The sequence below is a fragment of the Saccostrea cucullata genome, unplaced genomic scaffold (genome assembly GCF_032062105.1).
Source record: "Saccostrea cucullata isolate Sc308-1 unplaced genomic scaffold, CSIRO_AGI_Scuc_v1 ctg3157, whole genome shotgun sequence".
NCBI classification, from domain to species: Eukaryota; Metazoa; Mollusca; class Bivalvia; order Ostreida; family Ostreidae; genus Saccostrea; species Saccostrea cuccullata.
In genome coordinates, this window is record NW_026933584.1 from 1 (window position 1) to 58,489 (window position 58,489).

At 33.2% G+C, this 58,489-nt stretch overlaps 2 protein-coding genes across 2 annotated transcripts; one reads left to right on the forward strand and one right to left on the reverse strand.

Moving 5' to 3' along the window:
* Window positions 1-9,822: 9,822 nt before the first annotated feature.
* Window positions 9,823-35,788, reverse strand: LOC134238694 (integrin alpha-4-like). Its single transcript, XM_062720812.1, has 17 exons — window positions 35,346-35,788; window positions 33,963-34,099; window positions 30,642-30,739; window positions 30,149-30,355; window positions 29,759-29,813; window positions 29,497-29,607; window positions 22,249-22,358; window positions 22,052-22,111; window positions 21,788-21,955; window positions 21,271-21,376; window positions 19,528-19,713; window positions 19,214-19,414; window positions 18,395-18,546; window positions 17,828-17,968; window positions 15,199-15,301; window positions 11,258-11,422; window positions 9,823-10,097 (listed from the first exon to the last, which is right to left on the reverse strand). The coding sequence occupies exons 1-17, from the start codon at window positions 35,552-35,554 to the stop codon at window positions 9,850-9,852; spliced, it is 2,457 nt and encodes an 818-aa protein (XP_062576796.1). The 5' UTR covers window positions 35,555-35,788; the 3' UTR covers window positions 9,823-9,849.
* Window positions 35,789-41,043: 5,255 nt separating this feature from the next.
* On the forward strand, window positions 41,044-55,080 carry LOC134238695 (integrin alpha-4-like). Its single transcript, XM_062720813.1, has 13 exons — window positions 41,044-41,487; window positions 45,603-45,736; window positions 46,167-46,264; window positions 46,592-46,798; window positions 47,653-47,707; window positions 47,873-47,983; window positions 48,377-48,471; window positions 48,646-48,705; window positions 48,834-49,001; window positions 49,265-49,370; window positions 49,638-49,823; window positions 50,170-50,396; window positions 54,781-55,080. Exons 1-13 carry the CDS (start codon window positions 41,291-41,293, stop codon window positions 55,078-55,080), a joined length of 1,944 nt encoding a protein of 647 aa, XP_062576797.1. The 5' UTR covers window positions 41,044-41,290.
* Window positions 55,081-58,489: the final 3,409 nt, after the last annotated feature.

The following is a 58,489-nucleotide window of genomic DNA, read 5'->3' on the forward strand; positions in this document are numbered from 1 at the left end:
AAAAAAATCTAAACCCTATCTGCTTTTCGTTTTATTAATATATGATAATATGTAGCAAAAAGAAGGCTTTGATTTTATTTTGATGGTCTTGTCATCATTGTTGTTTGTTTCATTGACAGCTGCTTCTTCAATAAAAATGGAACTCGTAAATTTACATACCTCGTCATTGGTCATTCGCAAAATTATTTTGTTAAAACAGATTCTGATTGCACACATAAGTACTCTGAAGTTGAAATCAAGAAGATGCTTGAGTTTTTCATTGACAATATCTATGTGGTTTTTGGAGATCAGGTATTCCAACAATCTATTAGAATCCCTTGGGTACAAATTACGCCCCGTTATTAGCAGACCTATTTTTATATTCAAATGAAGCAGAATTTATGCAAAATCTTATGCGTGAAAAGAAGAAAACACTTGCTGTGCGTTCAACTCGACATTTAGATATATCGACGACGTTCTGTCAATTAATAATGGTATTTTCCATTCCTACGTCGATACGATATATCCTGGTGAGCTTGAGATAAAAGATACTACAGAGTCCGACACTTCTGCTTCATACTTGGATATTTTACTTGAAAAAGACACTAATGGTAATCTAACAACCAAGCTATATGATAAACGTGATGACTTTAACTTTTCAATCGTCAACTTCCCTTACTTATGCAGCAATATGCCTTTATCACCTGTATACGGCGTTTTTATATCTTAGTTGATTCGATATGCAAGAGCATGCTCTACGTATGAACAATTTCTAAAACGAGGTCAGTTATTGACAAACAAGTTGATGAAAGAAATATATCAGCAGTCTCGTTTAAAGTCATCATTTTGTAAGTTCTATGGTCGATACAATGACCTTGTCAGCAAATACAATTTTTCATCATGTCAAATGCTGACTGACGTTTTTCATACAAATTGTTAGTCTATTATAATAATAATAATAATAATACTTTATTTAGAGAAGGTAACCCGATTAGTGCGAGCACTAGTCTTCCTCGGGGCCTTCTTTAAAACACATATACAATGCATATATACAATAAATAGAATTACAATTATGAGACAATAAAAATCAAGTGTATGTTACAAAGTAATAAAAACATCAACATTTCAATATATAGAGAGAGAAGAACAAAAAATCATATAGAATCATTGCGTTTCATCAGCAGAAAATTTTCAACATTTCTTTTAAATATTGCCAGGGATTGGGACTTCCTGATATTAATTGGTAACTCATTCCAGATAATAACCCCTGAATATTGTAAAAAAATTTTAAAATAAGTTAGTTTTAAATTTTGGTAATCTAAGTTCTGAATTCGTTTCTGAGCGTAACGTGTATGATCCAGAACTTTGAAATTCAAAAAGATTATGCATATAATCGGGAAACATACTATTAAATATTTTGAACATTAGAATGCTTTTCTGTAAATATAAAAGTTCATAAACAGTTAGCCAACCTAAAGTGTTAAATAAAGGCATTGAAGGTGTATCAAATTTTTCATTTAAAATAATCCTAGCTGCTCGTTTTTGTAATCTGTAGATTCTATCCATATGCGTTTGAGGACAATTGCCCCAAATGGATAGACAATATAAAATTGATGGTAGAATAAAAGCATTATAAAATAGTTTTCTAGTATGCATTGGAAGAAACCTTTTAATTTTTCGTAAAGTAAATAATTTGTATGTAAGAGTTTTGCAAACTGCATCTACATGAAAAGTATATTGAAGATTATGATCAATGTGAACACCTAATAATTTTTGCATCTCTACGTTTTCTAGGGGCTGGCCGGAAAGTTACAGATGAAAATTAACGTTTTCTAATTTAGATTTCTTTTGTTGTGTTCCCATTAACATACATTTTGTTTTATCAGTATTTATAATCATCTGATTTTCTTGACACCATTTTTGTATTTGACAGAGTTCATGATTAAGAGTTGTTTCAATACGTGAAATATTATTACCATGAAAATGCATTGTAGTGTCATCAGCAAACATATCAATATTACAATGTTCAACACACAATGGTAAATCATTAATATACAATAGAAACAACAAAGGACCTAAAATAGAGCCCTGTGGTACACCTGCTGTGACTGGCAGTGATTCAGATGTGTACGCACCAATTTTAACACTTTGAGTTCGATCATATAAGTATGATTGAAACCATTTAATTGATATTGGATCAAAGTGATAGCATTTAAGTTTTCTAATGAGTATATCATGATTAACAAGATCAAATGCTTTGGTAAAATCCAGATAAGTAATGCCAATAAAATTCCCTTGATCTATTGCATGCAGCCAATTATCAGTTAGTTTTGTGAGAGCTGTCTGACACGAGTGAAGATCTCGAAATCCAGATTGTGCTTTAATTAATAAATCAAAGTGAGAAGTAAAGATACGTATATTTTCTGCTACATGCTTCTCTAAAACTTTAGATATAGTTGGTAAAATTGAGATTGGGCGATAGTTTCCGGGGTCTGATTTATCTCCCTTTTTAAACAGGGGAGATACTTTTGCGACCTTTAACTGTGAAGGAAAAGATCCCTTGATAATGCTAGAATTTATAAGGTGTGTTAGAGGTTTGGATATTATACTAGCTGAAAGTTTAAGCAATTTAGGTCCAAGAAAGTCTATACCAGCAGATTTGTTTACATCAAGTCTTTTTAACATTTCAAACACTTTTTGTTCATTAATCAAAGGAATTTCAAAAAAGTCTTGAACTCCAAGTTTCGTCTCCGTGTATCTTTTCAATTTGTCTAATTCAAATTTAGTACACGCAAGATTATCCAATAATATTTTTGGAATTTGAACAAAATGCTCATTAAAGGCATTTGCAATATCCTGTAGATTATCAAGATCTAAACCGTTATATGTTATATTGGATGGAGACGAGTTTTTGTCTGACTTTGAGGCCAACTGATTTAAATGGCCCCACATTTCCTTTGAAGTAGAACTATTTTCAATTACTTCCTTATAATACGTAGATTTTGCATTATTTATTAAAGATGTGACTTTGTTCCTCCAAAATCTAAAATTCTCCATGTCTCCCTGTTTATGAAATACATCTCGTAAATTCCTAGCATTATTTATTTCTGGAGTTAACCATTTACTGCGAAATTCTGATTTCACACGCTTTGTTTTTACTTTTGCATGCTTATTGATTATAGCATTGAAAATATCATAAAAACAGTTCAAAATGTCATTAGGATCATGCAGCAGAATCAATTCATCAAAATTTGCATTGTTTAAATCATGCAAAAAATCTGTTTCATTAAAATCTTTGAAGTCACGATATTGTATTTCAATATGTTTGCCTTTGCGTTGCATGCTGTTAGATCGTCGTGTGGCACATATAGGATAATGATCAGATATCGCTACAGGGGGTACTGCTATTTCACATATGTTAGCAGGGTGTGTAGTGTAGAAATGGTCAATAAGTGTTTTAGAGCTATTAGTAATTCTTGTTGGGGTGTTAATTAATTGTGTTAATCCAAAATCTACAATTGCAGATGACCAACTCCGCGGGAGTTCTATGAGGATATCAATATTGAGATCACCTGCAATAATCACTTCCTGGTCGTCACAGCAGGTAGCGCACTGTAATTCTCTGACAAAATCGTCTACCCAGCAGGAGGGGGCAGATGGTGGACGGTAAACTGAACAATAAAGTATAGGTTTAGAATTTTTAAGATTAATTTCAAGCCACATTGTCTCAATATTGCTAATTTCTAAATCCTTACGGCGTTTATATCTCAAATCATTTGAAATATATGTAACAAGTCCACCACCAACCTTTCCCACTCTGTCTTTTCTTTCAAAACAATATCCTTTTATATTTATAATACATTAATATTTTCATCAAGAAATGTTTCACATAAGGAAAATATATCAGTGTAAAGCTCATCTTGTAAATACAAAACCAATTCATCTAATTTTGGCAGAATGTGACACACATTCAAATTAATAAAATGTAGGCCCTTTTTCATTAATCCAAGATTCGATTTACATATGTTTTGTTTTATTTCATTTTGAGTATCAGATTTTGGAGAAGAATTTCTAAGATTTGTTTGTTGAAGATTAGAAAAAGTGTTTACCTTATTCATACAAGTATCTGTCAGTTCTGATGGAGAATTTAAATCAGTTGAACAATTACTAGATTTGTTTTGAGCATTTAAACACTTTTTGAAAATTTTAGGGGTAAACAAGTAGGGATTACATGTGCAATCAACATTGTTACAATCATCACATAAATTATATAAAACTGAGTATTTATTGTTATTTACTGGGGAGAAAAAGTTATGCGAGACAATAAGTTCGGTATTTTCGCGATTTTGTTTTACGGCGTTCCTTTCATTGCCGATTTCCTAAAAGGAACAAAACTTTTGCTTATGCTCCATTTTTCCACATTGCCAACACGACACTTTTTTCCCATGTCGACAGTTCCGAGTTGTATGGCCCTCTTCTCCGCAATAGAAACAAATACAATTCCTAACTGTAAATGAATCGTCATGGATAATGTATTCCTTTTGTTTAAGAATAGGAACATACTGGTTGATGTTCTTTAATAATTCCGCTGTGCCTTTATCAGACAAGTGAATGCCGTCTTTCCAGTAGAGCTCATTTGCTTGATTTTTTCGGAAAGATTTGCTCATTGGGATAAGAGTAGCTCCGTACTCTTTGCACACATATCTAATAATTTCATTCACTTCACTCACATTTACATCTCTACGTGGTAAGACTTCGGAGAGGTACACTTGTATTCCCGGGTGCCGTTTTTGCAGATCGCAAATAATTTCCACGAAGTCATTTTCAGTTGATTCCGGATCGCGGTTACTTGATACATCATTCCCACCCGCCTGAATGACAATATTACGGAAGGGCGACACATCCATTTTGGCCAATTTTGCTTTTATATGCGATACCTTGGCTCCTCTGTTTGTAGAAACTTTCACAGATTTATTTAATCCGCGAGTTCTCACTCTTTGCAGGATTGAACTTCCAATTATGAGGGATGATCCACTTCGTAATTGTAGTTCTTCTTCATTTTTTGTTGTTTTTTGGGCTTTGGGTGTTTCCTCATCTAATTTTGCAAGTTCTGTGGGGCATATATCTGTGTTTGTGCTCGTTTCAATCATACTTTTAATGGTGTTGCACTGCACATGTCTAGAAATGCCGCTAGACAACGTTGTAAGCCTCTCTGTAGATGTCTCCTTATGTTTGACTGCCAGTTTGTATGTTTGCGTACTGGCAGACACAGACGATTTGGTATCTTTAGAGCTTAATTTCTCTTTTAGTTTTTCTACCTCAAGGGTGAGGAATTTAACAGTCTCAGTCAGCTGTTTTATTGTAGCTGCACTATTGCAGTTACTGCATTCACCGAGTTCATTGTTTTTACATTTTTTGTCAATAGCTTTTGGTGTTGAAGCTAACTGTGGCTGTGGCTGGGTAGATATTTCAGCGATGATAGGTTCCACATCATTTACAAGTTCTTGCAGGAATTTTTTGTACCAGGTGAAAGCAGCATCTCCTTGGATATGGAGAGAGTCTGTAGATTTGTAGAGTGTAACCGTTACAGATTTACAAGGAGTCTTATAAATCCAGCCATTTCTGTTACTCCGATTGTAGAATATTAGGTTCTTCTGCAGGAGTCTTGATATTTTAGAATATCCCTCATTTTCAAAAGTAATTGTTACACTCTCATTGTTAAGCTTCACTTTTATATAATCTGGTATACTCACATCTTCTGGGGTCGACTCATTTTGACTGGTAACAAATGAACTTGAGAGCCCACTAAAAGAGTCCAGAATTGATCTAAAAAAAACTTGTATTTTCACTAAGATCCATTTTTATCCATTGCGTAAGAATGACAAGAAGCACACTGCGGGTGTGACCGGTCGGCAGGGGATGCTCACTCCTCCATGGCACCTGATCCCACTTCTGATGTTTCGGGAGTCCGTGTTTGCTCTGCTCTTATTTTGTATTGTTTTATGGACTTTGAGACTGAATACTGTTCGTTATCTCCATATCCTGCTTCTCCATACCAGTTGTTCCATCTGTTAAATCTATAATCTGTTGTTACGGACTTCGCATAGAGACTGTTTTGTTTGGAAACATAGCACTTTTTATACCACCATCAACCTTGATATAGTAATGCACAGTTAGTACAAAATTTATCTTGTCTTGATCTTTTGTGGTAAATTTCATTCATTATACCAAAAGTTCTTGCTAGATCTCCAAAGCCAGTTTTATATTCACTCCAGTTCCTGTGGAAATCTGCACTCTCGTCCAACATTTTCTGTATAACCTTTTATTTAAGAATAAAGTTGGAAGCTTTAATACCTCTAATATAATTTGATGAAATCTTAGAAATGGTGAATTTAAAGTAGATCAATGAAGACAATCCCGCACCGTCCAACCCCCTCCGTCTGTTGTCATGTCACCAAAAATTTTTTTCTTTTCTTTTCCGTCCGGATAAATTGTATATACACCATCCTTTCCTTTCCGACCTGGAGTTTCTTCAGAATGGTTGAACAATCCTTGTACTTGCCTGAAGGCAGTAAACAGTCATTTAAAACTCTAGATAACCATTCTGTAAAGAAAAATGCAATTGTACCGTCGTTTTGTATAATTAAATGCTAACTAAATAAATACTCAGTTGAAGAGAAGGCAAAAGCTGTCAGATGACAGGTCTGGAAAAGCATCTATGAACCAGGCCAACGGAGATGGAAAAAGAGCACCAGGGCCACAGGTGTCCTTAGACCTTGGTTCATCTATTGAGGAGGGTGGGTTGTACATAGATGTAAATGTTCAAGGGGTAAAAGCTAAGTTTCTAGTACACACTTGTGCTACTGTCACCCTTGTTTCTGACACATTGTACAAGAAGTTGCGAGCATCTGTGAGACCGAATTTACATGAGGTAAATCAGACCATCATGTCAGCCAAAGGCACTACTCTGTCTGTTCATGGGAAGGCCAAATTTAATATTGACCAGTTGACATACCACAACGAGGCAGTGTTTGCTAACATAAAGGCAGATGGCATATTGGGCCTAGACTTTATGAAAAGAAATTACTGCAAAATCGATGTTAGCAATAAAGTTCTTGATGTCAATGGTCATGATAAGAGAATGACAATTGAAGGTTCACTTGGATGCTTTAGAATTACAGCAGCTAAGTGTGCGTTCCAGAGGGTTAAAGTCTGCCATACTGCGAGAGTATTATTGAACCAGTTGACAAGTACAACAAACAACAGAGCACATTAACTGCTGGAAAAGTATTAACCCCTTAAGAAACTGTTCCAGTTAGACTAATGAATGTTGAACAAGAGTCAAAGATGGTGCACTCTGGGACAGTAATTGGACATCTTACAACTTGCTGAAATAGACACAGTGAAGGACTCGCTGGTAAATAAGGAATCAGCCACTACCAAAGTGCTACGCAAGAATTTAGCTGATCTACTTCATAAGAGGAAGAGCAACATGACTCCTACACAGTTCAAGCGGGCAGAAGACTTTCTGTTAAAATATAGTAGCTTATTTGCAGAAAATAGCTTGGACTTTGGCAGGACTGGAATAGTCAAGCATCATATCGATACAAGTGACAATAGACCTATTGAACAAAGACCACGAAGAGTGTCAACTCATCTGACAGAGAAGTAGACAATGATATAGATGACATGCTGAGAAAGGTGTCATACAGCCCTCCAACAGTCCATGGTCCTCACCAATAGTGTTGGTCAGGAAGAGAGATTGGACGTACAGATTCTGTGTTGACTATCGTCGACTTAACAGTTGCACTATACAAGATGCATACCCATTAAATAAAAATGACATCTATGTGACTTGGTTTTTCATAAGAAATATTTTATATACAAATGATATAATATTGAACCATTCCTTTTAACAAAAACGCATTGTCCACGAATTTTTTGGACAACTCTCGCATATAATAACTTTTTTCTACAACTTATCACGATGCTAGTATACTCTGATAAAACTAGATATAGGTGTTCACTAAACCTAAGGTATATGGCAGAATATTAAAGTTTCCACCTGTCTTAAGGTATAGCTAATTTACGTGTCCTTGAGTCGTAATTATAAAGTATACCTAAATTTGGGCGTTCACTAGTCCTGGAGTATATAACGACGTCCACCAGTCCTTAGGTATAACTACATTTCAGTTTCAACTTGTCCTAAGGTTTGACTTGAGGTAGATATCCACTAGTCTTTTGGTATAACTTGATAAATTTTCCCAAGGTCCTAAGGTATTGCTACATCTAGTCGGTAATTGTAGATATAAACGTCTACTTTTTCGATAGAATAAGTAGTCCTGTGATGTATTCTGATCAAGGTGTCACTGATGCACTGATTTTACGTGATATAGCTGCACCCTAGCCCCATAATTTACAAAGATATATAGACATCGACACCTCCCTAAACTAAGCTGATTTCCCTTGATTTAATGTAACAGAAGTGGTATTATATAAATATGTGTAGCTGTTAATATTAATTGACAAATAATAATACTTTCCTCATATTTCAGTGATAAGGCAAAACGAAGGAAAATATAACATAATATTATTAAATATTTTATTATAAAAAGTACAATAATTACTAGTTACACCGTAAAACATATTAGATGAAGATATTTAGGACGTACTTGTCCTGTTCAAAAACTCAAGATTCGAATCTAGGCGCCTTCAAAAGTAGTGCATGCAGCGATATATGTTAATACAGAAGTTTGACTTCACAACATAGTGCATTGAAGAGATCGTTAAAGTAAGGAAATAGTTCACCATCATAAGGTAAATAATGGACAAAGATAGTTGTCAGTATCATATTACAATTATAATTAAAGATAGAAATAATGTACAACATAGTTAAATAATGAACAATAAGGCAGTATAATCACAAGTGACAAGATGAGTAGTGAAGCGGTCAATCAGACGAATGAAAACATAAAAAGTTCGTGGGCGGTAAAAAGAGATGTAAGCAAAAGAATACGCCGATACTGAATAGAGATCAGTCACTGGTAATTATAAACACCTCTAATCAGTTTAAATGGATTACTTTACAGTATTTACGTAGAAACTTAGAGAATAAAATTTGTAAATAAATTATCGTAAATTGGGGATGTTGTTAAACACGATCGGTAATGCTGCAAGTTTTGGTAACCAAATCAGAGCTAAAATAAGACATAATAAATGTTGCTTAAGCATATTAAATCACTTTATAATCATGTACAATAATTCTGGTGCATTTACATCCAAAAAAAAATTATTGTAAACAATATACAAGTTATCACAAGAAGCAAGGTTTCACATTTTGTATCAAAAATGCTTAAAATTATTATAAAACAAAAGGTCCTATGTGTCACTCTAAACCATGCCTTATGATTAATAATGATAAATTGAATTACTTGATTTAAACATTTTAAATGTAATTGTGTGATAAATTGAAATGAGCTTGCCTTATTGATTTTATATTTTTACGTCCCATTCGAACATGCCCCATTGATAACAAGCACTTTCTCATTAGCAAAATTTCATTTAAAATTTTTACACTTGAAAGACAATGATATAATTCATTTGACTATACAAGAGATTGTACAAGTTACTTCTTCTTATGATAATGTTGATACTGTGCAGGATCCTTCGGCTTTGGTCTTTAATAAAACACAGGAGCTAGGCTCCCTCGTGTCATAACCACGCGAATAGGATATTTGGTTTGTTTATTAAAGAAAAAACAAGGTTACCCTTTGAATGGTGAAACCAAGCCCTCCAGCGAGATGGTACTTAGGAACAGTCAATATTCATAAATTTATTATAAAATTTCAGGATTAACGAGATATATTAACTCTAGATTTTGTTTCTAATCATCATTACAGTCTTTTTCATTGCTTCAGATCCCCTCCAGTGCTCCCATACCGGGTAATTCCAAGCGAACGCAACTGACATGGCGTACTCTCCATTAAGATTTGACTTCAGACAGTTGCTGTACCACCAGGCTCCATGCCGCATTACAGCACAGCTACCATCAGTTTTGTAGTCATTGTCTTGGTCCTTGGTACTGAATCTCGAACCACTGTGCCAAGTCAAACTGTCACCTGCAACAGAGTATATTGGTTCTTGTCATTAGCCTGATCTTTATTGGTAAGTTTTATTCCAAGCCAAACTATCACCAGTTACAGGGTATCTAGAAAACATTAAAGGAAAATGTTCTTCCAAGTAATGATCACTCTTGAGACATTTTTCAATATTAATGATACTTGAATGATAAATCAAGAAAAAATCTCTAAAATAAAGATGCATACCGATGGTTTTCATAGTGACGTCATAAGTGATCGACGTGTTCAACATTCAATTTATACCATACAGGTTTTCAAAAGTAAAACTAAATCGGTCACAAATGTAAATATATGTAATAAGGTATCAATTTTTGAGTTTTATGGGATGCATGTATGTAAAATGGGTTGGCACATGATCAAATCTTCAAATGACTAAACCGTTTTACATCCCAATAAAACTCAATAGTGATTTCTTAAATAAAGTCAAGACTTGTCATTAGTGCTTTCATTTTCTAAAATAAAATTCCTTTTTGAAAATCTAGGTACTGGAAAACAAGCTTTGAGAAAATGCCATGTTCTCGAATTTTGTAGAAAAGATACGTATTTGACTACCTTCAGCAAAGAATCAAAACGTGAACACAGCCAACGATGCAAAAATTAAAACATGTTTGTATTTATCCTTCATTGTGTAATTTTATATTTTGAATCAGAGGATTAGCTCTATATGAAATTTTGAAAAAAAAAAAGTTTCAATTTTAGGCCATTTTCAAAAGAATCTATAGGATAAAGTAAACATAAGTCATTTTATGACGTCATAAAGTACTGACTAGAGAGAGAATTACGATTATGTTATAAAGATACAAGGTCATCAACAGTCCAAGTGAAAAGTACTGCATTTTAACCTTAACTGAAAAGTTTTGATTTTTCAAAAATTGTCTGGGCCAAAAAAGGCGTAAGTGACTCTTGCTTTTGGTGGTACCCAAACGAAAGGTCTAGTAGAAGGGAATACACTCGAGAAATATGAAAGCCATATCCCCACCAACTCATAAGGTATTAGCAAGGTAAAAGTTTTTTTAAATGTATACCATCAAATATCTGTACAATATGTCCAGTCAATACCGTCACCTGTACAATATGTACAGTTAAATACCTGTACAATAAGTTGATCCCACTACATCTGGGCGGATCCCACAACTCACCTGCTGTTCCGCTGTATCCAGACACAGTAAGTATATATTTATTGTTTTCATCTCCGATGTAAAATGTGGAATACACAGCATAGGCCTGTTCTCCACTAAAACTCTGGAGATCAACTCGGAGTTCTTGGTTTTTATCCTTTGTTAAGGTGTGGATTGCGTCATTTCCTATAGAAATATATTAAACAAAACAATGTTGAACTAGAATGACCAAACTGCACGAACATTTGAATTATTATTATATTTTCGGGATGGCCTGTCCCCAAAAAGTTTAGAAAGAAGGATATGGAGATAACGAACGGTATTCAATATCAAAGTCCATAAATCTGTACAAAATAGGAGCAGAGCAAACACGGGCCTCCAAAAAATCAAAGGTGGGATCATATGCCATGGAGGAGTGAGCATCCCCTACCGACCGGTTACACCCGCCGTGTGCTCCTGGTCATAACTGGGAAATAACGGAAAAAATCCGTTGTCAATTCAGTGTTTAGATAATAAACTAACAATAAGTATGAAAACATCAGTCAGCATTTGACTCAATGATGAATTGTATTTGCTGACAAGCCCATTCGAATTCTATCAATGAACTAAATAAAAATAAATATAATAATAATAATAATAATAACTAGTGCTAATTCAAAGAACGTTAAGATAAAATCCCCAAATCGCTTTTGTAATAATTCCTGTAATAATTACATTTTTAAAAATATGATCAGGTAGGATTTCATCAAAGAATTATAAAGGCTACAATGCTATCAACTATATGTCATTATAACACATATACAATGTATATACATGCAAGATGATTATACATAATCCAAATAACCTAACTTTATATCGTGAGAATCAATAAAAAAAAATCATAAAAATATAAATGTTACCGTTTCTTAGATAAATTGGTCATTTTGCTTCTTTCGCGCTCGCACAGGCATGCGTGCATGTTCGTGCATGCATTTTGATAGTACCATAATGAAGGAATCCATTATAGCTTTTCATATTCTAAATTTTATCCCGTTTCGTTGAAAACTAAGAAAGTTATAGACATTTAAAGTTTCAGCCAATCAGATTGCAGCACACGTGCATGCGCATGCTTTTCAAAATTATTCTTATATATCACTCTGTAGATTTTTATAATTCATAACCATGTTCAAAATTTCAAAGGATTTTGTCGAAAAACAAGAAAGATATTGAGACTTTAGTTTTATATTTTGAGCGAAGCGCACGTGCATGCGTGTGAGATCTTGCCATTTTGACCATGTCCTCTTGTTTAAGCTTCTTATATATCCTTACATTATGAGTTTCAAAGCATTTCATAAAAAAATGAAATAGTTACGTCTATATCAATAATATTGGACATTTCTCAAGTTGCACCTGCGCGATCTTGCAAGCACACGTGCATGCAAATGCTTTCATGATAAAACTTATATATCAGGCTGTAGATCTCCCTAATGTATGACTATGTTTCAAATTTCAAAGGATTTTATCAAAAAACAACAAAGATATAAGTGTTAGATAAAGCGCACATGCATGCGCGTGAGATCTTGCTATTTTGACCATCATTTTCTATTTAAAATATATCCTAATATTTTGAGTTTCAAAGCATTTCATCAAAAATTGAAAAAGTTACGGCTATATTCATTATATTGGTCATTTCACGTGTTGCACGTGCGCGGCAAGCACGTTGCGCGCAAAATGAAGAGAAAAATAAAATTGATGACCCTAAAAACAAGCACTTATCGGAAATAGTTTTCGGACAAAAAAGTAGTAAGAAAAATAATAAGAAGAAGAAGAAACTTTTCCCCAAATTTTTCGTTAAAATATATATTTTATATGTAAGAGTTTTAAAAGCCTTCCTCGGGGCCTTCTTTAAAACACATATAAAATGTATATATACAATAAATACAAATCACAATAAGGAGACAATAAAACCTGGACAGTATGTTACAAAGAAATAAAACATCAACATTTCAGCATAGAGAGAGAAAAGAAATCACATAGAACCATTGCGTTTCATAAACAGAGAATTTTTAACACTTCTTTTAAATATTCTAAGGGATTTGGAATTCCTGATACTAATTGGTTACTCATTCCAGATAAAACAAGATGTGTTTGTGAAACACTATGCGCCCGGCAGCAACAAAGTACGGAAAAAGCTATTTTTAGCACCAAGGTCACGGTCAAGGTCACAAGGTGACCTTGGTGTCAAAGGAATGTCATTTATTACAGCAAATAAGAACTATCTTTAATGGTTCAAAATTTGGTGAAGGTTAAAGTTTGCAGAAAAAAGTATTTTTAGCATATAGGCCACAGTCAAGGTCACAAGGTCATCAAACTTGGTGTCATTTGAAAGAGCTTTATTAGTGGAGTATGAATACCAAATATGAAGTCTCTACCTTTCATGGTTCAAAAGTTATGGTGAATGTTAAAGTTCGGGACAAACAAACAAACAAATAGACAGATAGACAGACGGACGGACAGACAGGACAAAAGCAATATACGCCCTGGATCTATCGATCCGGGCGCATAAAAACCCTGAAAATTGAAAAGAATTTTAAAATAAGTTAGTCTTATATTTTGGTAATCGAAGTTCGGAGTTTGTTTCTGAGCGTAACGTGTATGATTAAGAACTTTGGAATTCAAAACGATTATGCATATAATCCGGAGACATGCCATGGAATATTTTGAACATTAGAATGCTCTTCTGTAAATATAACAATTCATAAGCCGTTAACCAGCCTAAAGTGTTAGATAAAGGCATTGAAGGTGCATCATATTTTTTATTTAAAATAATCCTCGCTGCTCGTTTTTGTAATCTGTAGATTCTATCCATGTTCGTTTGAGGACAGTTGCCCCAAATGAAGAGACAAAATAAAATTGATGGTAGAATAAAAGCACTATAAAATAGTTTTCTAGTATACATTGGAAGAAACTTTTTAATTTTTCGTTAAGTATATATTTTATATGTAAGAGTTTTAAAAAATGCATCTACATGACAAGTATATTGTAATCTATGATCAATGTGAACACCTCAAACTAATTTGTGCATTTCTACATTTTCAATGGGATGACCGGGAAATTGTAAATGAAAATTAATATTATGCCATATGATAATAATGTAAATTTAAAACATAGTTTCCCGCAGCTCTCTTATTTTCAGACTGAATGAAAAACCAAGATTGTTGTAAATATGTCATTTATTAATGACACATGAAATTTGGGAGATTCTATGACTTTCTACAGTTTGTATGTATACCTTGTTATGGATCTCCCAAAAATTAAAAAAACATCATGACAATACTCAAAAAAACATATATATATCAAACATTTAAGTTGAAAAACAATAGGCCACCAAAAATCCAACTACATTGGATTTCCGCCAACCAAGGGAAACAACTCATGTACATGGACAGCATAGGAGGAAAATCTTTATAACCTTAATACACAAGTTTTAAGAAAAGATAATTGTTCTGTATACCTGAATAATAAATGGTGGCTAGGAACCCCTGTAACTTACCACATTTTAATTGCAGAAATGATAAAAAATATTTCCAGTACAATTAAAGATTTAAAATAATTGTATATTTGTAATAATACAACATATTAGCAAAGGTTAACTACATTTAATTACATTGCAAACAGTAATTTAGCCTATACAAATGCTTCGCAGTACACATTCCAAATGCCTGAGTCCTTTATTTCATGCTCCAATTTGTTATTTACTCTCTAATCATCCACTGCACATGACTGAAAATAACCCAGGAGTAATAAATTGTAATGGGAAGGGGATGACAGACCTAATCTGAATCAGCTAAAGCTGACCTAAGGACGACCTACATGAACATGTCAGACATAATCTGACCCATTTACAGCTTATCTGGGAACAGCCCACCTGAACATGTCAGACATAATCTGACCCGTTTACAACTTATCTGTGAACAACTCACCTGAACATGTCAGACATAATCTGAACCATCTAAAGCTTATCTGGGGACAACCTACATGAACATGAACATAATCTGACCAATTTAAAGCTTTTCTGGGGACAACCTTCAGGAACATGAACATAATCTGACCAATTCAAAGCTTATTTGGGGACAACCTACATGAACATGACCGAAATAATCTGACCCATTGAAAGCTTATCTGGGACAACCTACATGAACCTGACAGACATAATCTGACCCATTTATAGCTTATTAAAGGACAACCTACATGAAGATGACAAGAATAATCTGTCTAATACAAACTGATTGCGGGACGACCTTTATAAGCAGATGGTTTGTGTTGTACTGTTATTATTAGGAGAGGATGGTAGATCATACCTTATATTGATTCAATCAATTGTGGAAAAAGACAAACTATTGGAGAGAAAGAGTAAAGGATCCTGTCCTTACATATCTCTTGACTGCATCAGATTTCCATCTAACCATAGTTTGAATTGCATTTTTAGAAGAACCCAACCTAGCTGCATGAGTTGCTGCCCCAATACGAAAACTATTACCTTTGTACAATATTTGATTCAAACCTATGAGTGTAATACTTGCATCTTAATGTTTTGAAAAAAATGACAGTGAAACTGGAGTGCCATCAATAAATTTAAAAAGGGCCCCTTTTGAATGTTTAAATTGGCGCAGATACTAAAAAAGGACAAACACAGGACAGAGTTGTTTTACAGACTAAGCCTCTTGGTAGATGGTGACTGACTGTCCAGATTGCATAGTTTTTGTGTGTAGCGCAAACTTAAACTTACACTTTTCAATTTCCCTTTCTCAGTTTCAAAATGTATGTCTGACCTTAAAAACACTTGATTCACAGATTGGGGTGTCCTAACACATAATTCTCCCAATCTAAAAAAAACCAAAAATGATGTAAGAAACAATGCATTTGAAAGAATTTGGTGACTACTAGTAGAGCTTGTGTGACATATAGCTTCTATAAGTTTTGCAGGAATTCCCCCCGTTATCTGGAGTCTTTAGTCTGTTCCTTGGCATGATTTTTCACCCTCTTTTAACAATTAAGAAGGCCCTAGCAGGTACTACTTCCCCACAAACGAAGTTAAGAAGACCTATGGCTGACTGTACTTCTTTCAATGAGACCTAACCCTTGTTAAGGCGTGTATTGCGTCATTCCCTTTGAAAAAGTTTTTATTTGTATATTAGATAATTGACATGCTTAAAAACTTTCATTTTTCATTTTTATTTTATGGGGTTTAAGCCCCGCCAAATTCTGCTGCAAAAACAACTGTCTGAGTATACTCTGAACGTCATTGGCTTTAGATGCTGAACTCTTGTGTGCAGAAACACTTAACTCAAATTTAAGATTTCTAAATACGCAAGATACACTTATCGGCATAGTTACAATCCATTTTCCTAAATTCAGATCTAACTTTCATGAGGTTTTCTAAATGATTGACTTCACTTTGATATTGTTCTCATCTCTTCTTGATTTTGTTGTGGGGTGGGGTGGGGTTAACTGTCTTTCACCTTTACATTATAATTTAGTCAAAACTCTCTAATTATTCTTATTTATAGATGAAAACTAGACAGCAACTTCTGGTCTGGTTATTTTTCATCATCATACCCTGTACAATATTTAGGATATCGTTCTTAAAATAAGAGTTTACGACAAATTTTTGCTTCGAGTTTAACCCCATTTCGAGAACAGCTGAAATTATGACATCACTAATAAAATCTTCAGTTACTTATTGGTATATTATAATTTCCCCGATACCTTGCAATATCATAATTTTAGATCAATATGCTTTCTTATGGTGTTTTGGTATTTTTGGTATCATGCTCGATATTCAGATTATGCCCATTTAGATGTGTGACATATATTGTGAAACACCCTGTACATGTACTACTACGACAATAGACACATCATTTTACTGAATTGATATTTTCAACACTCCTGCGTGAATGTCGACATGTACGAGGATTGTCTGTAACTTCAGCGTTTATGCAAATTATCAAGCATCGCCCGCGTGGCGCAGTGGTTAGAGCGTCTGCTCTAGAGTCGCGAAGTAAGGAGTCGATTCTTATACGTGGCGGGTTCGAATCCCACTATGGGACGTGGAGGCCGGTCCTTCGGATGAGACCGGATAAACCGAGGCCCCGTGTCGCACTAGGTGCTGGCACGAAAAAGATCCCTCACTGCTCAAAGGCCCTGAGTGCTGAGCATATTAAAAAATTTGTAGCCCTCCACCGGCAAGTGGTGGCGTCTCCATACGAGTGAAAAATTCTCAGAGAGGGACGTTAAACAACATACAATCAATCAATCAAATTATCAAGCAAGTCAATCGATTGATCAAATCATGAAACCAAAATAGATTATTCTTTAATTTCATTTCATCCATTTAACAAGTTTGAGGAACATATTCTTTTTTATATTAGATGTCTACATAAAATATTACCCAGAATGGTTTAAAGATATTAATACAAAGTAAATATCATTTGAAAAATTCGTCAAATAAAATATTGTTCATAACTTGTATACGTGTATTTAGCTTAACAAGAAAAAAATGTTCTTTAACTTTAATTTGTTTATGCTATAAGTTTGGTTAATTTTAAATACCTGACCAAAGAAAGATGCAGAAATACCCCTTCTCAGAATGGCTTTAACAGTTCCAGGATCCACAGGGATGTTGCTTATATTATAATCTCCTCTTAGAGAAATTGGCCTTTCAATGACTTGAAAAAACCTTCTATCAATATTCTAATAAATAAGAAAAAGAAATGATATTACTAATAGCACAAAGGATTCCACTTCAACTTTCAATGAAATATAACTGAAATATGAAGTATACAAAAAGAAATTCAATATTTTATTTTATCGTATTAAATAAGGAATATCTGAATAAAAAAAATATATATCATACTGAGTGTGAAATCACAAATTTTTGCTGTGTTTTAATTTTCGTGGTTTTCGAGGTATGAGAAGACCAACAAAATTTTTTCCTACCTGAATTGTAATTTTTCTCATAAATTACAACTTGACCATTATTGATCCAAGAAAATAAATCTCAACGAAGCCTAATTTATTCCTCAAACCACGAAAATTTGACCCCTCGAAAATACGAGATTTATAGTACTTGATATTTTGTCTTTCAAATTAACTTTAGGAATGGCTTTACAGACTCACCTCTACTGTAAGTTCAAAGGAATAGCAACTTGATTTGAAGGAAAAGATGGTGAAGTCACGGACAGTTAGTTCCTCAAATCTGTGACTCCCATTTGTCATTGCTGCCCTTTTCCTCGTCTCATTGGCATCAATGGTTATGGAAAAATCAATGTCTAACGAAAATACGAGCTATAATGGGTCACTTTGTTATTTATCAAACTCTGTCAAACGTTTTCTCTACAATATCATACAAAAAGACTTACACGTGATTCAAATCATATGCTTAATTAGATCACAGACTACAACTTTATTTAGTTGTTGAATTAAAAAAGGGTGAATTGTAATATAACAAAGAAAATTCCGTCTTTGAAAAAATTAAAAGCAGTACGGATTTGTTAACATGTCTTAACACATGCAGGGATCCTTTTAAAAAAGAGAGGTATCAGATGACTTCTACGATTAAGTATTCCTAAATGACTGGTCACATTACGATATGCTCCTTGTTTTGTTGAAGGTGATGGGATATTCTGTATCTAAATTTACATTAAAATAAAAATACTTAGATTGTTATTTCACATAAGTTGTCAAAATGCAACCCTGAGATGGGTTATATGTTAATTCCCTGTAAAATTAATTCATTCATCAAAAGACTACTTCTGTTAACTATATCTTTTTATTCCTTTTACCTTTTAGTTTTATTTTTTTTAATCATGAAGCAAAGTTTCAGTCTGTGAAGCAAAGTAGCCATCTTCCTTTTCTATGATTACTATGTGTGAAAATAAAAAAAATCTTTTATCAAAATAAAGAATGATCAATTTCATTTTACTACTTCTTGCTTACTTGTTTTATTAATTCCTTCCCCAGTGAAATTGAAGCAAAGTGAGACATTGAAACATGGATTGAAATCAACATTGCAGAAAGTTCCACTCGAGTTCAGTGGAATGGGATCTGGTGTGTATGATATTTCACAGTTGACATCAATGATATTTCTGGTCCTTAGCAACACAGCGGTGTCTGATCTGTAGGCACCCACAACGAAATCTACAAATACATTAATTAAACAAATTTCTGTAGATACTAGCATCGAAATCTTAAGATAAAATAAAAGAAACACCGCAATCACTGATTTGTAATTTGAATTTTGAAATGTTTACCATTATGCAAATTGTCATCTAAATCCCTTGCTGTTCTTGATATATACCATCCAAATCCCTGAAGTCCTGTCTTTACACGGGATCCTATTATTTTCTGTGAGTACATGTCTTCTAATCTTGTCTTCCCTCCATTGAAGATATACACAGCCCCCTCTTTGTTCTCAAACGGAGCTCCTATTGCTATATCTAGTTAACAAAAAATATATTGATTTTACAAAAGAAAGAGGCCTCTTTGACTGCAGAAGTGATAGCTGACTGACGCTTTTCATACAAATTGTTAGGCCATTATATACACACTTCGTCAACGGATTTTTCCTTTACATCCAGATCATGACAAAAAGCAAAGGGCAGATGTGACGGGTTGGTAAGGAATTCTCACTCCTCCAAGGCACCTGATCCCACCTCTGATGATTTGGAGATCTGTGTTTGCTCTGCTGCAATGTTGTATTGTTTGATGGACTTTTGAGCTTGAATACTGTTCGTTATCTCCAAATACATCATCTGTATAGTTAAGAATTGGAAAATTTTAAACTTAAGTAATAAATTGGTTTTCGTATTTCTAAGTTTCTGGGGCACTTCATTGAAATATTGATTATTTCACTGAACAAAACAAATATCTGGATTTAATAAAGAGTAGCTCCGCTTTGATTCACCATTGAAACCAAAATCCATTCATCACCGTTTTAATAAACTTTACTTTTCGTCTTTAAATGGCTGAAAAATTGTCGACTTGGTTTTAAACAATTAACAATTAATTAATAATTCATAACTAATTAAATATCCTGAATTGAATTAAATTAGATTTACTTAAATTTGTTCCATTCTCACAATTGGCCAAACTGCCTTAATACTTTTAAGAAAAAAAACATATTTTCAAAAATCCATTTCAACAAATTAAGTTTTTCAGAGATTTTTTTTTTTCTCTATGGAAGGGGTTTTTATATCTCATATTAAAAAATTAATGAAATTTTCATAGATTCAAGATGGAAAAAATGTCAAGGTCATCATCTTTTTCCTTGACATTAAGAATTATAAAAATACTGTTGCCAATCATCTGATTTCTAATTCTAAAGATGTTTTTTTTTTCATGTTATCATAATGATATATAGTTTTTCAGACGATACTACCAAATTGTTATTAATAAAATAACCAAATAAGGTATTGACTCAGATATTTACGTATCCGAATTTCTTCTTCTTTTCTTATATTTTGAAGAAATGTAAGTTATTAGTAACTATATGCTTTGTATTCCGTTCTCAAATATATGGATTATTTGAAAACTTTTAATCCATAATTGTTGATTTTATTTACAATATGACATTCATTTACGTCTTTGATTGGTTTAAACTTTTAACTTACTTTAATGTTCTATCTTTATTATGACAACCAGAAAAGGAAATATTTTCATCAGCCCTGATCCACAAAAATTATGGTGCCTCCTATATATTTTAAACTTAGTTTACCTTTTCTATCAAAAGTTTGTACAATTATACCAAAACAAATCTTTTAAATGCTTTGCATTGAAAGATAGAAGACAGATTAATAAAAAAAAGTTAAAATAATAAATAAAAACTAAAAATAAGAAAAGGAGAATAGAAGGAGCTAGTCAAAAACCTCAATTAATTTATTACTGTACCAGTTTTGACTATTAGAATACCTTTATATCAATCTTTGTTTATAGTCAAAAGGAGACAAAATCTCCCCTTAATTTATTTCTATACCAGTTATGACTATTTGACATACCATTATATCCATCTTTGTTTATATCACCAATGTTAGAAATTGCCGTTCCGAATCTCGAGAATCGTACAAGAGAGCCGCGAATCTCTTGTGCTGTGTCATCAATTATCTACAACAGTGAATACATGTACTTAATAAAAGTTATTTGATGAATGTCAAATAGGATAAAATAAATACACGTTTGCTTATGTTGTTCTATTATTAATTTTTATCATACAAGTAAATGCATTGCAGCTTATAATAATGGAACGAGTTATCTACACTTAAAAAAAAGCCGGAACCAATTGATGAATAATTTATTCATGAAATATTGTTAACAGACATCATTTATTGCTGGATCAGCATTTATTTATATAAAGGTTATAGAGAGGATTGAATATCTCAGAGAAAGTACCATTATGAAACTATTATACTGGTATTAAAAATATAAATGCTATAAACATCATTTGCGTGTTGCTTTTAATATTTTCCTTATATTTCTAAGTTAAATAAATACAATTAAACATGAATTTTATCTTACCGATGCTGATCCAGTGCCATAATATACATAAACTACTCCGACGTCATAAATCACTTGATTTCCCTGGTCACCCATAGAAAACCAATTTGGTGCCGCGACCAGGATCTCATCGTTTTTATCGCCATTCACATCAGCAATACACAGTGTTTGACCAAATCCACCTCCAACCTAATTTTTAATCAATATTATGATGCTTTATTTAAAATAAATACAATGTTTTAGAATATTTGAATTGGAATGAATAGATGAATTTACTCCATTTACCTGCATTCCTTCAATCTGCTTGACTTGTTGAAAGGCAGTTCCGAATTGCAAAACTGAAAACTAAAAACATTCGCTTAGAAATCAGTAGAAATAGAAAAATGTATTTCCTTGTTAGGAACTAACATATTACCTTATATTAGGAAGGATTTCGGAATACACAGCATTCGGATTAGACAGGTTTCACTGTATTTACTTACAGCCCCAATAACTCCATTCTTGTTACTAAATCCCGGAGCGCCGACAACGAAATGGAAATTAATTTTGTCTTGGGTAACCCCTCCTAAATTACCCGGTGCAATACTGTATCCTAAAAATGAATGCATTAATATTATCAATAATTTATTTATTAGATGCTTGTACTTGAGCTTCTTGTGGGATTATTTTTTTTAAGTCTAGGCTAAGTTAAAGGGATATCGAGTAAATATATATCAATTTATAAGTGTTAGATTGATCATAATCAGTAATTATAATTTTTTTTTACAGACATGAACAAATACAACTTAATTCAATGGTTACACTTACTGCAATCAGGAATGTCGACTATTGCGAGAGGAGCTGACTTTTATAATAGACGGCTTATTTTTACAGTAGGACAATATACGAAAGCTTTATGATTATATAGATATTTAGCCTAACATTTATTTAAACCATACAATAAATCATGTCAAAGCACATTTTACGTTATTATAGGAAGGGAACGAATCCTAATCTTGACGCAATCTCCCACTGGCTCCCATCTGGCCAACTCTTGCAAATTTTTCCTTCCATAGTGTTTTTATCCTCATACGTTTCTCTCAAAAAATGAGAAAGAAAGAAGAAATATTTTAACTAATCATGTATCACTCTGCCTCCAATTTTCTTTCTGTTGATTGAATACCGTTAAACACGTTATTATGTTCCCCAAACGGAGTTTGGGAACATATTGTTTTTACTCGGTTTCTTATTATGTTCCCCAAACGAAGTTTGGGAACATATTGTTTTTACTCTGTTTCTTATTATTATTATTATTATTCTTTTTTCTTCTTATTTCTTCTCCGGTACTTTTTTGTCCGCGAGTGTTCTCAGAAACTGTTCACCCAACTGAGCTAAAACCTTTTTAGGGTTAATAGGTGTGTTGTGTAGGTGTGCGGAACGAAGGTCATTTTGCGCGCATACGCCTGCACGTGCGGGCGCGTGAAATGACTGAAATGACTAATATATTTAATATGGCCATAACTTTAACATTTTCCGATGAAATGCTTTGAAACTCATTATATAAGGATATATTAATAGTGTAGATAATGTGACACTGTCAAATTAGCAAGAACTCACGCGCATTTACGTGCGCTTCGCTCTGATTGGCTGAAACAAAAATCTCAATATCTTTTCCGTTTTTTGACGAAATGGTATGAAATTTAAAATATAAGCATACTTTAAGATGTCCTACAATATGATATATAATAATTGTCATGAAAATACGCGCATGCACGTGCGCTGCAATCTGATTGGCTTAAACTTTAAATGGCTATAACTCCCTTGTTTTTCAACCAAACAGGATGGGATTAAGAACATAGACAGACATAATGGACTCCTACAAGAAGGTATGGTCATCATGCACGTGCGTGCACGTGCAAATGAGTAAAATAGTGTAGACAAGATGATATCGTCATAACGCTCATGCAATCACATGCGCACGCCTGCATTGCTTAAATTTGAAATACTTGGTATACATTTGGGAAAACGTTGTTTACGTCTTAAATGCATAGATTTTGCCTTCTTTAATGAAACTTACAGGGAATATGGCACGAGAAGGGAGTTGGGGAGCGTTTGGGGAACATCTGTAACGGTTCCCGTTACAATTAGCACTAGTTATGTTCCCCAAACGAAGTTGGGGAACATATTGTTTTTACTCTGTTTCTTATTATTATTATTATTATTATTATTATTATTTTTCTTCTTCCTGGGAAAATTTTGTCCACGAGTGATCTTGTAAACTATACATCCGACTTAGGTGAAACCTTTTTAGGGTCATTAGGCATGTTATGTAGAGTTGCCAAACGAAGGTCATTTTGCGCGCACGTGCTTGCAAGAGCGCGCACGTGCAACATGTGAAATGACCAATATAATGTATACTGTCGTAACTTTTCTATTTTTTGATGAAATGTTTTGAAACTCATAATGTAAGGATATATTAGTAGTATAAACAAGATGACTCGGTCAATATGGCAAGATCTCACGCGCATGCACGTGCGCTTCGCTCTGATTGGCTGAAACTAAAGTCTCAATATCTTTCTTGTTTCTTGTCAAAATCATTTGAAATTTTGAACTTAGTCACAAATTATGAAGATCTACAGCATGATTAACAAGAATTTTCATAAAAGCACGTACATGCATGTGTGTTTGCAAGAGCACGCGCGTGCAACACGTGAAATAACCGGTTTTAGTGATATAAGCGTAACTTTTTACATTTGTAATGAAATGCTTTGAAATTCAAAATATAAGGATATATTTGTAGCATAGACAGTATGACATGGCCAAAATACCAAGATCTTACGCGCATGCACGTGCGCTTCGCTCTGATTGGCTGAAACTAAAGTCTCTATATCTTTCTTGTTTTTCAAAGAAATCTTATGGAATTTTGAACATAGCCATGCATAAAGATATCCTACAACATGATATATAACAATTATCATGAAAACACGTGCATGCACGTGCGCTGCAATCTGATTGGCTTAAACTTTAAATAGCTATAACTCCCTTAGTTTTCAACAAAAGAGGATGGGATTTGGAACATAGATAGATTTAATAAACTTCTACAAGAAGGTATGGCCACAATGCACATGCATACATGTGGGTGTACATGCGCTGTAATCGGATTGGCTGAAACTTTAAACAGCTATAACTCCCTTGGTTTTCAACCAAACGGGGTGGGATTTAGAACATAGATAGATGTAATGGACTTCTACAAGTAGATATGGTCACCATGCTCATGTATGCACGTGCGTGCACATGAAATGAGTTAAATCAAAAATACACTTGAATGAGCGTATGTTTTAATACTTTTGGTTTAAATACTTTAATATTTAGTATATTAAAATTTATAAATTATGTAGACAAGATGATATGGTCATTAGGCACATGCATTAACATGCGCACGCGTGCAATGCTAAAATTTAAATGAACTTAGCGTTGATAATTAAAGTCTCAAATGCATAAATTTTGTCCTATTTAATGAAGCTTACATGGAATATGGCACCAAAAGGGAGTTGGGGAGCGTTTGGGGAACATCTGTAACGGTCCCCGTTACAATTAGCACTAGTTATGTTCCCCAAACGAAGTTGGGGAACATATTGTTTTTACTCTGTTTCTTATTATTATTATTCTTCTTCTTCTTCCTGGGTACTTTTTTGTCCGGGAGTGATCTTGTAAACTGTTCATCCGATGTAGGTAAAACCTTTTTAGGGTCAGTAGACATGTTATGTAGATTTGTGGAATCAAGGTCATTTTGCGCGCACGTGCTTGCAAGAGCGTGCGCGTGCAACACGTGAAATGACCAATATAATAGATATAGCCGTAACTTTTTTATTTTTTGATGAAATGCTTTGAAACTCATAATTTAATTATTTATTAGTAGTATAGACATGATGACATGGTCAAAATAGCAAGATCTCACTCGCATGCACGTGCGCTTTGCTCTGATTGGCTGAAACTAAAGTATCTATATCATTCTTGTTTTTCGACGAAATCCTATGAAATTTGGAACTTAGCCATGCATTAATATATTCTACAACATGATATAAAGCATTTGTCATAAAATCACGTGCATGCACATGCGCTGCAATCTTATTGGCTTAAACTTTGAATAGCTATAACTCCCTTGGTTTTCAACCAAACAGGATGGGATTTGGAACATAGATAGATATAATAAACTTCTATAACATGATATGGTCGCCATGCACATGCATACACGTGCGTGTACTTGCGCTGTAATCTGATTGGCTGAAACTTTAAACAGCTATAACTGCTTTGGTTTTCAACCAAACGGAGTGGGATTTAGAACATAGAGAGATGTAATGGACGTCTACAAGATGATATGGACATCATGCTCATGTATGCACGTGCGTGCACGTGAAATGAGTTAAATCTAAAATACACTTGAATGAGCGTGTTTTTAAATACTTTTGGATTAAATACTTTAATATTAAGTATATTAAAATGTATAGATTGTGTAGACAAGATGATATGGTCATTACGCACATGCATTCACATGCGCACGCGTGCAATGCTAAAATTTGATTGAACTTGGCATTGTTAAAGTCTCAAATGCATAGATTTTGTCCTATTCAATGAAGCTTACAAGGAATATGGCACCAAAAGGGAGTTGGGGAGCGTTTGGGGAACATCTGTAACGGTCCCCGTTACAATTAGCACTAGTTATTATTATTATTATTCTTTTTTTTCTTCTTTGTTCTCCGGTACTTTTTTGTCCGCGAGTGTTCTCAGAAACTGTTCACCCAACTGACCTAAAACCTTTTTAGGGTTAATAGGTGTGTAGTGTAGGTGTGCGGAACGAAGGTCATTTTGCACGCATACGCATGCACGTGCGCGCGCGTGATAAGAGTGAAATGACTGATATACTTAATATAGCTATAACTTTTACATTTTTTAATGAAATGATTTGAAACTCATTATATAAAGATATCTTAATAGTGTAGATAATGTGACACTGTCAAATTAGCACGAACTCACGCGCATGCACGTGCGCTGCCCTCTGATTGGCTGAAACAAAAATCTCAATATCTTTTCTGTTTTTTGACCAAATGCTATGAAATTTAAAACATAGGGATACTTTAGTATGTCCTACAATATGATATATAACAGTTGTCATGAAAACACGCGCACGCACGTGCGCTGCAATCTGATTGGCTAAAACTTTAAATGGCTATAACTCCCTTGTTTTTCAACCAAACAGGATGGGATTTAGAATATAGACAGACCTAATGAACTCCTACAAGAAGGTATGGTCATCATGCACATGCATGCACGTGCGCTTTGCTCTGATTGGCTGAAACAAAAATCCCAGTATCTTTTCTGTTTTTTGACGAAATGCGATGAAATTTAAAACATAGACATACTTTAGGATGTCCTACAATAGGATATATAACAATTATCATGTAAACATGCGCATGCACGTGCGCAGCAATCTGATTGGCTTAAACTTTAAATGGCTATAACTCCCTTGTTTTTCAACCAAACAGGATGGGATTTAGAATATAGATAGACATAATGAACTCCTACAAGAAGGTATGGTCATCATCCACATGCATGCACGTGTGTGCACGTGAAATGAGTAAAATTAAAAATACGCTTAAATGAGTGTATTTTTTTAATACTTCTGGATTAAATGCTTTGATATTAAGTATATTAAAATATATAGATAGTGTACACAAGATGAAATGGTCATGACGCACAGGCATTCACATGAGCACGCGTGTAATGCTAAGATTTTAATATATTTTGTATTCTTCTTGGAAAACGTTGTTTAAGTCTAAATTGCATAAAGTATGTCTTATTTAATAGAACTTACAGGGAATATGGCACCAAAAGGGAGTTGGGGAGCGTTTGGGGAACATCTGTAACGGTCCCCGTTACAATTAGCCCTAGTTGTACTTAAAATTAAACCTATAGCCACTCTTGTACGGTTTTCTTAAATTATTTAAGAAATAAACAACGTTATTCAGTGAACATGGCGTTATGATTAGCAATTGCTCTGCTGGCATATTCCATGATGCGCGCTAGCACATCATGGAAAGTATGCCAGCAGAACTATTGCTATTCATAATGCCATCTTCAATCAATAATCGTTGTTTATTACTTATTTTTGCATTCTTTGATGCTTTTCAAGAATATCAGAGGAAATCCTGACTTACATAAGGACGCAGCTTCTTGTCTTCAGTAAAGAAAATCATACGGCTTTAAAATCAGTACACCTGATCAATGCTCCTTTTCTCTAATAAATCACAAACATTCTATAAAGTGTTTCCCTCTCAAACACAGTTATCTGGATACAAGCAGCGCCGTCATCACATTCACTTAATTTTTGTTTTGATGCAGTTTTGACGTCATCGGTCAACGTTATTGAAACCCTCTGACAAAAATTTATTATTTAACACTATGATGAAAAATGGGAATGCTTTTATAATGATTATAACTCCAGAATGCTTTTCTATGATTTTTTTTTTAGTTTTTCTATTTATTTTTAGTAGCTGAAATCATTCTTGAAATAGATATGCTAGTTAAAGAAATTTTCTCTTTCTGAATGTTATTACCCAAGAGTGAAGTAATCGTTCTTTGTACAGATATGCATGATACAAAAAAATATAAATATGGTAGTTCTCTACAATTTTTAAAAAGTTTTATTATACAATTAAATATATTGACCAAAATTGAATTCTTAAAGATATAAATCAGCAGTTTTAAATATTCTGAATTTTTTTAAAAAGAATATTATTAAAAACTTGTATTTATTCCTCTTACGAAACATTTCATATATATACTTCTCAACACTGTATATAAGTATAGTAGAGCTTGTTCTACACGAGTGTGATATAGCAATTGCACTCATAGTAGAAGCAGTTGTGAACGCAGGTGATGTCGACATGTTCATAGTGGGAGAGAGCAGTGGATATGCAATATAAATATATTCTTAAGGACAGATGATACAAACTCTCTTTGGAAGAGACTTAATATCAGGTCACAAGTTCAAAAAAATTGATAATTCTTAGAATTTTTTCTCCTAAGAACTGTAAAATTAAATGGACTTGGAAAATATTAGTAATATTTTATTTTCAATATAATTACAAATATGGACAAAACACACTCAGTACAGGTTTACAGATGGAAACAAATTTCAGAATATTTTACCTTGGTGCTAAAAGTGTATTTTTAACTTTGAAAAATATACCGAGCCAGGTGAATTTTATAAGGAAAAGCAAAATGGTAAAAATCAGCCTATGATTTATTGCTGATTTTTTGTAATTTTGTATTTCCTCATAAATTCACCTGGCTTGGTACATTTTTCTAAAGTTTGTATTACACTTTTAGCACCAAGGTAACATATTCTGAAATTTGTTTTCATCTGTAAACCTTTACTCAGTGTTATTTGTCTATATTTGTTTTTTTTTATTGAAATATTAGTAATGTCTTCCAAGTCTATTTCATTTTTCACTTCTTAGGAGGAAAAATTCTAAGATTTATCCACTTTTCTAAACTTGTGACATGCTTTCAAATCTAATCCAAAGAAAAAATTTGTTTGTATCTTCTGTCCTTAAATATAAGCAATGTCGTATTTCCGAAAATAGCGTAAAGGGTGCAAAAGTCGGCGCTTCTCAAAAGTGAACTGAATATATAGTATTTAATCATTCAGGTTTTTTTTTTTTTTTTTTTGGTAAGAAAAAAAAACTTACCAAATAGTGATCCAGTTAAATAAGTGTCCTGTACAACCTTTGACCTTTCCACTTCTAATTTCATACTTTTTGCGTTTCTTACATTACCATCATTCTTTGCCAATAGACCCCCTGCAAAAAGTTATTTCAATCTCATTTAGATCAACAGGAAAATTTATTAGTCCCTTTCCGTCAAAACAGATTTGAACCTACTACCTTTAAACATTTCCAACGGGATGTTTTGAATTTTAATAAGTTATATTACCAATTAAGTGTATCCTACCTGTTGAACCCCTTCCAATATTAGGGGCACCATAAAGGGTGTCAAAAACGCGTATCTGTAATCAAAAAATATTTGAAATTTATGATAAACAAACGAAATATACTTTCCATGAGCGTTCTGATACAGGTTATACATGTTAAGGAAAAACATAAAGAATTATGTTTTAGACCTGTGGATGTTCCTCAACATTTGTTTCCTAATTTAATACTTCTTAATTCTTTTCCTTCTGATTTATTCAGTGCCCTTTATAATTTCAAGAAAATGTCAAATATTTGGAATTTTTAATTACTCGAAATTTGTTCCACTTCAGTAAGAACAAAATCCATCTTGGCCATAGCTAAAAATATAATTATGCCTTCGAATCTTCGACTACAGATGCATAAATCCTACCTTTGTATCGGCAATAGAAAACCCTATTAGAGGCGCTTTGTAATAATCAAAATCATCCTTGGGGATCCGGAAGCTTAGGGTCTTGGCGGTGTTTATAAGATCCGATCTGTCATTCAAAACAAAACAATTTCCGGTGACCTGGTAAGTATTGTCTCCCTCAGCATCCGGTCTAAAGAATCGCAAATTCTTCCATTTCGGAGCACAAATCTATTAAAGAACAAAAACAAAAATCTTAAAGATTATTTTTAGAAAATAAGTTAAATTCCCAATCACGAGAAGTAGCACACAGCGGGTGTGACCGGTCGGCAAGGGGTGCTCACTCCTCCATGGCATCTGATCCTACTTCTGATGTTTTGGAGGTCCGTGTTTGCTCCGCTCCTCTTTGTTATGTTAAACGGATTTTTAGCTCGAATACTGTTTGTTATGTCCAAATAATGAATTCGAGCTTGTTCAAAAACCAGTCTACAATAACGTGAATAAGCAATTCGTTTACCTTAATTGGTTTTGCTGAATTTTCTGGCACAATAATGCTGGCTCCTAACATCTGATCAGATTCTTCAAAAACACCTTCTGATACATTAGCATAAGCTTCTACAAATATATATTTACGAGAGAAAATGATTTGTCTCAAATCAAAACTAAGGAAAGTGATTGCAATTGACCAAAAGATGTTTTCCTGCGAGTGAAATTCGTTTTTAATTAATATAGGCACCCATAATTCATATTTTTTAAAGACGGATTAATTTTCACGTATTAGTTTCCTTTTTAAAATAAATTCCCGCAATCTAGTTGTATAAGTATTCCTGGCATGTTGGCCATAAAATTTAAATGAGCTCGACTATGTTTTGTGGCCCCCTTAACGGATGACATTTCAATACAAGTTCAACATATATACAAAACAAGTTGCTGTCCTTTTAAAAAGGGACTGCAATACGTGGACTGCAATACGTGGACCATATGCATGTGTTTCTAACCGAATTTCAATTTCAGAATTAAATTTACACAATATTCATGTATAGCATTTTCTACAATGATCTGCCTTATTTGACTGATAGTACTCTCATAGGAAAATTGTAAAATTTTATCTCCGATTAGCCTTTAGTTTTATCATTAAAACCAACCCACTGTAACCCATAACTGCTGGGACTTGACATCTATTCTGGATTTATACGGAAGAAATTTATCATTGGAAAATAGATTTGATGGTACACGTGTAGCACAGCTCTGTAGTACTCTTTTTTTCGGATCCCACTCTCCCCCTCCCTCCATGAAAAACCGTTGCTACAGACCTCTATCAAGCTGTATTTGGATTGCTGTATATCAAATTCTTTTGTAAGTCTTAAAATTGATGCACATAACTAATGCTGGTGAAGGCTTATTCTATCTTATTTAAAAGTTAAAACTAGTCGTTTAGTAAGTAAGGCGTGGTATTCTCGACACTACGTAATTAGCGTCTGTCAAATGGCTAATAGATTGTCTCTGGTTAAGAAATCAATAACATCAGACCTTTAAATTATAGTTAACAACGATGAGACGACTTAAGCCCCACCTCTTTGCCGTACGAGACAATGTTAGAATATATTTGCTACTACACTCTTTGACATTTTCACTGGGTAAATTTCAGACGCTAATTATGTAACGTCCAGAATGCCTCGCCTTACTGAGAGTTCAAGGTTAACTTTGAATTGTTCTAATTAAGTTTTTAATCAAACAAAGTTTAAAGACAAAAAATATTCATACATTATACATAATGTGAAATTTTGAGCTAAAATTATAATAAACAAGAGGCCCATGGGCCACACTGCTCACCTGAGCATTGGCTAGGAAAACAAGCTAATTCAGAGAATTCGTGTCCCCCGCTTAGGGAAAAAGTCGGATTCCCCTAACTGAATTTGTAGAATTATTAAATGTATACATGTATACTGAGGCAAACAAAATACATGTATGTCAATATGCATATAAAGATTTGATTGCTTATTCTTTATTATGTGTATAGAAGATTCTTTTTATATGGAATATTTATCACACTGTAATGATGATTTTATAACCTCATAAATTTTTCATTTCACATGCTGCATGAATACTATCATTTAGTAAAAAAAAAAAAAAAAGTATTTAAAAAAAAAAGAAGAAAGGATCGACCGGGATTCGATCCCGGGACCTCTCACATGTGAAGCGATAGACATTTTTTTTTCACATGTGAAGCGATAGACATAACCACTAGACCACGGAATCGCTCTACGCAATGTCAAGTATATGCAGAACTGTTCAAAGTCACATACATGTATATATTCATGTTCGGTATTGTCAAAATTTTACACAATCCATGGTGTTTGATTTATTTAGCCTTTATTAAACAGTTCTAAAAGACGTAATAAGAACATAAAGTCCGCCGAGAACCTGTTTTATACGCAATAACTCTCCTCATGCCCCTGCGCTAAAAATAGCGACATGTAATACTATAAATACTAAATAAAACAAACGGGGCGGGGCACTTTGAGAGGGGCGAGAGAGGTTAGGGAATAAAATACATTGCATAAGCTCAAAATCTTCCTGAAATTTTCACCCGGAAATGACAGTGTTACACACAGACAGTTAAAATGTATAAATTTACGACCTTGAACTTTGACCTTTTGACCTCAAAATCAATAGGGGTATTCATTAGGCCACAGGGAGTTGTTATGTAAAATTTCATTGCAATAGCTCAAATCGTTCTAGAGATATCGTGTGGAAACGAAAGTGTTTTAACAGACAGAATTTGCTTATTTATGACCTTGACCTTTGACCTTTTGACCTCAAAATCAATATTTTAGTCCATAGGGAGTTGGTATGCTAAATTTCATTGCAAAAGCTCAAAGGGTTCTCGAGATATCGTGTGGAAACGAAAGCGTTACCATGGACCACACTGCTCACCAAATTAATATCCCCCACTTTTCAAGCGGGGGACAAAAACTAACTTAAAGGATGCTTACATATTTTTTGACTATGACTTTTTTTTTTACAAATTGAATTTTCATAGTATTGCTAAGCCCTAACCCTAGGTATGAAACGCAATAGCTGCCTTATGTGGCTATTTCGTGAGCAGATGGTGCTTTATTATATTATGCTGTGGTTACTTTATATGAAGGTGGTGCTTTATTATATTATGCTGTGTTTATTTCAAATGAAGGTGGTGCTTTATTATATTAAGCTGTGTTTTTTCATATGAAGGTGGTGCTTTATTATACTATGCTGTGGTAATTTCATATGAAGGTGGTGCTTTATTATATTATGATATGTAAATAGAAAAAACAACCCTACCTTTGGGAGCCATGAGGATGATTCACCATGAGTTTCATCATTCCTGACCCAATTGTTCTTTAGAAGAAGACTTTTAAAGGATGCCATCAATTTTTCACTAATTTCCTTGGAAAAGGTGTGGTCCTTCGTTTGAACAAACTTGAACCCCTTTCACATTACGATACCTTATGGCAACTTTGGTTAAAATTGGCCTAGTGGTTCTTGAGAAGTGGATAAAATGTGAAAAAGTTTACGACAACGACGATGATAACAACGACAACGACAGACGGACAACTTTTGATCAGAAAAACTCAATTGAGCCTATTGTTCAGGTGAACTAAAAAGTGGTGCGTTTCAATAATGTATAAAGTATCTCAGGGACCTACATAGCCCCTTGGTATCTTGCCTATTCTTATGTATAACTAGCTAAAAATTATGAAAAACATTAAAAGCAACCTTCTAATTTGAAACACCTGTATGTATACTTTAACAGGAGAGAACTCAACTTGTAGCTCAAAAGAGCTTAAGCTCATACCTGATGTTCTTAGATTTGGTAGTACTGTGCAGTTTGAGTTGGAGTTTAGAAAATCAACTGGGCATGCATAAACGTTTCCAGGAAATGGAATTTCCGGTTTGTCTGTGAAATTGTCTTTTGTTGCACCAACGAGGATCCTGTAATAACTCAATAATTAACAAACACTTGTTAATCATGTTAATTAATGAAAATTCATATTATAACGAATATAATTGTACTCCATATAGATGAAATGCATCCACATCATACCAACAATATCTATTTTGCAATCAACCGGCCGAGTTGACCGCTAAGTGCAGTCGTTAAAGAGAGTCGCAGAAGGAATCGCGGGTTCGAACACTACTGTTGTTGAGACCGTATAAAGTTATTAAACAAGGTCAGATGTAGCAATAGATGATTGCACGAAACCTCATCATGACCTTAGTTGACAATTCTATCTGCTGGCAATCTTTACCATATTTTATGAGCAAATCTTATTTTTGTATGCATTATAATATGTTTGTTTGGTCCTAGAAGAAAAGATTTCTTATTACCCAGGCCCAATATCTATCATACAACGCAAATTTGAAAACCTAAACCTTAATTGAAATTAACATTTTCCTTACAACAAATAATTTTAAACTTTTCACTGCTTTAAAAAAACATACACGCCCATGCATTTTTTTTCAATGTACACCATACATGTTTAAGAGGGCATACTGCAAAAACTTCCGGTATTCCCTGCTGAACTCTTACAAACTTCCGGTTCTTTTGCTTATCATATGTAACATATAATTATATATTAATTGTGAGATAAGGGCTTTTTAAAGCTCGAATATCGAGATGTTCTTTACCGGAACTTGTTTTTTTAAAATATTAAGGATGATAAAATTATAAACTGCTTACATTTTTTATACACTGCTTAACAGAGATGTCAACGACCATGTGCAGCTGGATGAATTTTGCAAATTTTTTTGACTATTTGTCACATTGAAATAGCAGTTCCCTATACAAGTGATAACCACGATACACAGGAGAACATAAATACAGTGTTCACTGGCTAGAGATATATTTCCTTCAACAGTTATTGTTAACACATTAAGTTTCAATTTATTATTGAAAAAATTAGAGATAAATAATCAATGTATATTTTTTGAGAGAGAAAGAAAAAGAGAAAATATATATACGATGAACATATAACATGTTGTTGTATATAATAACTGATCTATTGATCCTTAAAAAAAACTGTTAATGATTCATTTTTCTGATTGAAAAACTATTGTTGCTTTTGAACTACATATACATGAAGGAGTACAAATTAAAACAACTATCATTGAGGTCAATTTATAAAAGTATAATTAAATATACACAACACAACACTTATTGTTGATATTAAGATCTTACCATTTTTGAGAATCTATAACAATTTCAGCCGTTGTTCCAAAATAAGATTCAGATTTTCCAACAAAAATCAACGGTTGTTCTGTATCAACGTTGTAACACGCGCTTCTTCGTACTAGCGCAAGCAACAATACCCGCATTATCACCATCCAAACAGAAAGCCCTCTCCATGAAATCAGCGTTGCAAAGTCAACTGGCATCACTCTCTCCATTTTGCTTTAGTCCACAAACACTACACCATGATGACCAGAAAATACACTGTACGCTATATATTAATTGATCTAAAACTCAATTATGGCATGTACTTAAAGATATACACTGTACGGTCGTATGTATACATGTACTTAAGGCAGGGGCACACTTTCAACCGGAAAGTTGCTTTTAGTCGAAATAACAATCATTGTGTGGTTAACATCGAAGCAGATCTGTACACTAACTACTTTCTTTAACAAACACACTTATTAAAGCTTCTATCATCACCGGAAAATATGTCATAAACAAAAATGAACTCATTTTTTCCGGTGTCAGAAAGAAGTTTAATATGCAAGTATTTACATTTCCAATGTCTTTGTCCGAGATAAAATTACCAATTGTAAATGTAATTGATTTCCTCATGAATGTTTTGGCGCGGTTCCAAAAAAAAAAAACCACGTGCAGGGCGGGACAACACCTAGAGAGAAGCAGGCTTGGAGCCCGTGGATTGGCGGAATCAAAGCATGTAAATATAAGGAATAACTGTCAGATTTTTCGAATTCATGAAGATGATCATGATCAATGGATTGGCTTGTGTGATAATTTTATGCATAAACGCCTTCGGCGTTTATGCAAATTATCACACAAGCCAAATTGATAACTTCATGAATTCGAAAAATAAGACAGTTATTCCTCAAATAAGCAAAAACATTTATTACGACAAAAAGGCCATTTTAATACCTCTCTCTCTCATTACTTAACTGCCCATCGTATTTCGATTATCTAATTTTAAAAGATTTAATAAGATACATTTTTACCTAGAATGACGATACATTATAAAAAAAACTTTTATACTTTGACACTAATGAAACAACAAAACTAATTTATGCAAATTATCATGCAAGCCAATCGATTGATCACATCATGAAACCAAAAAATGAAACATTTATTCCTTAAGTAAATTAGATATAAACAACCGTATAGATGTAAATTGCAAAACACGATTAATAGTATTTCAAAAACATGGAAGTTTTAAAGGAAAAAAACAGCTCTCTGGATTTTGTAATCTTTAATTAAGAGTGCCGACTTATTTTCATTTGTCTTCAATCGAAATCAAGCACTTGTGAAATGTACAATGACGTAAATTGAAGTAGTAAAATAGACGTTTATGTATATTCTTTTGAACTTTAAACATTGAATGGTACACACTATGGGTTGTGGAGACCGGTCCTATAAACCAAGGTCATATAAACAAATCACTTTCTTTAGAGAGAAAAATTGAGCTGTTTTTCAAGTTAAATCTAATTTCTTTTTTTAATTTTAACCTACAAGTAAATTAACAGGGCAGGAAATAAATCCACGTCTGTAGGTAGGCAGCGGTCTTGCAATACTAGTAATTGGAGCATATTTAGATATATCTTCTTTGAAATCATTTGTATTATTTTCCAAGTAATGAAAAAAAGACAAATAAACCAATATACTCAATATATTTCAGGTGATGACAGACGTGCAATGTAGGGGGAGGGTAGGCGAAGATACGCCATTTTGCACTGAGAGAGTGAGAGTACTAGAGAACATATGAACTAAACATGCATCAGGGGTAGAAAGGTGAGGTGATGGTGCAGGCAAGGGTCCTATTTTTTTTTATCCAAACAAACCGTTTACTATTGAAATTTATCATTGAAAAGACGATTAGTTTCCGCTTTGTTTTGCAGTATATAGTCAAATTAAATTTATGTATAGTGTATTAAATTTGGCACTGCAAGATGAAACCTAAGCATTGAGACAATGTTTGTATGAAAATGCTCTTGTCAGTACTTTGTTCAAAATTACAGTAAGAGGGTAAAATCCTTATAAACACAAAAATAAGCAAATAATTTTAAAAAAAAAACAACATTAAATTGAATCAAACATACAGGCAAAAAAAATGAAAAATACCTTAAATCATTTAATCCTTTTTGCAAAGAAAGTTTAAATTACATATTTTTAAAAAGTCGACAAAATAAGAAAAGCATGTTGACGGATGTCCGGGCCATTGTCTAAGGTCTGAGGGGAAGAATGTGCAACTCCGCGACCGTAGGCAATCTTAACTGTTCCACAGGATGTTAAATGTAATTAGCAACAATTATCAGTTTAATTCGCGGAAATATTTTCAAGTTTTTATTTTCCATGTCGGTGTCTGATGAAAAAATTATTTGCGTACTTGGTATTTGACCCCATATCTTCCATATCATGCACAGCTGCATGGTGTTTGACTGTTAGCGTTCCTCTTTTCATTATACCCCCCGCTTGAAAAGTGGGAGGGTATATAGTAATCTGTATTTCCGTCCGTCCGTCTTTTACGCTTTGGGGTACCCATCTCTTATCCGCAACTCCTCTCATACCACTGAAGGAAATTTAATGAAACTTTCAGAGAATCTTCATTACATATTGCCATTGTGCACCTCTTATTTTAGTTTTTGATCTGACATATATTTTGGATTTTCCAGAGCAAAACATGGACACTGCCATTATATTCATATGGGAGGCGGGGGTTATCATTTAGTGAGCTCATTGCTCACAGTACCTCTAGTTTAATAGTGTATTTGAATATCCAGTTATTGGTTTCAGTATAATCATGGATTTACACTTTTAAATGTATTTCATTTTTTTTATTCATGGATAGGATTGAAAAGGGTTTAAATTGCCTGTAAAAATATAATAAAGAGATGTCTGGTATAAAAAGATATTTTTGACTCAGTTTTATATGATAAGTGATATTATTAAACTTTTCAGATTTTTTAAACCTAATTTAGATGTTCGAATTAGATAAAACAAAAAATACAGTTGTTTAGGACAGCTGATTAGATTTATAAGAGTTTTATTCAGAAGCTTGAAAATAAAAATTTTTAATAGTCATGTAAACTAATCTAATTCGAAGTTTAACTGCATTGATTTTAGTTGCTTCCTTGATTTTTTCTAAAAAATAAGCATTGAGGATGGATGCATTATGTTTACCTTTTGTAGCCAAGTGACAAGACTTTTAGAAGGTTCAACACTTTATTGTAATGTTATTAAACCAAAACGGCAGCAGTGATATCTGCAAAGAACAAAGTACAATAATAAACAACAGTTATAAAGTACACATGTACAAAGTGTATATATACTGAATGATGGCTCATGATGTCATTAATCCTAAATAAACATAATAGTTCATCTACATAACATAACTCTTGATCAAACTACTTAACACTAAAGTCATTTTACAAGCATATATAGTGAGACCTACACAGAAATATGCAAGCATCCTTACTTAGTGTAGATTCAAGTTTGTTCATATCATACCCTCTTCCCTTTAAGGATTAGTTGGAACCACTTTTGGTTTTAAACTTTTCAATAATAAACTGATATCTGCTTTTTTCCAAGCTACAGTGCTTAGGTGAGTGATGTGGCCCATGGGCCTCTTGTTATCATTTTGACGGCTTTTTACTGTATACTTCTTTAAAAATCTTGAATGATATTAAGTTGCATGAAATGAAAATCGCTGCACGAAAGGTTTTCAATTTGAAACTTCCTTTTTGAGATAACGTTTTCAATTGAAAATAATGATTTAAGGAGTTATTGATCCTGCTTGTGAAGCCTGTGGAGCGGATGTCCTTAAATTAAGGCGATATGTTTCTTATCGATGTAGGAAGCAACGGACGTAACTGGAGTTCTGCTGTGAAAGCTGATTTTTATCTGGCATGCGGCGGAAGGGACATATGTTGAAATAAGGGGGAAAAAAATACATGTAACTGCCGAATAGTAGTGTTTTACTCATCGTGGATGAGAAGGTTTTAAACGTTGCAGCTATTGCAGAAAAAAATTACCCGCTTAAAAAATACGATTCATGTTATTGAAGAATAGCAGTGTATTACTCATCGTGGATGAGCAGGTTTTTATGCCCCCGTAAACGAAGTTTTGGGGGTACATAGTTTTTGTCCGTCTGTCTAGCTGTCTACAGCGTCGTGCCATAAGTATTCGCGGAAAAATGGCGGACGTGATTTGAGAGTTATCGCGCTTGCAACATAAAAGTCACCCAAATACAACAAAAACAAAACAAACGCTTACCTTTAGTACTTTGTTAAATGTCCCTTGGATCGTATACATGCCATGATGCGTTTTGGGATGGATTTATAAAGGTTTTGTATATACTCTATGGTGAAATTCTGCCAAGTGTGTAAAATAACATCGAACAGCTGATCAGGGGTGGTATTTTATTGTTTAAATATTGTATCTAACAGGTACATAAAAATCATTTAAGAAGGATTAAGAAATTAAATAATGTATTATTATGTCAATAATTGTACCGGTACCTTATTGATTCCACACCCACTGCTCACGAAATTTGCTTAGCCTTCACTTATTGATAAACAACATTAGATTTAAGGGAGTTGATACATGTACATGTACTCAGTGGTTGTAAATAAAATATTTTTAAGGACACCACAAAGCGGGGCATCTATTACAAAGATCACATCTATAAATCAAGAGATCCAAAGCAATCGATTTCGACTCCGATGCAAATGACATCATTTCCGTTCCGCACGGAACAAAACACACCCACAAACAACATGAACAAGCACACGTACGACTGCGTTTCTACATTGGCGGATCCAGAGGGGGGGTTCCGGGGGTTGGAACCCTCCCTTTATTTTTTGCCAAGTGGAGAGAGAGAGAGAGAGGATAAAACTTTTTCCGAGATTATATGTTTGTACGTCTTATTTATTGATTGAATAGATAGATTCTCACACATTTAGTAATAGTTTCCTCCAATCACCTCCTCTATTATATTTTGTATGAGAGAATGGTAGAAAATATTCTACATTTTTTATATATATCTTGTATATGATATGTAACATGCGAGGATTAATTTGATATTAGATTCCCGCGATCTTTGGCTGTGTTGGCTGTATATATACCGTTTTTATAATATCTTGATCAATTGAACGAACTAACATGTAACTCTTTGTTTTAAAACCCACCCGCACCCCACCCCGAAAAGATTTTTCAAATTCTTAAAGAAAATTCTTTATAATCTTCGGAAGTGATACGAATCCATTCAATTTTAAGGCTTCCGTAGTTTTTGATTTTTTTTTTTTTTTTGATTTTGTTTTGTTCCGAATGGGGGTAGGCTTTTTTTAAAAGGACATAAAACAAAGATAGTATTTACCACAATCTTAGATCTTTCCATACACGTCTGTGAATCTTTGCTTGAGAATATGTATGGGGGGGGGTAAGAGCGGCATAACCCTGGACCCCCCCCCTTTCAAAAATTGCTGGATCCGCCCCTGTTCTATATCCTCGCTTACTCATTTGTGAAGAGATTATTTCACAAAATTTTTATAACAATATGAACAATGCGTGATTGTTTCTAGATTTTCTAGCTGTGTTTCGCAACGAGTACATGTAGAACTACTTAGGACTTCCACGGTATCATTCCTAAGGAATATATGTGTCTACTTATGAGAAACCTAATACGTCAACAACACACAATAATCAACATTCAACTCAAAAGCAATTTTCTCAATGTAAAGAGTGCCCCCCTTACCACAGATGAAATTAGCTCTCATGCTTTACACTACGTGTAGGAAACACTACGTGTAGGAAGATCAAAGATGTGTTCATTCCAAAAAGTCAAATTCAAAAGCGGCTAGATTTTTCTGATTCTTAGTCGAATTTTATCTAAACGTTATCTTGGAGAGGTCATCACTCGCCAAAATCTACGGAATTTCAAGATGAATTGGATTATGTACACTAATTTCCGAAAACTGTGTTTTTGGAGTAGTGTATTTGTGTGGTTTATAGTACTTACGACTTTGCTCAGTGTTGTTACATGTTATAATGTAGATATAGAGCGCCCTTTGATTTTCTATGGAAAACCTGGATCTTATTTCGGTGCTACGGCTGAAATTGTTGTGGATTCTAAAAAATGGTAAGAAAAACAACCTGCTATGTTCCAATACATGGCTTCGCAGATCGTTTTCTTTTCCTTTTGGTGAGAGTATCACTGAATCAGCACAAACATGTCTTATTTCAAATCAATGCTCATGTGAAAAATGGGCAGAATACGAACAGTGAATATTCTCAAAAATTCGTTAAACAATACGAAATATTCATTAATATGCCAAAAAGAAGGACATTTAGTTTGAATACCTAGAGTAGTAAGTTCCTTGTTATAACGATCGTAGCTAATTTTTCCACGTTCAAAAGCTATACAGCATTTAGACATGCAGTATGTGAAAAAAAGTAGAGTTTTAGAACAGAGCATTCTATAGAACTTCTTCCGATGTTTATACTCAGAGACATTTACATACAGAAATAGATGTTATCAGCAAGCGGAACGTATCTGTCTCTATTTTATTTATAACAATCTAATAGGATAAACGAATTAATTAGAATGGTGGGAAAATGGTCAAAATCATTTATTCTGTAGACAAACAAGCAATTGAAGCTAAATGAAATTTAGATTCAAATTTATAAAACCCTGGTAGATTTAGAAGCTAAGCCTTTTAAACAAATACAAAGTAATGGGGTAATTTCGTGCCAATTTTCACATATCTCCTAGAATTCCCTAAAGTAATGGTCCATTAGGAGTAATCAGTTAGTATTGCAAGGTTTCTATAAATTTATCGTTTAAGCGTAGATAATATTTAATGCCTTTAATTTTTTTTAAAAAGAAGTCGATATGCTGCCTGCTATTTATTCAAAAGAGTGACTAAGAAAGAGAGTGCGAAGCGAGGGACAGAGAGAGAGAGGAGGATAGAGAGAAGGTACAGGTACATGTACACATACAGTGAGAGAGAGAGAGGGAGAGACAGAGAGAACTGTCAGAAAAGTGAAAATAAAAACGGAAATAAAATTCCCCCAGCAGCATCCTGCCTGTCAACTAATCTCATAATTACCCCCTCGTTCTTGACTATCAGATAAGTGGCATATACTACACTGAACTATTCGGGAGTCAGATTATTTCTTATCGCGGAATGCTATCACATTTTTATCGCTCAGATTACACGGCAAAACCCGTGCAGCAGAAGAGTTTAACCTTGCAGAATTTCAATTTGAAGCTGCACAGATGTTTTCACACATTCTTATGTCAAGGTTAGACAAAAATGAGTCTGCCTGTTCAAAGCATTTCTGAAGTGGTTCCGCGTTTTCTATTAATATACGGAGTAGCTACAAGAGAATTTCGTTTTTTACGTACACATCCTCTATTAAACACATGTTAAGGACACTGTTTAATTAGGATGATTCTGTTTCTATGCTGCTCTAGACATAAAATTCACATTTAAAAAAATGTCATGAGCGGATGCATTCTGTGCGTAACGCTTTCGTTTCTACGCTATAGGTACATGTATCTCGAGAAGCCTTTGAGTTTTTGCAATGAAATGTTACACAATAACTCTCCGTGGCCTAAGGTAAATCCCTATTGATTTTGAGGTCAAAAGGTCAAAGGTCAAGGCAATAAATTAAAATGTTCTGCCTGTTTTAACTTATATTTCCGAGCGATATCTCAAGAAGCTTTTAAGACAAACAGACCTCTTCAATTTATGACCTTGATCTTTTGACCTCAAAATCGAAAGATATCCTCTTTAGGTCATAGAGATTTACTGTGTACAATTTCTTTAATTCTGTATGTATAGCCTAGAGGTGTATGATGAACTGTTTTTGTGCTTGGGGTCTCCGGTTCAACCCCCATCGCTCCCCACTCCTATTCCAGATTTTGATCATTCCCATCCCAACCCCAAACACAATCTCTCCCCATACACCCTTTCTCTACTCTCTCACTCTCCCCACACTCTTTCACTCTCAAAACACACTCTCTCCTTCCACTTTCTCACTCTACCCACATACTCTTTCCCCCCCCCCCCACACACTCTCCCCCCCCCCTCTCTCATACTTTAACTCTCACTCAATCTTCAGATTGAAGTATGCGAGAGTTATCTTCTCCCCACTCCAACAAGGAGTAAGAAGTCAAGGAATTATAGGAATAGGGCAGAAAGTTTCCCTAACCTATATCTCCCTCTTCCGGTATATCTTCTCTTAAGCCTCTCTCACTCTCTCTCTCTCTCTCTCTCTCTCTCTTACCCTCTCTTTCTTTCTTTTTTTCATTTTCTGCATTGCAACATTTTGCCACGTATACGTCGTTGTAAACTTTATATAAGGAAACCTTATTTAAAAGTAAGTGTTTTAAGTAAGTAAGTAAGTAAGTAAGTAAGTAAATTTTATTTAAAGTCGGCATTGTATACATTGCATAACAAGAAACATGAGCTCTGTAGAGCTCTCAAACCGACTATCACAGTTAAAATATCACAAGAAAACATTTTCAACATGAATTAACATGCAAAAACACATGTACATATATACACATACATATGGCAGATAAAACGAATTTTAAGAATTAAACAAATTTTAAGAACTGATAATTTTTTTTTAGAATTAGTTAAAGGAAAAAAAGACAAACTTGGAAAGCAATATGATTGCATTAAGAAGAACAAAAATAAAAAGAATGTGAATATTATAAAATAAATAAATAAAAGTCATATGACAGTAATATAAATCAAGCGCTACGTTTAACCCATAGAGTCAGATTAAAAATAACTAACTGTATTATTAATTTATGAAAAATAAATAAATAAATTTGAAAGTTTAGAAAATTAAAAATTCACACAGATATAGCTAAACCAAATTGAGAAAGAAGAAAAAAAAATAATTTATGTTCCTCATCAATACACATCCTGCCTTGTGATTGGGTCAGTCCCTACCTACATAGGTAAGATATGCATTGTTATGAGGTTAAAGAGAAAAGTAAGACTGTTCAAAACGAAGATTTAAAGAAATTAGGATCCTGGAGAGATTACACCTTTGCCATCATATGATATAACTCCAAAGGTTTCAGTCCCCAGGGCCCTTATTATAGGAATTTTTACAGTAATTATCAAGGTTTAATTTATAGATATAAAAGAAACACTAGAAAACAATAAAATAAAATGAAGTCTAATCTAAATAATTGAAGTAAAATTTAAGTCTGGCATTACTATTATCGCCAAAATTTACGTTACTGGTTAGTTAGATTCAAACTAAATCACAATCAATGATTTCTGATTATGATTTTGTAGATTCTTGAAAAATTTATTTTCCAAAGAAACATATCTGTTCATTCATAATCACGAAATAAACCACAGAAGTTAGCAACGCATAATAAACGTTTACGCTAAGAATAGAGCTATTGGAACACTAAAAATTGCCATGGGCGCTTCCCATTCCTACGTATATATTGTAGTTGTATGTCAGATTTTCAATTTAAAATTATTTTGCAACTTTTATTGGTAATTAAAAAAAAAACTTTGTACATGATACAAACCTACATGATTATTCACGTTTAGGTTGCAAATTTTATTTTATTGTATTTATATTATTTGACAATGAATATAAAGCTAAATTAAAAGATATCGATAATTAACCTGTCACTAAATGATTCTATTATTCCTTTTATCGTTGGCGTGCATGTTTCTGGCCATAAAGGATTTGATATGTATCAATATTATACTTTCATGTAAATTACTTGAATCTGATTTGTCGAGAAAAACTTGATAAAAAACACTACTACCCGCTGAATAATGAAGCCACGCCCTCCTGCGTAGCAACAGTCCACATTGCTTGACGACGGGTGGTATTACAAAAAATAGCGACTGCGCGGAATTTATGCGCGCACGGTTCACTGTAATATGTATTTGTATAAAACATTCAGTATAATATAATAAATATTGCATGTAGTTGAGTGTAACATTGAAAATTTTCACCCCTCGAAAACCATTGTCAACCTCGGCTGCGCCTCGGTTGACAATGGTTTTCTTGGGGTGAAAATTTTCAATGTTACACTCAACTCGAAAACCATTGTCAACCTCGGCTGCGCCTCGGTTGACAATGGTTTTCTTGGGGTGAAAATTTTCAATGTTACACTCAACTACATGCATTATTTATATATTAATTTTGACTATACTGTAAGTAAAAAAAAAAGAACAAGATTTTTAATTTTTTTCTCTCTAGGCTACTTGTTGGTGCTACAAAAGATAATTTCACCGACAGACCGGAAATTCCATATCCTGGCAATGTTTACGCATGCCCTATTGATTTCCATTCCCAGTCCAGTTGCATAGTTTTACCAAGTTTGAGGACAGGAGGTGAGTTATTTAAAAACTCAACAGAAATTTTGGTAAGGTGAATTTCTTCTTTCATATTTCTTTTTCTTTGAATGAAACGTATGGGGATAACGAAAAGTATTCAAGATCAAAAGTCCAAAAAAAAAAAACAATACAAAATACGAGCAGAGGAAACACGGACCTCCAAATCATCAGAGGTGGGATCAGCTGCCATGGATTAGTGAGCATCCCCTCCTGACTGGTTACACTTGCCGTGTGCTTCTTGTCATGATCGGGAAATAACGGAAAAATCCGTCGTGAATTCAGTGTATAAATAATGGACTATCATTTAGTATACCAAAAATGATTGAATACTTAAAAATTATACTTAAACGTTACATGTGTGCAAGTTATACTGTATACAAAGGGGTTTCCTTTTCCCTCTTTTTCTCTGTCAAATATTTCGTTACAGAAAATCATGCAAATGAATCGCAGAACGTATTTGAACAAAAGGAACAACTTTTAGGGGCAACTATTCTTGTACCCGAGGACAAGATGAAAGCCATCAAGGTATTTTTAAAAGGTTTAACATCCATTTCTTATACTCACATCTTATACTCTCATATTTTTTTTTTAAATCCTTCGGGTTTTTAAAAACGAAATCCAACTCTTCTTTTGAGAGTTTGCCCTGCACAATTTTTAGACAAATAGCCTTTTTATGTTAAAATTTTATAAAAAGTTTTATTCGTCATTTATTCCTTTTAGAGTTAACTCTCTAATAAGATCAATTAACCTTAAACATACGATAAAAACCGTAATACATCATATTCTCCAATGAAAACAAAATAATTTGATAAAGTTTTACTCTATACCAAAAGTTTTTATTAATTGTTTCAGATCTGTGCACCAAACTGGAAGAATTTGCGGTTCTTCAATCCAAATGATAATGTGGATGACTACTATCAAGTGACCGGAAATTGTTTCCTTCTGAAAAACAGGTCAGACCTGGTGAATAAACCGGAAGTAAGCAAGTTTCGAATTCCCCCTGATGTTCTTGACTTTTACAAGGCACCGCTAATTGGATTTTCACTTTCCGATATCAAGGTTAGTTACAAAAAATAATATAAATAACATCAATAAATATAAGTACATGTAATAAATTAATCAAATAAATAAATTTCAGCTTACAACTAAGACATTGATGTTTAAGTGTATGAACTGAGGTTGTGAAATGATACTGGTGGAATTTTATTTTTAAAAAGTCATGTAAAACTAAACCCCCAAAATATCGATAAAATGTATAAAAATAATAATAATGATAATGATAATAATAATAATAATTAAAATATGAGTTAATATAAATTAAAGGAAAATTAAATAATAAACAAGTCAAGTGAATAAGCTATTTTATTTTGGCCTTGATACATGTATATAATTATAATAATATAATATTATAGATATTGAGTTTTCTTTTTAATAAAATGTCCCTTTTCTTTGGTAAAATTTAGTTTATTCCAAATTTGATGAAAGTAATGTCAACATTTACTACATAACGAGGCCTGAAAAATTGGAACTCTTCAGCGAATACTGTATACAGGGAAATTTTCAGTCCCGTTTTATTTTCGCCCCTTTCGCCCTATCCTCATTTGGGCAAATTTAAAACGGGGCGAAATCAAAGAATGCAGTACAATTTCTTAAACAAAACTATGACTGGGCGAATTTAAACGGGGCAAAATTGTTTGCAAGTGTGAAAGGGCGAAAATTAGACGGGGCGAAAATAACCCTGTATACAGTATCTGTCAAAATAGAAGTGACACAAACATAATGATTATATAGGTTTAAGCCGCCGCTTTAATAAAGATGGAAAATAACATATCGTTAGTACCTAATGGCTTTTATGAATCTTAAAATTAAATATTGATCTTAAGAAAAATTCAATCATTTTGATGAATTTTCAGACTCCTGTTTTTGAAACGTTTTATGGCGCTCCCAATGTCGGAAGGAGTTCAACAGGTGAAGCTGAACATAATGATTGTGTAATTCCTCTTTCATAATAAAAATCAAATATTTTTCCTTCTTTCCTGGTAACTTTCGTACGTCAATAGTTTTTCTTTGGTTCCAATTCAAGAGCTATTCTTTCATGCAGAACAAACTAAGTTTAGCGTTATTGCAATATAGGAGGCATTGTGGGAAAAAATGATGGCACACTGAAAAGCGTGACGTCATTGAAACTGGAAGTAGAGAGGTCAGAGGTTATAAAGAATACCTACTTAACTGGGTCATTATTCGGTATGTAAAATATATATATAACAAACAAAATTAAAATAATAGTTTTAAGCGCTCTTACAACTGAATTGCTTTGACTGAAAAATGAAAATAAAAAAAATATATCTATTTATTTGGATGTAAAATTTCTTACGAAACGTTCTTTGACCTTTAAATTGAATTATTTGGATGAGAAAAAAAATATATCAATTTCTACTAAGAGCATAATTATCTCTGTGATAAAAATATTTCTAATCACTACATCAAAGATTTTAAAATATGATTTAAATTTTTGGTTTTACTAGTATATGTTTTCCCCAATGTATTCTTGCATATTCATGTATAACAACAAACAAAAAAGATTGATATATTTGAAATTTTTATATATCTTTTCAATTACATGTAATACCCTCACAGGCTATAGCATTGCGACAGGACAATTGGGACAAAACCCGTTTCATTTCGTGGTGGGCGCCCCTGGATTCAGCAATAAGAACGGAAATATCGGCGCTGTAGGTGGTAGAAATGAATAGCAAAGACTTAATCTATTATATGCATTATGTTAATTCTTTTGACAAAACAAAATGTCATTAATTCATTTATAACAATAGCATGTTTTCCCTTAGTATTAGATTGTGTCTACGTAAACGACTGCTTAATAAATACTCTATCTCATCACATTGCAGTTCTCTGTATTTATACTTGGTGCACCTCCAGTTCAAGTCAAACAGATCGAAGGAAACCAGGTTAGAATTTATATTTTTGTTGAATCGAATCGAAATACAATTGCTATAAATATCATAATATGATATTCTGTGAACCGAAACGAACATTTAATAGTAACAACCCTCATATGATAATTGTATAAAATAAGGTTGGAGGAGGATTTGGTCAGACACTGTGTATTGCTGATGTTAATGGCGATAAAAACGATGAGATCCTGGTCGCGGCACCAAATTGGTTTTCTATGGATGATCAAGGAAACAAAGTTCTCAATGACATCGGATCCGTTTATATATATTACGGCACAGGAACCTCAGCTGTAAGACAAATCTCGTTTAATGAGCAAAAATTATATAAATTTTTTTTTCGGATTTCGTTTCTTTCTCTCATACATGTACATTGTAACAATATTTTATGCTAATACTTAAACTCTTTGTATCTTAGGGCGTGTCCTACGAGCAAGAAATTAAAATGATGGCATTTTTCCAATAAAGGAAAAATAAAATAATAATAAATCCTTTTCATTTTTAATACATCTTTTTGTAGAATATTAGTGGAAATTTCTTTGTTGTTATTTTTCAGATAATTGATGATATGCCACAAATACTACACGGTTCATTTTCTCCTTTCTCAAGATTCGGGACTGCTATTGCCAATATTGGTGACATAAATAAAGACGGATATAATGGTTTGTGATCAGGTTAAGTTTTGTCTTAAAAAAGGTTTTCTCCTTCCTTCTACATAATGTATACATTGAACTGCACCATATTGGGAAAGGAAATGGCCACTAGGCATACTGAAACTCTTTCTTTCCTTGAATATGTTTTTGTCTTCTGGATATATTTTACAATGTTGCTTGTTGCGCATGAAAAACAAAATATTTGTTTTGAATTGAAATACTTTGGCTACATTAGGCATAGAAGGCTATGGTTTTTTTTTGGAATTGTTCTTTTAGATATAGCAATAGGAGCACCTTTTGAGAATATTGAGGGGGCTGTCTATATCTTCAATGGAGGGAAGACTAGATTAGAAGACAAGTATTCACAGAAAATAACGGGATCCCGTGTAAAGCCAGGACTTCAGGGATTCGGATGGTATATATCAAGATCAGCAATGGATGTAGATGACAATATGTATAATGGTAAAGAATTAAAGAAGATATACATAAAACGGATTGATTTAAGTAAACGTAGTACTGATCAAGTGCTAAGCATATGTTGGTGATTTCGTGGTCAACACACTTTGTTGAGTTCAAGGGCAACATGTGTTTTGTTGGATCCAAGAACATTGTTAGCCTTTTTCCCGCTTGATTTGTATAGGAACAAATTTTTAAAAAACAAAAATTATTAGTAAATACATCTACACATAAAATTTTATATCTTTCATGTTAGCCATAGGTTTACTTTACATTTTTTAAAATATGTCACCATAAAATTCTCTTTTAAGCATTTTAACACATTTATCAACAGTTTTTTTCTCCTTTTTAGATTTTGCTGTCGGGGCATACAAATCGGATACAGCTTTGATTCTACGATCCAGAAATATCATTGATATCAACTGTGATATAACAACCAACCCAGACCGCATCCCTCTAAACGCTAGTGGTATTTCTTGCAGTGACGGTCGTGATTTCAATCCGTGTTTCTCCGTGTCTTTCTGTTTTAATTTTTCCGGAGATGGAATAAAGGATACTGGTATGAAACTCATCGATCATGTTAGGATTTCAAAAAAAAAAATGACCAAATGGTTCCTCTTCATCATAATATGTCCTTTTCTTAATATTAAAAAAAATCATTTTTTCTTTAGTTTCCAATTTAAATATTTAATACTTTCTTGAAGTTGCGCTCAGAATTCAAAACTTTGCGATTTTATTGTTTCTTAAAGATATCAAACTCTTCATTTAGACAACTTTCAAGTGTTTAAATGGGAAAATAAATTTATTAATAATATTATAAAATTTTCAGTTTGCATACTGATATAGATCATGTTTTAAAGATTTGGCAATAAAAGCAATCATTTCGTATAATCAATAATGTTTGGTTTAAAAAAGTATAGCTGTATCCCCATCATTTTTAAGCGGTTAGCTAGCTAACCGCTTTATGGCATGGGCTCCAAAAAACCGGAAACTTCCATAAGGCGCTACCTATCGACATCGCTTATGGCACGTAACCTTATCCTTCTGCAACCAAAACCGGAAATTTCCACAAGGCGCTACCTATCGACAACAGTAACTTCAGCAAAGCGCTTCCTATGGTTTGTATACTGTTGGCGTAATACGCCCCCTGGTGAGAGATTGACAATATGCTGTGTATGAAGAGTGGCTATTATAACGATTATATCGAATTCTTATTTAAGTATTTACCAAAGCATTGACAATACTTAGAACAATAACTTCAAAGAACTGAGAATTTGGTCCTTATTACGTGTACATCGTGCGATCGCGATTTATAGCAACTGTTAGTTTATTTTTGAAAGTTGAACGATACGGTTAATTATACAGCAGGTTGAAGGTTATTACAGACTGCAAAAACATCAGCAAATCTCTTGATCGAGTTTGATTTTCCTTGCCAAAGTCTTAAGAAACGACATTTATTAAGTTAAGTAATACCTGAAAAACGCTGTTATAAAAACACTGAATACATCTGTAAGGTTTACACTTTTTGTAACGTTTTTATGGAAACAATAGGATTACCTCCACAATGAAACGTTTGTTTTCTTCTCTTTTCTTCTCTGTCTAATAAACAGATTATAAAAGCTCTGCTTCCAGGGGTAAATTCTCTTCCCCGTCTTTGATAATTTATTACAAACGATCATAAGGGATTACTTACTTTTAGTTTTGAAAAAAAAAATAATGGGGCACTTAAAGTAGTAAAACTAATTTTGAAAAAAAAAATGGATAAATATATATTAATTTTAATCGGCATTGTGATCCTCTTCTAAAAATCAACCGACATTATTATTCACAGAAGAATGAGGTATGAAAAATCTTGGCAATTAGCAAAAATTTAAAATATATACTAATGCTTATTTATAAGTTTTGAAAATTTGATCAGTTCCTAGGGAACGTATTATTAACTGTGAAAATACTTTTTAAATTTGAATTTATCCAATTTGTCGATTATTATTTTGAGCGTTTGAGAAGAATTAAATTAAAATACAGGTGTTTAGAGGCACATTGATAGAAAAAAAAATCGGTGTATATTGTTTAACCGACATATTGAAGAAAATGACACTGATTACTTCTTAAGTTACACTGACTTTTAGTGTACATTTGAATTTTTAAATACTAGTATTGATTGATTAGACAACTTTCCTTTTCACATGTTTTATTTGAGATTAATATTGCATATAGAGTATATGGCAAATACACATTATATGTCCTTATATAGACATATTGTGCAAGACTTCTTTTAAACGATTCTCATATACCATTTACTTTATTCGAACATTTACTTGTTTGAAAAGTCAATAAAGTACATTTCATAAAGCTTGATAATCTTGTTTACTCGCCAGTCTTCCCGTAGAAGTAGTTCATAATATTTCTAAACGGAAGTATCTGTATCAAAATACAGAATGATCAATGATCGATTTAAGAAGAAAAACTGACTCCTGAAAGTTCAAGAGGTGGGATCCGTTGCCTAGAAGAAGTAAGCATCCCTCGTTGACAGGTTACACCCGCAGTGAGCCTACACATCTGGAGCTCTCTGATATCAATTCATATACAAAGTCTCTGCTCAGCCATCCTTTTTTCTCTGACTAGCCAGCTGTAGATCTACACTACTCCAAATCCATTAATCTAAAGAATTTAACTTGTCATTTTTTTAGTTGTTTGCTATAGTAGGCTTTACAATTACCTAATTTCAGATTCAATAGAGCATGAAAGACAATTAAATTTTCAACATCAACATAATTGTTTTCATCCAGAGAACGATTGGATGCCACCAAGAGAGAAGTTTTAAAAATGCACGTCCTGTCTTTCAAACTGAAGAAATCTCATGTTTGAATTTTGAAAATGCATTTCAATCTAATTAAAATTTATTTAAATGTTCCAAATCCGCTACCGCTTCTCAAACATCTAACATCCCATTAGGGGTCACATCAGAGCGACCTTTCGATTATGAATACATGTACTAGTAAACACAAACACTTTGGCTATGTAGATTCAAGTCTCGGTAAACAATTCTCAGATTAATTCCACGGCTACATATCATCATTATTGATACTGTCTTACGTTGAATTAAAGTAATTTTGGAATAAATTTCATGTATAGTCTGCAGTCTGGCATCCACTGCACGAAATATAGCGTTTAATTAAATTAAATTTGATTAAATTTTTTTTATACTTGAAGTTTAACATAAAATAGGAATTTAATGAAAAATTATACCTAAAAGTATAATGGCGTTTAATTATCGAAATTATATGTGAAGTTTAATAAAATTTAATATAATTAAACTTGATGTTGCACATTTAATACGAGTTTAATAAATAATTATACACACGGGCAAATGAGGTAACCCCCCACCCACCCCCCTCTCTCTCTCTATATATATATATACATTGTATATGAATATACGGGTGAAAATAATAGTTCAATGTGGTTTCCTGCTGCAGTCACTTAGCAACAGGGGGCATTATCCCTATTTTTTCCCGAACATTACCTTTATTATTGAAAATGTTCATTGACCCCCTCCCCCCCCCCCCCCCCAAGTTAATATAAGGGAAATGCAGTAGTGAATGCAAAAATATAGGATTTTTGAGTTTGGGAACTGTTTCTTTTTTTTTTTTTTGCCTTTCAACTTTTCCATGTAGGTAAAAAAATGCCCCCCCTTCAAAAAACGATGGTGCGTACACATGGTACATGTGAACTATTTCGGATAATGTCAAATAGAAGGCGGACCGAAATCTCAACTTTTTCCTTGTTTATCTAATAACCTTTGATATTTCATAAATATGGTTGTAGTACTTTGCACCTTTTTTTCTTCTTTGTATAAAAATGGTTTATGTGCTCCAGGTACCTTTTTAATAATAAAAAATAAAACAATGATAATCACAGGAATATTTTATTGTATTTTTAATATTTAATACATTATAACAAATACTTCACATGTTCAACATTACATTTGAGAAAAAAAATATGTTTAAAAATACTTCTACTTAAATGTAAAATTCTATATGTAGATCTTTCAAATAAATATTATACAGGTTCAAGTTATTTAAGGAATACATTCAATAGCTACCCAATATTTGTACTGTATAATACTGGGATGGACAGTTTCTCCTGTATAAACAATGTTTAAACTCCAACCAGGATTATATATATACAACTTAGATGGCTATTAAATGTATTCCTTTCCTAAACTCAAATTCACATATTATTTTTTTTTATACCTAGTGATAGAAAAAACATTATTTTTCTATCACTGGGTGTAAAAAAAATCATCCGTTAAAAGCATGACTGCACTAACTATAATCTGGCTTTTAAATTTTAACAGTAATATGGAGTGAATTGTTCTTTTTTTTTTTTTACAATATCATTGTGACATAGGCTAATTTAGTAATATAAACAATTATTTTTAAACAATTTCATGTTACAAGAAGAATTCATTATTCTCTGATAATATTTATTAAAAATTAATTGTAACTTTTTCAGTAACCTTTATGCAGCAGTCATAATAGCAATCACACAATTTTCAAATTATAACAATTACCTGAAAAATGTTCTCTGTGCCATAACAAAAATAAAAACTGCTAAAACAAAGACTTCTGACAAAAAAAAATACAAGCATCATTGCAACATAAGATTTACCAACATAATCTTTTTACTTATTTTTATAAGTACTTATATATCATGTTAGACTGAATGAAAAATACTATTTACAACAAAGACCAAAAAAAAGAAGACACAAGCCCATTGACAAAAGGCAACGCATCCCTATAAAGCTCAAAACATCTACCACAGGTTGAAACATCCTTCTTACTAGACCTAGTATGAAAAGGGGCACAATACAAAATCACACTTCCTAGACATGCTAGAAGATCCAAATCAATAGGTGCAGGACTAAACATCCTTCCAAAATCACTCAAGTCAACTGGCGCAGGACGATACATCCTTCCAAGAAGAACTAAGTCAACTGGCACAAGACGAAACATCCTTCAAAGAAGAATTAAGTCAACTGGCACAAGACGAAACATCCTTCCAAGAAGAACTAAGTCAACTGGCACAGGACGAAACATCCTTCCAAGAAGAACTAAGTCAACTGGCACAGGACGACACATCCTTCCAAGAAGAACTAAGTCAACTGGCACAGGACGAAACATCCTTCCAAGAAGAACTAAGTCAACTGGAGCAGGACGAAACATACTTCAAAGAAGACCTTATCAACTCTAAAAAGATCTAAACATTTCAAAGGCATATTGTTTAAGATACCAATTACATCTGAATTTATCAACTGCACACAAATCTTGACAATTAAATGGACATTCCAGTCAATGTAGACTCTTAATATCATATGTTTATACCTTTGACAATAGGGCACACATATGTAACATTCTTGTTGTAAAGCTTTCCATCTGCACAAATATATTTACAATTGATCCTCTGAACGGGAATGAATGCAGATGGCCCAAATGTGTCATAAATATTTTGTCGCCAGATCTCAACAGGTTTTCCACAGTGAAATCTATACACGTTTGGAAGTGGCATTAGCCACAAGACTTTGGCAAACAAATGTACTCGACTTTCACCTCTAACAATAAGGTTATGCTGAATGAAATACTGTATTACACCTGGATGGATATCTCCTGATTCTACATCACTTAGGATTTTCCCATCAGCAGAATGCCAATAAGCCATAATAAATGAAGAGCGCTTATGTCTGGACTGATAAGATCCATACACCTCACCACCTACAGAAACAAAACCACATTTTCTAAAAGACTTGGGCATGCAATCAATAAAATCCTGAAGGTCTGAATAAATATGACAATATGTTTTCTTTAACATATCAAAATCAACTGAACAAAGAATATGACATGAAGACTTGTGACATTTAAATAATGAGCTAATTTGCCAGTCCTGTCCACATATATCTGCACCTTTCTTTGACATGTACAAAACCTTTAAGATCTCTGTATCAGACATGGATTTATCTGAAACATCCTGGGTCATGCATGGGAAATGTTTGTTAAATTCGTCAAAATAAAGAGAAGGTAACTCTAATGAATAAACAAATGAATCTCTCAAAAACCGTCGCATTAACTGCATTTCAATTGATCTACTATTATTTGGCATATTTCCCAAATGGCCATTATACCTCTCAAAGCTAAAAAGCCAAAAAGAATAAATAGGGCCATAGTCATGAACACACTGTGACAAATGACAATGCATGTGCATGTTAGGTGTAATTTTTGAAGAACCATACACATTTTCAACACCTTTACAAAAATCTATAATGAATTTGTCAAATTTACTTAATTCTGCTAATGAAATAAATTTGGATGTCAAAAATCTACATGCCAATACAAAATTTCTCCACACATTAAGGTCAGTGTTGGGCAGAATATCTATAAGAGCAAATATTGAAAAAAAATTGTCCAGTTTTTCCACTGTTCTGCCGTAAATCCACCAAATGAAGATGCAATTTTCCTAGGAATAGCACCAATGTTGCTAGCTGCATTTACAGAGTCAACCCTTTCTTGAATTTTGATTAATTGGTCTGGATGCAAAACTTTTAAATCCAGCCACAACTTCATCATTTTCTTTGCAGTCCCTTGAAATAAGTTATGCATTGGGTCAACAATTGACATGCGCACTGGATCAAAATATTCAATTTCACTAAGTTTTGAGAATTTCACTCCTAAACAACTTTCAAGTTTTTCTTTTTCCGATTGTGTTTTCGCTGTCTTTAATTTTTTGACAGAAGACATATAATTTTCCTTTGTTCTTTGTGGCCAGTTAGCTACATCAAAACCAGAATAATTTTTCTGACCTATATCTCCTGGAAAAATTTTCAAGCATTTTGAACATCCTAATGATGCCGAGTGTCCCAAAAATCCACATAACTTTCGTGTTGCTGGTATATCACAACCAACACACAAAAGAGCCACTTTAAATGTTTTCTTCACATTGCGACTAACATGTGTAACTAACTTAAAACCTTCTGACCAACCTATTTTTAATTCATTAATTAATGGTGTAATAAAACTATTTACAGTAGGTTCATGCTTAAGATCTGGAATGACACCTATAAGCAATACATTTTTCAATTTAAATCTCTCTCCTCTGGGTAAATTTAATATGACAGCATATAATACACCAATAGAGTATTTCACATGTTCAAATGGTTGAAACCAATCTAAATTAAGCATTAAAGCATAATTATTTTTCTGATTCAAAAAAGACTGCTTTTCTTCAGTCTGAAATTCTTTCCAAATTCTCCCATCATATACATCTGTCATAAAACCAGGTTGTTGTTTCCTTAATCTCCAAATTTCACACAAATCTTCAAATCCAGGACGACTAACTAAATTTTGCAATGACTGCTGTATGGGTTTATAACAGTATGATTTAAAGGGATATAGCTTTGTTGTTCCATCTAACAGTGTAACACGTTTTAATAACAATTCCCCACAACGTTTTCGCCTTCCAGGCTGAGTATGATTTGGGTATTCAATAAATGAACATTTAGCAGAGATGGTCTGACCCTCTACATCTAACAAACATTCATCATAAGTGTAAATAGAAAAACACTTTCTACAAACTACATACTTTGTAAAATTATCCTTCTTCAAACCCAACCATTTCCATAATAAATATATTGATCCTGGAAAAACAGCAGCAAAACTTGAGAATACAATTGATTCCTTACCTAACTCACAGAAAAATGAAGATAAAAATGACAATAAACTATTCATAACAGAATCTGGAAGCATAAAAAAAACTTGCCATGTACAAAAAAATATACATAACCACAACAAAAATGTTCCATATTTTACATTTTGATTGAGAGCAACTGTCTCATTGTTCACCGTTTTGTCACAGACATTATCTAATTGCAAGTCTAAATCTAATTCATCAAGAGATACACTATTCCAAGTTTCATCCTCACTGTCTGAATCAGGGTAAACTGAATTTTGAGGAGCTTTCCTCCTCATATATGAAAAAAACACATCAGACACTCTGTGTGAAGAGACATTGTCATCTGAAGAAAAATTTTCAACAAAATCATTTTCTTCCTCATCAGAAAAATTTTGAACATTTCTATAATCTGATTTTGAGCACTTCCATTCATTGTTCTGAAAATTGTCAGTTCTATGTTGTTGAAAATATCTAACTGAAAAAGATTTTTTACAACCAGGACATTCCTTTCTGGACATTTTTTTCCTTTGTGCATTATGATAAGAAGAAAGCTTATGTTTCCCAGACATAATTGAATTTATACAAGATATTGACACACTTATTAAGAAACATACAAAAGAAAAGAAACAAATGCAAAAAAAGAGAAATAAAGAAAGTGAATTACACTCATGTGTACTTAAAATGCTTCATATTCTACAATATTTACACCCCCTTAAACATTTTCTATAGCTCTTCAAAAGATGTGTACAATAATTTGTAAATTTCAGTAATCTTTCCCTTTTGTCTCGTTCATCTCCTATGATTTTTAATAATTTAACAGATTCTCGATTATTTGACCCAAATAATTGTTTTGCTGTTCTGTATTTTTGTTGCTTTTGAATAAAATGGTCATCAATTTTTAGAGATTCACTTTGCACTATTATCTCCTTATCTACAAGAGAAAGGTGGTC

Coding starts and splice junctions, on each gene's coding strand:
- LOC134238695 (XM_062720813.1), top strand. CDS start 41,291: ATGAATTGGATTATGTACACTAATTTCCGAAAACTGTGTTTTTGGAGT. Junction 46,799..47,652: donor TTTCACTTTCCGATATCAAG/GTTAGTTACAAA, acceptor ATGAATTTTCAG/ACTCCTGTTTTTGAAACGTT. Junction 47,984..48,376: donor CTTAACTGGGTCATTATTCG/GTATGTAAAATA, acceptor ATACCCTCACAG/GCTATAGCATTGCGACAGGA.
- LOC134238694 (XM_062720812.1), bottom strand. CDS start 35,554: ATGGAGAGAGTGATGCCAGTTGACTTTGCAACGCTGATTTCATGGAGA. Junction 29,814..30,148: donor TTTCTATTGCCGATACAAAG/GTAGGATTTATG, acceptor TTTTGATTACAG/ATACGCGTTTTTGACACCCT. Junction 17,969..18,394: donor CCTTTGAACTTACAGTAGAG/GTGAGTCTGTAA, acceptor CTTATTTATTAG/AATATTGATAGAAGGTTTTT.